This window comes from Oratosquilla oratoria, chromosome 12 (assembly GCF_046742065.1).
Source record: "Oratosquilla oratoria isolate Oo_2021 chromosome 12, ASM4674206v1, whole genome shotgun sequence".
NCBI lineage: Eukaryota > Metazoa > Arthropoda > Malacostraca > Stomatopoda > Squillidae > Oratosquilla > Oratosquilla oratoria.
Genome location: NC_134788.1, coordinates 64,988,789 through 65,060,877, shown reverse-complemented (window position 1 = coordinate 65,060,877; position 72,089 = coordinate 64,988,789). Strand labels below are relative to the sequence as shown.

At 40.1% G+C, this 72,089-nt stretch overlaps 3 protein-coding genes across 4 annotated transcripts; all 3 read left to right on the top strand.

Moving 5' to 3' along the window:
• Positions 1 to 7,566: 7,566 nt before the first annotated feature.
• Positions 7,567 to 21,381, top strand: LOC143031936 (uncharacterized). The gene is made up of 2 exons (XM_076196315.1): positions 7,567 to 7,865; positions 11,845 to 21,381. The coding sequence occupies exon 2, from the start codon at positions 12,700 to 12,702 to the stop codon at positions 14,662 to 14,664; it is 1,965 nt and encodes a 654-aa protein (XP_076052430.1). The 5' UTR covers positions 7,567 to 7,865; positions 11,845 to 12,699; the 3' UTR covers positions 14,665 to 21,381.
• A 14,097-nt stretch (positions 21,382 to 35,478) lies between these two features.
• LOC143031937 (uncharacterized) lies at positions 35,479 to 69,212 on the top strand. Of its 2 annotated transcripts, none has more exons than XM_076196318.1 (2): positions 35,479 to 35,808; positions 66,701 to 69,212. In XM_076196318.1, the coding sequence occupies exon 2, from the start codon at positions 66,903 to 66,905 to the stop codon at positions 68,409 to 68,411; it is 1,509 nt and encodes a 502-aa protein (XP_076052433.1). In that variant the 5' UTR covers positions 35,479 to 35,808; positions 66,701 to 66,902; the 3' UTR covers positions 68,412 to 69,212. The 2 variants fall into 2 exon arrangements, with proteins under 2 accessions (XP_076052433.1, XP_076052432.1); XM_076196317.1 differs by lacking the exon at positions 35,479 to 35,808 and adding an exon at positions 59,364 to 59,716.
• Positions 35,717 to 42,836, top strand: LOC143031938 (uncharacterized). The gene is made up of 2 exons (XM_076196319.1): positions 35,717 to 35,828; positions 40,097 to 42,836. The coding sequence occupies exon 2, from the start codon at positions 40,713 to 40,715 to the stop codon at positions 41,667 to 41,669; it is 957 nt and encodes a 318-aa protein (XP_076052434.1). The 5' UTR covers positions 35,717 to 35,828; positions 40,097 to 40,712; the 3' UTR covers positions 41,670 to 42,836.
• Positions 69,213 to 72,089: the final 2,877 nt, after the last annotated feature.

The window sequence follows — 72,089 nt, the reverse complement described above, 5'->3', positions numbered from 1 at the left end:
TCGTCCAATGTACGACGTCACGTATCATGGTTAGCGTGTCCTCATGAATCTTCTCTCCACAATCCTTCGACCCCGACCGCCTCTTGTAGCTGCACGCCATACGGAGCCAACCGGCGATCGGATAGTGGCCCACTAGTTTGCCACAAAGGGAGAAGAGCTCTCGTTTGCTCATTTCATCCGTAACCTTGTTGCCTCTCCTGAACATCAGGTTTCCGGTCCCGTCCCTTTCCAGCCGCAGTCCCAACACTACTCCTCCTTCCAACGGTTCCGGGTCCTTCGCTATCAATCCGTACCGAGTCGAACGTTCCACTACGCTTGACGCTGATACCACGCTATCATCCACCAGTATGTCGTCGAGGTACGAGTCAGTGCCCTTCATCGTTTCAGTCTTCTCCGGCACTGTCTTCAGGATTCTCGCCACGATCCTCGGGGCCGAGCTGAGCCCAACCCCCAGTATGGTTAAGCAATAAGTTCTACCTTTGTATTTTACTAGCTGGTACTTCCATAGCTTCTTCGCCACGTGAATTTGCAGGTAAGCCGCTCGTAAGTCTTCAACCGCGGGCGCTCCCCTCATTCGACGCCACCTGCGTAGGGTCTCGCTGCACACGCCTACAAAATCGTCGCCAGTATAACACTTCACAAACTGGTCCAGTTCTCGGAAATCCAACACCGGTCGTACTTTGCTCATGGTTGGCTGTACCACTGCCATCAAAGGGTGGATTCCGCCCTCCACCAGTTCCTCCCTGGGACTCAAGATTCCCTCTTCAATCCAGTACTCCACTTAAGTGTCAAAATTCTCCCTTATCCCCTCTCTGAGGGTCTGTGTGTGGCAATCGACTTTGTTCTTCAAAAAGGGCATGCCCTCCTTCGGATACCACTCTACTTCCCACTTCTGGCTATCAAATTCCGCTAGGAAGTCTTCGTCCTCAATCGTGCACGGCGCCGCCCTCTCGACAGGGTCAAGCTTCGGGGCGGCACCGCCCTCCGCGGCTCCCATTGCTATTCTTAAAACCACGCCCGGCCCCCGTCGGGTCCTCGTCCTCCCTTCCGAGTCGCGTATCATTCCAATCCTCACTCGCTCGTCGATAAACGTAACTTCTCCAAGCTGGGCAATTCCATCCATTCCCAGCACCACGTCAATTCCCTCTAGAATCGTTAATTGTATCGAAATACCCTCTACTATCATTCCAATGTCCTGTTCGTCTTCGCACTTTGTCTCCCTCCCGTCGACTGTCATCAGGGCCACATCTCCCTGTCTGAACTCTTCAATCATTATAATCATCATCATATGTCTGAACTCTTGAACTACGTCGGTCCTCACGATCGTGGTTGAACAGCCTGAATCTATCAGCGCCCTCGCGCTTCTTCCTCTCACCCAGATATCCACGATCGGCATACGGCTGAACGGTGTCCTTACATTTCCTCGGCGGCCCCTTGCGTAGTGGCCGCCGGTTTTTCGTTTTTCTGGTTGCAGTGTCGAGCCATATTTCCTGGCTGATTGCATGCGTAGCAGACGAGCTCTACCTCTGTAGTCCCTCGCGAGGTGACCTAGTCGCCGACACTCGTAACAACGGACCCGAGACGACCCCCGCCATCCGCTGTAGTCACCCCCTGGGCTCACTCGTTTTCCTTTCTCTCGTTGCTGCCTCCTCCAAAGGCCCGCTGCCCGTTGTCCCGGCCCGCGTTCCTTCTCCCGCCACGGCATGTGTCCTTTTCCACGGTCCTTTTCTAGCCACGGCTCCAACCGGCCCTCCATCCTTATCCATATCCTGGAGTCCAGCCGATATGCGATCCGGAAACCCATTCACGAAAAACATTCTCACTACCGTCTCTAAGCCCTAAAGAGTAGCCAGGCCCGCCAATCTTCTGATGCCACTGGCGAACGCGTCGACCTGTTCACCTGCCCACCGCATTCGTTGTAGTTGACAGAATGCATCAAAAGGGCTCTCACCGAAAATCTCCTTTAACCTTTCCTTCACCTTTTTCGCCTTCTTTCGACCTTCGGTTGTCATTTCTAGGTAGACGGCTAACGCGTCGTTCTCCAATTTTAGAGCAATATAACTTGCCACGTCCATTACTACCGTTAGCTCCGCGACCAACTCCGCCTTCGTAAGCCACACGGCGACGTCTCCATTTCCGTCAAACGGCCCTAGGGTGATAATGTTCATCTTGAATGGCTCCTCGGTACTCTTGGGTGTGGTCATCTCGGCGGCGCCTAGATAGTTTGTGGTACTTACTTGCCTTGTGGTTGATGATCCCGTTCCTTTGGTTGCTTCAGGGTCAGTCCTTACTCCTCCTTGGATCACACACAGCACAGTCCCTAAGGTAATTTTCTCTATCTCCTAACTTCTGATACTAACGCCCCTCCCCCTTCATTGGTGAGTCTCCCTCCCTTACACTCACATTCACACCTCCAGACACCCGCAGTCCTCCCTTGGTACTGCCGACCCACGCCGACACGCAGGCATTCCCCTCTCTGGGGTTACCAACTCTCGCGCCCTTTGACCCCTCCCACCCACACACCGGGGGTGCTAACCGCCCGTCCCCGTCCTCGTCCGTGCCACATACACTACATTCACACCACAGTTTATTTGTCACTATTTGTATTAAGTAATCTATTTACCCTATTATATTTTCTTCCCCTGAAAACTTTTGGACATTTGACTGCGAGGTACCTCATGACTGAGAACGTCCGTGGCCATCCTAATTATCTATAATTACGAGTATGATACATGTGAATTTCTGCCTTCTCTGTTGATAATATCGATTTGAATCTACTCTTTTCTTGAACTTGTAGTCGTCCCTCAACACGTACGGGCGCGCACCTCAGCAGCACATCATTCTTGTTAGGAGTTGACTAATGTTAATTGCAATATACACATATACACAATTTAATTTACTCCGGCACCTTCACTGGCCTACGAGGGTTCTGCATAAATCAAATTTTGTGTAGGTATTTCTTTCTGTATAGCGTTGTACATACGTTAATGTCGGAGAGCAGGGCCAATCAAACTTCAATCTAATAGTTAGCAATCAATCACTCACACCAATAAATAATAATAACAATTATATATATTCACATACAAATAGCAAACCATCAATCTCTCTCACACCAATAATTAATAATGGAATTTTATGTATATATTCACATACATACACGCAACTAACCAAGCAATCTAGCAACGAGTTTAGATTTCGATGTCACTCAACAGCAAAATCTCACCGGCGGGGCGACAGCAACCGGCACTTCACAATATCCACAATGTTCACAACTGTCACAATACTCTGTCACAACTCTGGCAGATACAAATGTTATGAGAGTCAATACTTCACAAGCTTCTTCTAGAAGAAACATCCATCATATCTAAATTTGCACAGGCGACACCTATCAGTGGAGGGAGGGGGGGGGAGGTAGAGGTTCACTCTCAAAGCCGAATGATGAAGCGAAGTGAATGGCCCAGCCTGCAACTCCTCGCCGACCGTACTTCTTCCACTGGCTCAAGCTCACCCAGACGATTCGATGAGGAACATAGTCGTGATGGTGATACAATGATACGCCGGCTAGGCCGTATCTTAACGCCGGCAGTCCCGAATTCCACCAGCTCTGTCTGTCGACTCTTGCCTGTTCCACTGTGGTCCTTCTCCCTTCCTCCACCCTTCGCGCTTCGGAGTTTTTGGAGTTTGGAAGTTTGGAAGCTTCAGAGTTTCTGGGTCTTGGTATTTGAGGCTTCGAACTTCAATTACGCAAGTCGGTAATACTCTTCCAAACCACTCCGTCCCCTCCAAGTGTAATTCATTTATTAGTTAATCAGCTGTTTATGTATATGTATAATTCAGCCAAAAAATTCGAGTCACAAGTGATCTGTGACACTTGTCCTTGTAGTCGTCCCTCTCCTTCACTAGCTCGTCTTTGTACCGGCGTGGGGATTTGCGTGCACTACGTTGTCCCGTTGGTTGCTTAGAGTTCGTGAGTAGTTGCTTCCGTTTTCTTTGCAGGCGTTGCATGCGATGGATGCCTAACTGTACCAATTCTCTTCACACGAGTAAGCACGTATCGTTGCACTAAATTCTTTAGGTGTAGGCTTCTTTAGTTGCGTGCGTTGAGTGCTTCCCTTCGGTGATAGTTCTTTCAAGAAAACCCCCCGAAAGCATGTATACAAGATCCTACGTCAGCCTTGCATTGATGTGCAGATTTCTTTAGTGTAGCGATCTTTAACTTTATATTAAGATCCTCCCCATAGGGCATGATCTTACATTCGTGAACCATTTTAATTTTCTCCTCCTCCACCCATTCACCAATCATATTCTTTGTTTCAAGTCTTTACGGCAATATTGCTTATTTAGAATAATCTCAAGTCTCTGCATAATTCTCAGTAACATGTCAATTTATATTCCAGCTCACGAGCCTAGCTATTGTATTACCCACACAAAGTGGACTCAGGAAAGTCGCTCGGGTTGTTATTTACAAACAATATTACCTACACAATGCGGAAAGGCGGACTCAGGCAGCTCGTTCGGGATGTCATTTACAAGCCTACCTACAAAATGCAACAATCCATCTTCTGCCATTTTTTCTAGTAGCCTCCTACAGCTTAAAAAGTGTAAATTTGAATTCTGCGACCCGCTAACGGAAATATGTAATATCAGTAGACACTTTTTTTTTTTTTTTTTTTTTTTTTTTTTTTTTTTTTGTCTACTGTTTGGAGGCAGGCAAACATTGTTTCTTTTTTTAAAAAGGGAGGTAAATCAACGATATGCAACCACAGGTCAGTCAGTTTGACATCAGTTATATGTAAAATGCTTGAATCAGTAAAAGCTAATAGAATCAGTGATCACATCGAGAGAATTTGATTCGTGACTCACAGCATGGGTTCTCCAAGGGTAAATCATGTGTGACTAATCTTCTATCTTTTTACGCTAAAGTATACAATGAATCGGATAATAATGATAGTTAAAATGTTATCTACCTTGACTTTAGGAAAGCGTTCGACAATGTGCCCCACCACAGACTACTGAGTAAAGTCAAAGCCCAAAGCATGGAAGGAAAAGTACATGAATGGATTGGAATTTGGATCAGTAACAGAAAACAACAGGTCACAATAAATGGTGTAAAATCCAAGTTGGGGAGTGTTTCTAGTGGAGTTCCCCAGGGCTCGGTTATGGGTCCCATATTGTTCATTATGTATATAATGGAGTTGGACAATGGGGTTAAAAGTGATGCTAGAAAGTTTGCGGACGACACTAGAATAAGACGTCTAATTAGTTCAGGAGAAGACGCCGAGATTCTACAGACCTCAGCTTGTTCGCATGATAGGTAAAACGGGAAATGGACTTTAACCCATTCAACTCCGATGACAAGATGTCTTGTCATTTGGTCAAATAAAACAAAAAATCATAAAACACCAAAATATTTGATCAAACACCAGAAAAATATGACGTCAATCCTCGCTTCGCTGCGAGCGAAGCGAGGATTGACGTCATATTTTTCTGGTGTTTGATCAAACATTTTGGTGTTTTATGATTTTTTGTTTTATTTGACCAAATGACAAGACATCTTGTCATCGGAGTTGAATGGGTTAATATATCATAGTGCAGCGTGTTAAACGTAGGGTTACTCAACCCTGAAAGCAGATGTAGCTTAGATAACACATTTTTAGAGAAAAGTGAATACGAGAGAGACTTGGGAGTTCTAGGGAGTCCTGACACTAAATCTAGGAAACAACGCATTAGCGCCAAGAATACAGCTAACAGAGCATTTGGTTTCATTGATAGGACGATTACGAATAGAAGTGCAGATGTAATGACCAAACTCTATTTGGTGTTAATTAGACCCATCCTTGACTATGTGGTACCGATTTGGTCTCCGTCCAATAGAATGGATATAAATTCACTAGAGTCGGTACAGAGAATCACCAAAATGATGACTGGGCTTCGAAATTTACCTTACGAGGAGAGGTTTAGACATCTCCTACACTCTCTGGAAAAACAAAGAATGTGGAGTGATCTAATAGAGGCCTCTCACGTGACGTCACCAAACCGGAAACCGGCCATATTGGAGGCATTGGCGTGTAAACAAACGTGCTTGCCTGACCTGTTTAACTAACGTGCTCACCTGTCATTTATTCATTGTGTCTTTAGCGATAAATCTAAATAACAATGTTGAATTACTGTAGAGTTGTGGGATGCCATAATAGGTCAGAGAGAAAGGACTGCAGTTTTACAGACTCCCTAAAGTTATAAAAAATCAAGGTTTGGAATGGGAAAAGCTTTGTGAAGATCGACGACGCATATGGTTGGCGAGCTTGCATGAGAACTTTGATGGAAAGAATTTTAACAATATTAGAATCTGTTCAGCTCACTTTGTTTCTGGTAAGTAGGCCCAGGTCTATTTTTATAACGGGTTTGTTCATAACGTATCAATTAGGTTTGAAATGTGGTAAGGCTATGGCCTATCATTTAAAACATGTCCGGGCAATAAATATGGTGTAGGGCCTAGCTGGCACTGAATCTGAACAACAGTGGATGACAGGCAATTAGTACTAGCCAAGGTTATATATAGATAATTATGTAACCGTGATACTAGGCCTAGGCAGTAGGTACACTAAAATCTAGTTCATTGTGTCTGCTGCTGCTAATATTTTTCATTTTCTTCTTTCTAGATTTTTTTTTTTTTTTTTTTTTTTTTTTTTTTACTATGCCTGACCCATATTTCATCAGGAAGCACAAAGGAACAACAAATATTTTGCATTAACAGTGTACATAGACTTGAGTTTGACATTTTAATCTAAAAATAAAACAAGTCCAGTAAAAAAAATGTATTAAAAATAATAATATATTTTGATGAATTAATTATTTATAACTATTATGATAACTTGGTTTGTTTCTTCTGATCTTAATTAGTGAAAAATCTAACTTTTACATTTTACAATTGACACATTATCTGTCCATCTCGATTAAGATGTGCTATCAAAATATGTCACATATAGTCTAGAATTATTGTTTTTTCATTGTATTTATCTATTTTTATAGGGAAGAATGCAGAATGGTATCAAAGGGACAGTCATGATTGGATAACCTCATTAAACATGTTTGGTTCAAATGCTTCTCCAGAGATTTTAAGGTTTAAACGACGAGAAGACAGAATTCAAAAGAAAAGGGATTATGCAGCAGCCGAGTCACTATTATTACTTAATAAAGATAAGGATACAACAGAGGTCCAACCTACTACTCCAGGAAGTGGAACACAGACAGATCTGACAGAAGATGTGATGTCTTTAATGGCTGAGGAATTCCAGAATTAGAGAACTGAAAACATTTAGGTTCGAGCCAAAGTTGAAGCTTTGCCTGTAATCTACACGTCTGATCTGTTTGTTTACACTCCAATATGGCCATTCATCCGGGTTAGCCGATAAGTTGTGGCGTCAGTGCAACCACTCTATAGAGCTGTTCAAATGGATCAAAGGCTTTAACAAGGGTGATGTAATCAAGGCCTTCATAATATTAAGGCAAATTTAGATTTAAGAAGGAAATAGGCAAGAACTGGTTTACCAACAGGGTGGTCAACGAATGGAGTAGACTTAGTAACCATGTACGGATCGCTGAAACCATCCGTTGTTTTAAGAAACGGTTAGACAACGTTATGAATAGGGATGACAGGTGGTAATGGACATGGAACTGCCTAGCGTAGGTCTTATGGTCTCCTGCAGTGTCCATCGTTCTTATGCTCTTACAGTTTTTGTTGATATTTTATTGATGATCTTTCTAAGTTCCGCTTCTTGTAGCTCACTTGTTTGTCAGAAGCTGATATTTATAAACACATAGAAAGCTAGAAATTATCAGCAAGGTTCTGTGGCACGGATATTTTTGTGAGAATTTTTGAAAGTTGCACTTGTTAATGCAGAATTCTGTCTCGAAATTATTTAAGTTTACTCATGTATATGCTTAAATACTTTCTGTTTTTTTCATTAAATTTAAGTTTTGGCGCAGTATAACTATATGACGTTTTGGTGTTTACGCAATTATTTTGAATCGTTGGCGCTGAAGCGAAATTAGCTTAATTTTTCTCTACGTTGTATAATATTTTCGTATGTTAGATGGGAAAGAGAAACCCTTGTCTAGAGTTCTGAGGAATTGCTGAACTATAAATCTTTACGGTTATGCGTTCATTAAGTTCTAATATGAAAGGGTTGTCTGATAGTTTGTCGTCCAGTTCGGTCTCTCTCTAACTCGGGACATCGTCAAATTGGCTGCTTGAGGCAGCATCTTTTGTTTTGATAAATGCGAAGGTCGAAGATATTAAAGTATGATAAATCCGTCTTCTCTAACCAAACCGTGGTGGGCCGACTTTTTCGAGTAGATGGGCTAAGTTGGTGGTAGGTTGAATTGACTCAAATTAAACAAATTCAATACAATTTGAATGCACCTTATGGGCACAGGAATCCAGGAGGTCCTGTCAGGAAACAAATGCTTTCCTCAACTTGTGCAGCACAAAACGAATTCTTTTGCAAGAAATATGGGTAAATTCTTAGTTGTGCACACCTATGTGATATACTAAATTATTTTGAAAATGTTTGCAAATCTCACAGCTGCAATTACCAATACCATTGGCTAGCTCTTATCATTCTAATGTATTCTGAACACCAGGTATAAGTACCGCAAACAGGTAGTAACATCAGCATCTATATATATAAAAAAAAAAAAAAATGGTAGAACATCTTTACATTTACCAAGGGTTGGTACGAGCACAGTATTTTCAAGTTTGGTTTAACCCTTCAATTCTTGTTGCAAGTAAAAGATCTATTCATTACAAACAAAATGCTTTTTTATTTTTTTCAGATTGCTTTATAGATAAGGGAGATAAGGCATTTTGAAATTTTCTGGTATTCCAAATTTTTGGCTTAAAGTAGGTACAGGCACATAAAAATAAATAAATAAATAACCCTTAAATTTGTTTTCCATATGAAAGATAATTTCATTAGAAATTAAATACTTTTTAAAACTTTTAGATAAGGGAGATATTATTCATTTATTTTTTTATCGTGAATTTTTGGCTAGATTTTACCATAACTAAGTGTGAGAATTGAGGGTGGTAATTTGTAAAGATTTTGGTAAAGAAATACACATAAATCCTAAACCAGTGGTCCAATATTATTGGTCAACAAATCACCTGAGCATAACAAAAACAATTTTGGACATTATCATACCAAATTTGCCTTTTCATGGCAACTATTAAGTTGTCAATTTAGAGATTATCATCAATAAAATCCAAACCACTGGCCCAATTGACATGCAACTTGGCATGTGAAGGTTTTAAGGATCAACAAATCATCTGAGCATGTCTAAAACAATGTAGGAATTCCCTTTTATACTATTCTTACTAATACCTATCATGTTGCAATGGCAACTATTGTCAGTTTAGAGATAATCATCCATAAATCCAAACCGCTGGCTCAATTGACATGCAACTTGGCATATGAAGGTTTTATGGGTCAAATCACCTGAGCATGTCAAAAAAACAATGTAGGACCTTCTTTTTATGCTATTCTTACTATCACCAATCATGTTGCCATGGCAATAATTAAGGGTGTACATGTGAGTCCGCAGGCAGCGTCACCATCTCAGTTGGAATTTTAAATATTGCCGTTGCAATTTTGAGCAACCTATTCAACTAGGTTCTCTGGAGTTTGACTTCGATAGTGTTTGATGCATGCGCAGGTGGTTCAAAATGTCTTCCTGTTCAAAAAGTTTAGATTCAGTTCTTCAAAAATAGATGGCATCTACCGGCAAAACCTGACACTCCAAAACTTGTTTTCCAGCAGCAAATGCACAGCCGCATCATGAACAACAATCTTGAAGTCGCTCATTTCTGGGAAAAGTAAGCTAAAAACATGAATATCACATTAAAAAGTTAATATATAGTTTTCCTTTAGATTTCCACTTGGAAAACTAAATTGCCATTGCAATGACCCAAATTTTTATGATGAAATCGGTGGAACTCCGTTAGTTTTTGAAAATGCATCTAAACTTCTAGGACAGGAAGATATTTTGAATCACCCGCATACAATTTGAACACTAACAGAGCTCAAACTGAGGAGAACCCATTCGAATGGGTTGCTAAGACTGGCAGTGGAAACGTTCCGTCCACGATGGTGGCACTGCCCGCGGATGTGCACATTGCTGCCAAGGGGTTAGATTAGGTTATGTTAGGTCTCACATGTGCAATTCTTACCTCTATCATTGCCTAGGATTTATCATTGAGTATTTTGAACTACATTTATAAGTATTGCAAATCAATATTTATGTAGGCAGCAATTTTTAGAAAATTGAGACTGGCAAACATTTTTGTGCATTACAAAGATGTTCGCCGTTCACACAGCTGCAATTCTTACCAACATCATTAGCTAGCTCTTATCATTCTAAGTATTTTGAGCCCATATGTAAACATCTCAAATTAACATGATCTGGAGTATGAAAATGAATAATTTATGAAGTTCACTCTGAATTCAGTGTGCACTGATGGTGATATTCCTATGAGTAAAATTTTTCTTAATATTCACTTACATAATCTTACATAGATCCTGGATGCAGGTCATATGACCTATATGTCTAGATCACTTCCAGCTTGTGTAGGTCAGGCTTCTGATTTGTGTACTCTATGTCCTCCCACAATCGACCTCTAGTAGAGAAGTGTTCATATGGGAAGTGTCCATTTGAGTAGTAATGTGGGACAAGCACACATATCAACTTCGTAAATGTATTGGAAATACCAAAAATGGTTAATTGGTCATTCTGATGGTGGGTGCTCCAACCCATTCATATTTTTCATAACAATGTAAGCAAAGACACAGTGTACTGGATATAGGTGCCGATGATAGTACATCTGTCTGTACTGTTATGTTTTTGTATAAAGTGTTCATATGGGAAGTGTCCATTTGAGCAGAAATGTGGGACAAGCTCTAATTAGAGCAAAGCCCATAGAACATCCAACTTGATATTAATTAATGTTAATAGGCAGGAACACCTAAAGTAAGAGAGTACTGATATTAAATAAAAGTTCCACAATTAGAATTTTTTTTATTATTATTATTATTATTATTATTATTATTATTATTATTATTATTATTATTTATTCATTTATTTATTTTTTAACTTTCCTTCACCATTATTATCACATGAGTGTCACAACTAGAAGGGAAGAAATGACAGGCTTCCTTAAAGACAACCAGGTATGTGTATATAATTCCTCCATGTTTAAATGACCTGTAGATTTTACTGAATATGATGAGAAAAGATATGGATAATACCTCTGCAGTTTCCTAGATATATTTTACTTATTACATTTTGTTAAGAATAATAACACAGGTACACCACTTGCCAGCGAATATTAAATTATATGACTTGCATCACTTATTTGAGACAAATGAACTGAATAAACCTTCCTTGAGTTGGTCATGTTTAGATTCAGGTCTTATGAGCCCAAACATGGTTTGTTATGGAGTTATATTAAATTATGACTGTTGTGGCCAGCTGGACCATTGTCCACTTCCAAATATCATGACATGAGAAAGCTATAGCAAAAGTTGAATGGTTCTGGTGGAGTTAGTACGCATGTAGCTTTAGGATGATTTTCACCTCATTTCTAATAAAAAAGTAGAATGGAATATGGTATCACCATATCTTAGTGTTTCTTCCTATCTTATACGAGGCCATGGCATGTGCAAAAGATCTGATTAGGAACAAATTTGAGTATGAAATTGTTTGTGTACAAAACATCCACTACCTCATTAGAGTATATTGGACACTTTTAGAGTTGGACGTTATTATGAATACAGTTTTTTTTTTCAGGATGAAGGTAAATATAACCACTTCATTGGAAGACCTACCTGAAGATTCCATACTCGTTATATGATGAAGAGGACCTAGTGTGACGTCTGTGGTACAGTTATATCATGAGTCATCTTAGATATCACATGACCCACAGTGTAGGGAAGCCTTTCCAGTGTGACCTGTGCAGTTGTGCCTTCTCACAAAGCATATGATGAGCCACACAGGAGAGAAGCCTGTCCAATATGACCTGTGCAATGTAGCTTTCTCACAAAAGAATCAATTTTTCATATGATAACCCACACTGGAGAAAAGCCATTCCAGTGTGACTTATGTGAAAAAGTTTCACACAAAACTGTCACATTAAAAATCACTTGACAGACTACAGAGAAGCGCAGCATTTCCAGTGTGACCTGTGTGATTCTGCTTTCTCAAAAAAGGATGCTCTCACAAAGCTTACAAGGAAGCACAAGATAGAAAAGCCTTTCCAGTGTGACCTGTGTTTCTGCTTTCTCATGAAAGGGTTCTCTCACTAAGCATATGAGGATCCACACACAAGAGAAGCCTTTCCAGTGTGGCCTGAACAATAAATATTTCCCATGAAAGAATGACCTCAAAGATCATGTGATGATCCACACAGGATAGAAATCTTTCCAGTGTGACCTGTGTGATTCTGCTTTCTCACAAGAGGGTCATCTCGAGCGACATATGAAGACCCACACAGGAGAGAAGCCTTTCCAATTTGGCCTCTGTGATAAAGCTTTCTCACGAAATAATCACCTCAAAGATCACATGATGATCCATGCAGGAGGGAAACCTTTCCAGTGTGACCTTTGCAATTCTGCTTTCTTATAAAAGGATTATCTCACAAGCCACATGAGGACCAACACAGTAGAGAAGTCTTTCCAGTGTGGACTTTGTGATAAAGCCTTCACACAAAAGAGTAATCTCACACGGCATATGAGGACCCACACAGGAGACAAGCCTTTCCAGTGTGACCTGTGTGGTTCTGCTTTCTCACAAAAGGGTACTCTCACAGAGCATATGAGGACCCATACAGGAGAGAAGCCTTTCCAGTGTGACCTTTGTGATTCTGCTTTCTCAAAAAAGGGTACTCTCACACTGCATATGAGGACCCACACAGGAGAGAAGCCTTTCAAGTGTGACCTTTGTGATTCTGCTTTTTCACGAAAGGGTATTCTCACAGAGCATATGAGGACCCACACAGGAGAGAAGCCTTTCCAGTGTGATATATGTGAATCTGCTTTCTCACAAAGGAGCAATCTCAAACAACATATGAGGGCCCACACAGGAGAGAAGCCTTTCCAGTGTGACCTGTGTGATTCTGCTTTTTCACAAAGGGGTACTCTCACATTGCATATGAGGACCCACACAGGAGAGAAGGCTTTCCAGTGTGGCCTGTGTGATAAAGCTTTCTCTCAAAATAATTCCCTCAAAGATCATATGATGATCCACACAGGAGACAAGCCTTTCCGGTGTAACCTTTGTAATTTTGGCTTCTCACAAAAGGGTAATCTCACACGACATATGAGGACCCACACAGGAGACAAGCCTTTCCAGTGTGACCTGTGTGGTTCTGCTTTCTCACAAAAGGGTGCTATCACACAGCATATGAGGACCCACACAGGAGAGAAGTCTTTCCAGTGTGGCCTGTGTGATAAAGCTTTCTCACAAAAGAGTAATCTCACACGGCATATGAGGACCCACACAGGAGAGAAGCCTTTCCAGTGTGACCTGTGTGGTTCTGCTTTCTCACAAAAAGGTACTCTCACAGAGCATATGAGGACCCACACAGGAGAGAAGCCTTTCCAGTGTGACCTTTGTGATTCTGCTTTTTCACAAAAGGGTACTCTCACACAGCATATGAGGACCCACACAGGAGAGAAGCCTTTCAAGTGTGACCTTTGTGATTCTGCTTTTTCACAAAAGGGTACTCTCACAGAGCATATGAGGACCCACACAGGAGAGAAGCCTTTCCAGTGTGATATATGTGAATCTGCTTTCTCATTTAGGAGCAATCTCAAACACCATATGAGGGCCCACACAGGAGAGAAGCCTTTCCAGTGTGACCTCTGTGATTCTGCTTTCTCACAAAAGGATGTTCTCACATTGCATATGAGGACCCACACAGGAGAGAAACCTTTCCCGTGTGGCCTGTGTGATAAAGCTTTCTCTCAAAATAATTCCCTCAAAAATCATATGATGATCCACACAGGGGACAAGCCTTTCCATTGTGACCTTTGTGATTTTGTCTTCACACAAAAGGGTAATCTCACTCGGCATATGAGGACCCACACAGGAGACAATCCCTTCCAGTGTGACCTGTGTGGTTCTGCTTTCTCACAAAAGGGTACTCTCACACAGCATATGAGGACCCACACAGGAGAGAAGCCTTTCCAGTGTGATATTTGTGATTCTGCTTTTTCAGTAAAAGGTACTCTCACACAACATATGAGGACCCACACAGGAGAGAAGCCTTTCCAGTGTGGCCTGTGTGATAAAGCTTTCTCAAAAAATAATTCCCTCAAACATCATATGATGATCCATACAGGAGACAAGCCTTTCCAGTGTGACCTTTGTGATTCTGGCTTCTCACAAAAGTGTAATCTCACAAGGCATGTGAGGACCCACACAGGAGACAAGCCTTTCCAGTGTGACCTGTGTGGTTCTGCTTTTTCACAAAAGGGTGCTCTCACAGAGCATATGAGGTCCCACACAGGAGACAAGCCTTTCCAGTGTGATCTTTGTGATTCTGCTTTTTCAGTAAAGGGTACTCTCACACAGCATATGAGGACCCACACTGGAGAAAAGCCATTCTAATGTGATAAAGCTTTCACACAAAACTGTCACCTTAAAAATCACTGGACGACCCACAGAGAATAGCAACATTTCCTGTGTAACATGTGTGATTCTCCTTTCTCATAAAAGGATGCTCTCAAAAAGCTTACAAGGACCCACACAAGAGTGAAGCCTTTCCAGTGTGATTCTCCTTTCTCACAAAAGGATTATATCAAGTGACATATGAGGACCCATACAGGAGACAAGCCTTTCCAGTGTGACCTGTACAATTTTGCTTTTTTACATAAAGGTACTCTCACACAGCATATAAGGACCCACACAAGAGAGAAGCCTTTCCAGTGTGGCCTGTGTGATAAAGTTTTCTCACAAAAGAGTAATCTCACACAGCATATGAGGACCCACACAAGAAAGAAGCCTTTCCAGTGTGACCTGTGTGTTTCTGCTTTCTCAAGAATGCTTTCACATTGCATATGAGGACCCACGCAGGAGAGAAGCCTTTCCAGTGTGACCTTTGTGATTCTTCTTTCTCCAAAAAGGGTACTCTCACATTGCATATGAGGACCCACACAGGAGAGAAGCCTTTCAAATGTGACCTTTGGGATTTTTTTTTTTTTCACAAAAGGGTACTCTTACAGAGCATATGAGGACCCACACAGGAGAGAAGCTTTTCCAGTGTGACTTCTGTGATTCTACTTTCTCACAAATGTGTGTTCTCACATTGCATATGAGGACCCACACAGGAGAGAAGCCATTCCTTTGTGACGTGTGATTCTGCTTTCTCACAAAAGGGTCATCTCAGAAAGCATATGAGGACCCACACATGAGAGAGAACATTCCTTTGTAACCTGTGCAATTCTGCTTTCTTGGCCATCTCAGAATGTCTATGAGGAACACACATGAAAGAAACCTTTCTAGTGTGACTTGTGCAATAAAGCTTTCTCACAAAAGAATCACTTCAAAGATCATGTGATGATTCACACAGGTAAGAAGCTATTTCTTTGTGACCTGTGTAATGCAGCTTTTTCTAAAAAAAGAAAAAGAAAAAAAAAAACACACTTCATGAACCACACAGGAGGGAAGCCTTTCCAGTGTGGCATGTGTGCTAACCCTTCCCCACAAAAGAATCAGATTAAAGTTCACATTGTGATCCACATAGGAGAAGGCCTTTTCAGTGTGACCTTTTTGATTGTGCCTCCTCACAAAAGAGTCATCTCACACATATGAGGACCCACATATGAAAAGTCTTTCCATTGTGGCAAATGTGATTCTGCTTTCCCACTAAAAGGTCATCTCACACAGCATATGAGGACCCACATAGGAGAGAAGACTTTCCATTGTGATTATGCTTTCTCATATAAGGGTTTTCTCACAAAACATATGAGGACCCACACAGGAGAGAAGTTCCTGTTCAACCTGTGTGGTGCAGCTTTCTCACAAAAGAGTTCTCTTACACAGCTTATGAAGACCCACAGTGGAGAGAAGCCATTCCTGTGTGACCTGTGCAATGCAACTCTCTCACAGAAGAATCACCTCAAATATCATGTGATCCCCTGCACAGGACAGTAGCCTTTCCAGTATGACCTGTGTGATTCTGCTTCTCACAAAAGAGGTCTCAATCATCACAAGATGACTAATAGTGCACACAGATATGGTTGTATTCTGTAATCTGTAGGTGTCAATTTACAAATGTAAAAAACATTATTGAAATAACAATTGCATAGAAATGTCATTTGGATATGTCTACGAGAGTGAAAAGCTACAAATTATATGGAAATTCAATAAATTAAATTAGTGTGTATGAAGAATTGGTGAATGCCAAAAACAAGAGAGAAGAAATAAGGAGTTAGAAAATAAAATCTGTGTTGAGAATGAGTAATGGACTTGTGTGGTTTGGATGGATGCCATGCAGAGAGTCTGAAAAAAGGAGGTACTGGGATGGTGGACTGGCTGGTGAGGTTATTTAATGTTTGTTTAACCCCTTCCATACGGTGCCGCACACGTAGGCGTCATGGACTTAGATCTCAGTGGCAGCAGCCAATGCCAGCCGTACGACGTGTCGTAATAATACTCGCATCATAAAATATAGTCACCGCTTATATCGATCGTTCTCTCTTTCACCCGCGAATTTTGAATACCACAGAGAATGGGATTCAGGGCACATTTGAGAGAATGTAAAAACACAGGGGCGACTACAATAAATATAATCAAGACGCCGATATGGCAGCCTCGCGAATACACTCGCTCCCCATGACGCCTACGTGTGCGGCACCATATGGAAGGGGTTAAGAGAGGGTGGAGTGCCAGAGGACTGGAGGAGTGCCTGTATAGTTCCACTTTACAAGCGAAAGGGGGACAAGTGTGAATGTAGTAGTTTGAGAGGGATGAGCTTGTTAAGGCTTATGGAAAGGTCTTGATTAAGCAGATTAGGAGAGGAACAGAGGGAGTAATTGGTGAGGAAGAGTGTGGGTTTAGGACAGGTAGGGGTTGTGTAGATCAGATTTTTGTGGTAAGATATGTGAGAAAGCTATAGGAAAAGGTAAGGATGTTTTTTGGGCTTTTATGGATCTGGAAAAAGCTTATGACAGGGTAGACAGGAATGCACTGTGGGAGGATTTACAGATATATGGAATAGGAGGAAAGCTGTTAAGAGCAGTCAAGAGTTTTTATGAGAGTAGTAGAGCTTGTGATAGGATTAGAAATGGAGAGAGTGAGTGGTTTGAGGTAAAGGTGGGACTTTTTCAGGGATGTGTTGTGTCGCCCTGGCTGTTCGATTTATATATGGATGGGGTGGTGCAAGAGGTGAACGCAAGGGTAGTGGGTCAGGAGTTGGAGATGGTTAAAGGAAATGGAGAAAAGTGGGAGGTATGCCAGTTGTTGTTTGCAGATGACACAGCACTTGTAGCAGGATCAGAGAAGGGATTAAGGAAATTAGTGACAGAGTTTGGGAAGGTGTGCAAAAGAAGGAAGTTGAAGATAAATATGGGTAAAAGTAAGGTGATGAGATGTACAAGGTGAGAGGGTGGCAGCAGACTGGAAGTGAGTATTAAGGGAGAGAGACTGGAGGAAGTTGATAGTTTTAGATACTTGGGTGTGAATGTGGCAGGAAAGGGAGGAGTAGGGATGGAGGTAGAATATAGATTGAGAGAATCAAGTAAATGCCTTGGGGGTTAAAAAATGTAATGAGAAAGACAATTGGGAATGGATGCTAAGAGAAGATTGTATGAAGGAGTGATTGTGCCGACAGCACTGTACAGGGCAGAAGCATATTACATAAGAGAGGAAGAGAGAAAGAGTTTGAATGTGTTTGAAATGAAATGCCTGAGAAGTATGATATGTGTTACTAGGCTAGGTAGAGTGAGAAATGAGGAGGAGAACAGGGGTGGAAAGGGAGTTGGGAGATAGGGTTGATGAAAGAGTATTGGGATGGTTTGGACACATGGAAAGAATGAGTGAAGAAAGATTAGTAAAAGAGGTGTGGAAGGCAGAGGTGGAAAGAGTGAACATGAGGGGGGTGAGATGGATGGATGGGGTAAAAAGGGCATTTGGAAAGTGGGGAATGTCTCTTGAGGAAGGATGGGAAAAGACAGGAGATGGGTGAGTGGAGAATGCTGTGATGCATGAATGGGGAGTGTGGGGGGATGGGGGGGTGAGGGAGTATGTATGATAAATAAATAGACGCAGCCCAAAGGGATTTCTCCCCATCTCCTTTTCTGCATGAATGGATGGAGAGGGTGGGTCACCAAATGAATGAAGCAGCCTTGCTGTAGATGTGCTGTGTCTTGTGACACTGCTTCTGACCCAGGGCAGTGGATAGGATGCAGGGATCACCCATCATCCAGGAGGTGCCAAGATAAGAGGGTAGAGGGGAATGGAGTATGTAGGGGATGAAATGGGTAGGAGTGGTTTCTATGCCTTTGTCTTTTGGCTACCTCCTGTGCAAGGGGAAAAAAGCCTTTGGTATATGTATATATATTTATTTGTAAAGTTAGAAAGGTTGAATGTAATTATTCAGATGAATATAAAATATGTATTATACATTTTTGTCAGTTCTGTCATTGTTGCCATGCTAAGGACTCTTGAAATACAAAATCAGTGCAAAAAATAAATGAATAAATAAAATAAAGTAAGATAAAGATATATGCCTAATGATTTGTCTTATGGCACTCACCACATAACTCCACCAATGTCAATCACAAAATCAAAAAAGATTATTTTGCCCACATTATAAATGATAGCAGGCCACATTATATAGTATTTGTGAAATTTGTATACAGTTTAAATGCCAGGGTTGCAAAAATTATAATAAACCCTTGATCAGCATACATATTCGAATCTGCCTCAAAATATAACAACTTATTTCTTGGCCTAAGACCCGCCTTTCCACAAAATTTCATCATGAAAAACCTTTTCATTGTGGCCTGTGCTGTGTAACCTTCTCAGGAAAGAGTGCTCTCAAATCTCACATGATGACCCACACTGGAGAGGACCATATTCAAGTGTCACCGGTGTGATGCAGCTTTTGCACAAAGTGTCACCAAACTTCATATCATGGCTCACACCCTGGAGAAAAGCCATTCCAGTGTCATCTGTGTGATGCAATTTTTCAAAAGAGTGGTCTCTAATGTCAAATGATGACCCACATAGGAGAAAAACTGTTCTAGTATATTCATCTCAAGCGTCATGTGCTTATCCGCTCTGGAGAATAGCCTTTCTAGTGTGACTGGTGTGATACAGCTTTCTCACGTGGTGACCCACACTGGAGATGCGCTTGTCCAGCAGCATGACCTGTAACATAGAGACCTTCTCACCATAGGGAGATTTGAAATAGCATGTGATATCTCATGTGGGAAGAAGCATTTCCACCATAACCTGTGTAATGTAGCTTTCTCATGAAGGAGTAGTATCAAATGGAATATGATGCAGTTTTCTTGTGAGATGTTTTCAAAAGTCACATAATAACCCACACAAAATAGAAACTTTTCTAACATGATATTGCATTGCACAATTCTCATGAAAGACTAGAGTTGTGCGGGGTGACGTTCATTAGATTCAAACCTAAACCCATGGGATTTGAGGCAGAAATGAATGTGAGGGACTTGGCTACAAAGTTCTGTATGAAATTGTTATGATTTATTTAATGATGCTGTGGTGAACTTATACTAGTGAATTAGTTGTAGTGAATGTTATGTAAGACCAGAATATCTAAAATCTGTTCATCATCTCAATCTATGTGTTGGAAAAGATCTAGTTTAAGTTTGAACTAATATGTTATAGAAACAGTGGACTCCTACTTTATCTGTACAAAACAAAGAAATGAAATAGGTAAATAAATGATTGTAGTATTAATCAGTATTGTGAAACCATAATAAATAAGACAAAACTGAAATACAATTGTGTTATAATGACTAAATGTATGTCTTACAGGCCACACTGACCTTGTCCCATGTTGATTCAATCCATAACCATGACATGAAACACACAAGTGAATTTAACTAATTGTAGTGTATAGAAAGGAAGCAACAGTCATTGGATAACATCATTGACTCCAGCTTATCATACCAAACCTCAAATTAATATACAATTCCAACTTAGTGTATATTTTTGACTTGCAGTAATCACATTTTTATTTGAATTCATGTTTTGTTCCAGCTTGGGCTATATCATCTAAGCTATTCCAAGTATCAATGCATCTATATGAAAAGCTATTTCTTCACATCCTTTAGACATGTAGTCTTTCATAATTTGTTCTCATGACCTCTTTAAGCCCACCTAACCTTAAGAGATCTCTTCTGTCAATGTAACCTATCCTATTTAGTGACCTGAATACTGTAATCATATCACCACTTTCTCTTCAAATTTTTAAAGTTGACAAAACCAGTGCTTTTACTCTTTCCTCATATGAGATGTCTTGTATTGAAAGGGGAAAATGCCACATCCCTCGTTATGAAATATGGTTCTGAGAATGTTTGATGTTAGGAGACAAAATGGCTTATGGATGATGCCAGCATTTCCCCCTTTCTATTTTGGACGCCTAATGTGGTTTATCTGGCAGGCTGGAGACCAGTGTATTTTTACCTAATTGTATTTACCTAGTTGTATTATACAGGGAGCTATACTGGTAGTGACCCATGGCTGTATCATTCAGCATCTAGTTTGTTCTTAAATTCTTGAATAGTATTTGCACACACTGTTGCCTTATCTAATTTATTCCAGGTATCCAACAGCCTGTATGGGAAGCTTTTCTTTTTCATATCTCTTCTATAATTATCCTTTTTGAGTTCCTTTTCATGTCCTCTTGTTTTTCTATTGTCCCACTTTAATAAATCATCTCTATCTAGGATTTCCATTCCTTTCTGTTCTTTGTTCCAGAGTTGGTAGTTCCAATTTGGACAATCTTTATTTGTATGTCAATTTGGAGAGTGTTGGTGCCATCTTTGTCATTGCTTATTGTATTCTTTCTAATTTCTTTATATTCTTTTTAGTACTGGGTGTCCATAGTGTTGTAGCATACTCCAATTTTGGTCTTATCAGTGTAACTAATATTTTCTTAACCATTTCCTCATCCAAATTGTCGAATGCCACATTCATCAACCTTAGTAGGTTGAAGGTTTCTCTGACTATTTTGTTGATATGTTTGTCTGGTGATATGTCTTTGCTGATTATTACTCCTAGGTCCCTTTCCAAGCTCACTTTTTTTTACTTCACCAATTTTATAATTCCTTGATATTCTATTTTTACTTTTTCCAAACTCCATTATACTACATTTATTGAAGTTAAAGTTCACTTTCCACTCTTGACTCCATTTCCAGATTTTATCTACCGGTAGGTCTATCTGTAGTGATTTGCAATCTTCCTCTGTACTTTAGCATTTTTGCATCATCTGCGAAGAAGTTCATATAACATTCCACACCTTCACCCATGTCATTTATACATACATATACCAAGGCTTTTTCCCCCTTACAAGGGAGGTAGCCAAAAAGGAAAAGGCATAAAATCATTCCCACCCATTCCATCCCTGAATACACTCCACACCCCTCCACCCTCCCTCCCATCTTAGCACCTCCTAGATGACGGGTCATCCCTGCACCTTGTCCACTGCCCTGGGTCAGAAGCAGTCTCGCAAGACACAGCACATCCACAGCAAGGCCGCTTCATTAAATCGGCAACCCCCCCCCATGCATAAAAGGAGAAGACGGGGAGAAATCCCTTCGGGCTGCGTCAAATTTTGCTCACACATACTACCTCACCCGCCATCCCCGCCCATTCCACCTCATGCATCACAACATCATCCACACACAACCATTCTCCATTCACCCCTGTCTTCTGTCCTCTCCCATCCTTCCTCAACAGACATTCCCCTCTTCCCCAAAGCCCCCTTCACCCCATCCATCCACCTCATCCTAGGACGTCCCCTCATGTTCACTCCCTCCACATCTGCCTTCCATACCTCCTTTACTAGTCTTTCTTCACTCATTCTTTCCATGTGTCCAAACCATCCTAATACTCTTTCATCAACCCTATCTCCCAACTCCCTTTCCAACCCCGTTCTTCTCACCTCCTCATTTCTCACTCTATCTAGCCTAGTAACCCCCATCATACTTCTCAGACTCCTCATCTCAAACACATTCAAACTCCTTCTCTCTTCCTCTCTTATGTTCCATGTTTGTGCCCCATACAGTGCTGTTGGCACAATCACTCCTTCATACAGTCTCCTCTTAGCATCCATTCCCAAATGTCTATTTCTCATTACACTCTTCAATCCACCAAGGCATTTACTCGCTTCTCTCAATCTACATTCTACCTCCACCTTCACTCCACCTTTTCCTGCCACATTTGCACCCAAGTATCTAAAACTATCCACTTCCTCCAGTCGCTCTCCCTTAATGCTCACTTCCAGTCTACAGCCACTTTCACCCCTTGTACATCTCATTACCTTACTTTTACCCACATTTATCTTTAGCTTTCTTTTATCACATACTCTCCCAAACTCTGTCACCAACTTCCTCAGTCCCTCCTCCGATCCTGCCACAAGCGCAGTGTTGTCAGCAAACAACAGCTGGTTCACCTCCCACTTTTCTCCATATTCTTTAACCATCTCCAATCCCTGACCCACTACCCTTGCATTTACCTCTCGCACTACCCCATCCATGTATAAGTTGAACAGCCAAGGCGACATAACGCATCCTTGATGAAGTCCCACCTTTACCTCGAACCCCTCACTCTCTCCATTTCTAATCCTGACACAAGCTCTACTACTCTCATAAAAACTCTTGACAGCTCCTAGAAGCTTTCCTCCTATCCCATATATCTGCATAACTTCCCATGTCATTTATATATATGGCAAACATGATTGGAACCAATACCAAACCTTGCAGGACACCACTTACCATTTCTTCCCAGGTCGAGTATTTCTAATGGGAGTAAGCATCACAATTTATCCTGGTAGATGACTCCACTGCACCGTCAGTCATAGTAAACACACAATGGTGTACTATGAAAATTGGACAGTTCAGCATTTAAAAGTTGAATTGGCAACAAGAGGAGCACTTGTCTCAGGAAGGAAAGAGAATTTGATAGAAAGGTAAGATATCGTACTTACTTTCAACATGATTTCAAGTAACAATAGTCCTTTATTATTGTGTAAATATCCATTTTATTGGTCGGAGTGTTCACCTTAATGTCTAATGAAGCAAACATATCTTATCCTCTGATACCACGGTCTGCCATAATACTGTCCCCAGATTCAAACATATGTCCTTGTATTAAACAAGATCTTTCGATTATCTGTCTGTCAGATGAGCTGTCACCGTAGCTATCACCCATATAAGAAATTAGTCCACCTGGAGTGCAGCTGATCATTGTCTTCAGTGTTGCGATTTTTATAAGTCGAAAAAGTTGCACTTTGTGCATTAACATTACTGGGTTTTTGAATCAGCACCTCTGTTGCATCCAAAATTACTCTTGTTGATGGAAATTGTTTTTTGAAGTTCACTGGCATTAAGTCCTGCACTGTGTTTCTTTCTGGCCAAAAATTGATTTCTTGGAGTTGGAAGAACATAAAATTAATCCATACATTCACAACTTTGATGCATAAGTTTGACTGATTCTGAATGCAATAGATAATTCATTATCATTGGCCTGTCTCAACTTGATTATAGGTAAAAACGACTGATCTTCCGCTAATAATAAATCATAGTCCATTCCATCAAGATTATTGACAGCTGGACCAAGCTGTATAATACTGAATGGCCTTATTGTAATTTTTAAACCGGAAGATAGAGAATCTAGCATTCATAGAATTTATTATCTCACATTGGATACCATGGTCCTGGACAGATTTCTCTCCGTCAATGTCACTTTGTAGAATCTCATTTTCCCTTTCAGCTGACACTACCTCTTCATTGCCAACATCTTGAATATCTGGTTCATTTTGAAATAAACGTCTCCTCTTAGCTACCCTTTCTGCTCTTTCTGCATTTAGTGTTGAGGTGAACGTGGATGGTGTATTAAAATCAAAAATAGATGGAACTGCACTAGGTTTCAGCCTCTTACATGAACCTGAAATTAAAGCAAAGAAAAATTTAGTTCTTTGCTTATCTTAGGAATCAATAGAGTAAGGTTAGGATAAGTGGTGAGGTCAGGGTTTGAGTTTGGGAGCCACAAAAGAACTGAAAAAAAATGTAGCTCCATTAATTTTTTACGTAAGTGACACCACAATGAAAGTGTGTTAAAAAACCTATGTAACTGTAGGCATATCCTAATTTAAATAATAAACCTTTAAAATCATAATTGTCTTCCTGAGAATATATACAATGACAGGTACATGGGTTAAAAAATAATGGCTGCTCCCCATAACAAAATTCTTACTACTACACACACTTGACATGATGACACAGCATGGGGAACAGGTTATCTTACTGAATTGTTAAAAATAAAATAGTGCCTGTTATTTTTCTTTATATATAGATGACAACAAAGTTGAATATCACTTACCTATAAGACCAGCAGGCATGTAGTCATCTGCTGTAAAATGCTTTTCACAGACAACACTGTGTTTCCTTGGAATCCATGGCTTATTTGTACCTGGTTCAAGGCGTTTTATCACTATTCTCCACTTCATATTAATCTTCTTATCTGACAGAAACTTGTGTCCACCCTTATGTGTTGAACACAGTGGAACAGAGCAATGAAGCGGTATTTTAAAATTAGTTTTATCACATTTGGAAACAAGACTATAAAGCAGGAAGTGAGCTTCATGACTCCTCACACAGTGCTGCCATCTGGTGAGGTAATGCGTGCTTACTCCCATTACTATCCTCATTTTTCTCTCAGTCAAGAAGTCTTTCATCTATTCCAATAATTTTCCTTTAATGTCACCTATTGATTTAATTTTTTCTTATTAGTTTTTTGTGTGGTACTTTATCAAATGCTTTTTGTAGTGGTTGCTGCCCTTTGTATTCTATCTTGCTTATATCCTTCACTCTGTGTGGAGACCATACCACTGACACATATATTAGTCTTGGACAGATTGTGGTTTCCATGAGTTTGTTCATCATTTCTTCATCTTTATAGTGAAAAACCACTTAAATCTTCTGCAGTAGTCTGTGCATCTCACTCACAATCCTGATGATGTGTCAATCACATGACAGGTTGTCTATTATCAACACTTTAGAAATTTTCTCTTCTTTTGCTTTTGCAATTGGTTTACCTTCCAAGGAATAAGATAGTTGTTTGCAGTTATCATCCCTAGTGCTTTGTAATTTTTTATATTGAACTTCATTTTCCATTTTTGCCTCCATGTAAAAATAGGTCAGTGATATTGATCTGTGATTTAGTGGTGTCTCCTTATTACCACCTTTGTGAATTGGTATCGCATTAGCCCTTTTCTAACCAATATACAATAAGACTGTGAATCTTGCTTGCCAGTTGTTCCTTACATTCTTTAAGTATCCAGTTTGAGATCCTGTCAGGTCTTGAAGCTTTTATCACATTCAATGATCCCAAAAGATTGAGAACTTCCCTCGCTTCTACATTCATATTTTCTAAACCTAAATTCTTGCTCCCTGTCTTTCTTCCAAAAAAAAAATTCTCTTTGTGAGGACTGATTGGAAACTTTCATTATCTCTGCCTGAGCTGAGGCCTTTGCAAAAACCTGACCACCCACAATTATCTTGGTGATTACTTCCCTATATCTCAAGTTACCATTTATAAACTTGAAAAATGGTTTCTGTTCATCCTTGCATTGATCTACAACACCTCTTTCAAAATTACTTTCTTCATGCAGATTCTTTTATAGCCATTCATGGCTTGTATGTTTTTCCTTCTTCTCTTCTTGCACTTTCCCCAAGCCATGCCCCTGCTTCCCCCCCTTTTTTTTTTTAATTTTGCACCTTTTGTTGAACCAGTCCTGTTTCTGCTTCTTCCTTCCACCAATCTTTACCATATGTTTGATCACTCAAAGATTTAAAGGGAAGAGCATATAGAAGATTTTTTTGTCCATAACTAGGTTGGATGCTAAGAATAGGTAGTTCAGTGAAGAAATAAACAAGTGAACCAAACAATTGTCAGGCATTACAGCATGATGCTTGGATGTCTATCTATTCTAAATGAATCTTAAAACTTTGAATCATACAACATTGTACAGCCTCTGCAGAAAGTTCATACCATTCCCAGTGAATCATACAACATTGTACAGCCTCTGCAGGAAGTTCATACCATTCCCAGGTTGTAAATGTCAAGAAATATGTCACATTTCCTCATTATTCCCATGGTATTCATAAGGAATCTGCCTCCCAATATTGAGTTGTCTTTGACTGTGTGAATCATTCCTTGGCTCTATTTCCCCATCCTAAAGCTGAAATTAAAAATTTCATGGCCACTTTTTCCTATGGTGCAAAGATAGTTCAAGGAGTTGATGATGTCTGGTTCTTTGGTTAGTAGCAGATCTAATCTTGTGGGAATGTCAGTTCCTCTTATCCAGGTCACTTCCTTTATCCACTGAGTCATTGTGTTCTCCATTGTATTACTAATTGATTGTCAAGTGAGAATGTGAGCACTGAAGAAAGGGACCCTTCTTTCTATAAATTAGTGTATGAAAAGAGATTGTGACTTGCTATTATAATGAAGAAACCAATGAAAACAGAGGACATGTGGTATGATGTCCAAATAGCTACATATACTAACAAGTTTGGATAGTTTATTCTCTCAACTTCCCACAGAAAATCACCAGTTGCAAAGGAAATCTGTCACATGGTGCTCAGTAGAAATAAAAGCAGGTGAGAGAAAATGAATTGGGGTACACTGAGTACAGCAGTTTGTCACAGTGAAGAAGAGACTAATATAGGGCTTGATGACTTGAATATTTTTGAGTAATCACCTGCTTTCATAGCCAAAATTACAAGTATTCCTGTGACTTTATTACTGGCCACCATATAATAAGTGTGACCTTTTTCCTAGCCAAAATGGCGACTATTTCTGACTTTATTACCTAACACTCTCAATATAGCCTAATCTGGATCTACATAACTTAAATCTATGTATAATGATTGAATTATAAGGACAGTTCTCAGGTTTATCTAAGAAAAAAATACACATACAGAGTCTCTGTTAGTATGATATTTCGCTTGTTACAGGAATATCAAGTACCAGCAAAAAAAGGAAAAACCAGAAAGTGTTCCTGTCCAACCGGCTAGATGAGCAGGTGTGTGTCCAAGTGGTGCTTGATTGATAAAGCTGTAACAAGCGAGACATAATAAAGGCTCTGTCCTCACATGGCGTTTCTTTAGATAGACTTTTTGACAACTGCCAATTGCATAGAGATCCCAAGTCGAAACTTACATGAATGTATACCAAGTGTACACATGAACCAAATGTACACATTGGGAGTTCTCATCAAGGTTGCCTCAGTGTTGGTTCTTAATGGGGAATCCCCAATGGAGCTACTTCATGAGGACTCCCCAGTGGTGGGGGCTCTTAGCCCTTTCTTTCAGTGGAGCTTTCTTCTTCATGGGGTTTGGCCAGCCAGAGAGTTAACAGGGTCTCCCAGTTGTGGGACATTTAATATGTTACCCCATTTGAGTTTTGTTCGGGCTTCCAAAGAAGGAACTCCATTATGGAAACCTCCATGTCATGGGGGTGGGTGGGTGGGTGGGGGGGGGGGGGCATTATATAGACGTCAAGCCAGACCGTGCACTTCAATAGGCCTGTAAATATTGCCCCATGTGTCTGTTGAATTGAATCCCTATTCACCATACCTACACCTACAAGGGGCGACATTTTTTTTAAGTGAGGTGTACAGTACCATGTTTGGTGTAATACATTTCCAAACCCCACCTAAGCCCAATATTATGATTTTAGTTAGTTTAATCAGAAACAAAACCCATACGAGACACAGTGTGGTCAATAGCTGTTCATTGAAGTGCATCTTTATTTTTTCTGTGTATCGTTATTTGTATTGTCGGGAAAAGTGAATGGACCAGGAGATTAGTTCAAAGTGAGACAAGCCTTCCAAAGTGATTAATAATTCTTATCAGGCTACCCATTAAGCTTAAGGATTTGATGTACAAATATAGAACAAATTATTATATTCAATTCCCCTTATAACCCAGTATTGTATTTTTGGAAGTCATGTTCACAAAAAGGATAAAAACATTAAAATTGCTATTGACCCTCACCACCAGTGGAATGCCACAAAGCTGAGAACTTGGCCCTCTATTTTTTCTCATTCATATGGCAGAGATCAATGAACAAATGAAAATTTGGTTGGGACTTCTCTTGCTAATGATACTTGTGTACTTAGGACAGTGTCAACTGAAGTGGAGGCTGGACAGTTGCAAGAGAACCTCTCAATACTGTGTTCATACTCACAAATAATATGGCTTTAACAACAACAAAATTGACAATATCATGTACAACTCAAAACTTTACACTAGCTTTACATGAGTATTCATGGCACCTGGTGTGACACTAATGTGTGATGGTACATTTACAGTATATATAACCAATGCGATAAAAAAAGCAACCAAATTGGCTGGATTCTCTGTCCATTTAAATCACGTGACAAGTTACCCATGTTGACCCTTTACAAATTGCTGGTACTCCTGATATTAGAGTACTGTTGCCAGTTAAGGTGTCCATGGAAAGCCGGAAAGATGCAATCAATCAAAGCTATCCAGTGATCTTTCACAAACAAAATCTCTACCTTGCATCACCTTGATTACTGGGGCAGGTTACAGGCCCTTCAACTATTCTCCTTGGAAAGTCGGAGAGAAATATACTGTATACTAAAATCTACATACACAAAATATACACTGGCCACACAACAAAAAACATCAATGTACGCACAACCATCCACCAACGACTGGGCCGACTATGCAACATAGATGGGATGCATCCCAGATTGTCCACCCGGGTGAAAACACTCAAAGAAAATGCCTTTGCACTTAGAAGATCACAAGTTTTTAACACCTTACCATGCCACCTATAGAATAACATAAATCTCAGCCCAGATTATAGTTCAAGTACCAACTGAGCAAATTCCTCTGGACAATCCCCGATCAACCCAAGCTGCCCCGCTACCACATCCGTGCCACCTGTAATAATATTATTGACCAATAGACACAACAACGGGCACTACTCAGAAAACTGGAACACATAGGAGGAATACAAGGGAACCTACTAAAATGTATAGAGGACTTCCTGACTGGTAGAAAGATGAGAGTAGTGCTCAGAGAAAAATATTCAGATTGGAAAGAGGTGATCAGCGGAGTACCGCAAGGATCTGTACTGGCACCAATAATGTTTGCTATCTATATGAATGACATGGATGAGGACGTGAACTGTTACATGAGCTTCTTTGCTGACGACGCCAAACTGTTAAGGAAAGTAGAAATTGATAAGGACTGTGAAGCACTGCAAGAAGACCTGAATAGGGTATGGAACTGGAGTCAGAAATGGGAAGTGGACTTAATACTAAGAAGTGTAGCATAATGGAGTTTCGAAAAAGCAAAAACAGAATATCAGGAAAATATACAATTGGAACCAAGGAAGTAAAAAAAGTAGGATCCGAAAAACATTTGGGAGTAATCATCATGAACGATTTGTCCTATGATAAACAGATTAACAAAATTGTCGGGGAGACTTACAACTTGCTAAGATCAATAAAAGTGGCATTTACATACTTGGACGAAGACATGATAAAAAAAATATTGGTTACATTGATAAGGCCTAGACTAGAGTATGCAGTGACATTGTGGTCCCCCAGTACCAAAAAGAATATAAAGAAACTAGAAAGAATCCAAAGAGCAGCTACAAAAATGGCACCTGCACTTGCAAACCTATCATACGAGGAGAGATTGGCTAAACTGGAGTTACCGACACTGGAGCAAAGAAGAGAGAGAGGTGACCTACTGACCATCTACAGAATCATGAAAGGCACAGAGATACTTGATAGAGAGGACTTACTTAACTGGGACAAGAAGAACACAAGAGGACATGGAAAGAAAATAAAAAAAACATAGCTATAGAAGAGAAATGAAGAAAAACAGTTTTCCTCATAGAGTTCTGGACAATTGGAACAAACTGGATAATGAAATAGTATGTGCAAAAAACATTCATGAGTTTATAAGCAAACTAGACACTGCAAGATACAGTGGCGGGACACTGCGAGCATAGCTCCCCTTCCCGCAAAATACAACTACGGTAGGTAAATACTACATAACTACGGGAAGTACTAGTGGTGGCGCATCAACATGGCCATGGGCAGTACCTGCTGCCCAGAGTAACATTTAACAAGTGTGTCTATGTGTGTTTACCAAATTGTAGGCATACAGGAAAAGAGCAATGCTTGTTTGGTCCCATCCCCTAGATCTAGATAGATAGACTTTATTTGGCAATGAATTGATATACACGAAGTGCAAATAATGACAAGAACATGTAGTTTAGAATAATAATTGCAAATTGCCAAGGATAACACAAAAAGCATGTATGCTTATTTCCATTGTGGTCCTCATTAGATTGTTATTCTACACTAAGTCACACAGACAACATACATAGGGGGTTAAGGGGACCAGAGACAATCATGAGTAATACCAGTCAGTACACATATGACACATAAACATTGTTATAGTTTTGCTAATATTACTAAAATGTTCGTACACATAGGATATTGAGACCAAAAGTTGAGCACCAGCACAAAAAGGAACATTGCATTAAGCAAAGGAACAACAAAATAATGTTAAATTGTAACAAAACAGTATAAGTGAGTGCTATATCAGAGTAATACCATTAATGGTATACTACATTATTCTACAGCTGTATCAAAATGTATGAGTGAGTACTATATCAGAGTAGTACCATTAATGATATACTACATTATTCTACAGCTGTATCAACATGTTGTTATAGTGAATGCTACACTGCAGCTAGGGTCACCTATTAATTAATTCTAACATTTTACCTGAATCTCAGGACGGAGTGGGCAATTAGTATGAGCACTAGGGAGTAGTACATTATAACCTGAAGCACCAGAAGTAGGGTACAGGGGACCAGTACTCGTATGAGTAAAACAACAAGGAGAACGAGGAAAAAGGTCAGATCATAACTGTTCTTGGACCCTACCTGAGACATATACCATATTATGACTAGCAAAACAAAGGTGGAAACCAATTTGTAACATCAAACATTGTTATACTAAACTAAACTTCTGAAGGACAAAAAAAAAGGGGGGGAGGTCAGAACAGTAATGAGTGAATGCAAATTTGGATGGTATTACTCATGGAGTCAGGTATCCCTCACTAACCTAGTAGTACATAAAATCAAGACTGTTCTCTGTCTGTAGCTGAGACATATAGTAACCCTTGACTTTTTTCTTGAAGGTAACCTTGCTATTTGACTTCTTAATGGACACAGGTAGTGAGTTCCATAGTTGAGCACCTGTGAAGTAAAAGCTGTTTTTGGTGAAGGGACCTGCATGAAATACAATAAAAGACTCTTGACTGTTCCGGGTTCGGTTCTCAGCCAATAATGTAAAATTACAGCTCATATGAGGGAGCAGAATTATGAACAACATTGTAAACCTGGTTTAGTTTCAGCTGCTGGACACGATATTTTACAGGTAACATTCCTACCTTGCTAAATTCTTCTATACCAATATGACTACATTGAGATAAATTTAGCATGAATCTAATTATCTTATTTTGAGCAACTTGTAGCCAAGACTTTTTTTTCTGCTCAGACTACTGTACCAAGAGCTACAAGCGTAATCAAAGTGATGTTGTAACAAGGCTGATGCCAGAAGCTTCTTTGTTTCCAAATCAAAATTTCTGGCTTTTCTGTACAAAAATTTGACTTTATGTGAACACTTGGATACAATCTTATCCGTTATGGCATTCCCTAAGAAGGACTGATCTAAGGGTATTCCAAGATAGGTTACCTCTTCTTTTGACTCCAAGACATTAACCCCACATCTGACCTGCACATCACTGTGTTTCCTGAGGTTGGGTTTTGATGCGAAGACAATACTTTCCATTTTACCGAGGTGTAAAGACAGCCTATTATCTATGAGCCAGTCCTGGACTGATAACAGTTCGACACTCAGTTTCTCCTCTACTTCAACTGGGTCCCTACCTGAGACAATTAGTGCGGAGTCGTCTGCAAATAGCCGTAACTTACAGTTCACCGCACCTGGCATGTCATTGATATAGACCAGGAACAGTAGTGGTCCTAGAATTGAACCTTCTGGTACACCACAAATTATCTCTCTGTCATCTGAGCAGGCTTCATTTACCTGTACAAGTTGTTTGCAACCTGTAAGGTAGGACTTGAACCAGCCAATATTTGCCACTCCTAATGCCTGAATTTTTTTTTAATAAAATATCATGGTCCACCTTGTCAAATGCTTTTTGTAGTAGACTCAAATTCATGTAGGCTACAATTCCAACTTAATCTATGTCTTTGACCAATTATATTTAGATTTGAACTCGTGTATTGTTTGAGCTTGGGCTATATCACCTTCTAAGCTATTCCGCATATTTATGCATCTATATGGAAAACTGTTTATCTTCACATCCTTTTGACATGTGGTCTATCTTAATTTACTCCCAGAAACCCTTAAAGCCTTCCCATCTTTAATCAGGACTTCTCTTCTATCAATCCAATCTATCCCCTATAGTAACCTGAATGTTATAATCTTATCACCTCTTCTTTTTGTTAGATCTTACAAAGTTGGCAGACCCAGTCAGTACTTTTAGTCTTTCCTCTTATGATTTATCTGCCAGTTTGGTTGCTGCCCTTTGTATTCTCTCAATTTTGCTTATATCCTTCGCTCTGTGTGGGTACCATGATACTGACTCATATCTTGGACATATTAAGGACTTAAGGGTTTTTTTTATCTCTTCATCCATATAGTGGAACGCCACTTTGATCTTCTGCAATAGTCCGTACATCTCTCCCACATTCCTGGTGATATGTCTGATCAGCCAACGCAAAGAAAATAGATCCAGTACTGAACGAAACCTGCAGAATCATCACAGGAACACTTCACCCCACGCCCACCAACATCCTGTACAGAATCGCAGGCATAGCACCCCCAGATATTCGACGACGCGCTTTAGCAAAAGTCGAAAAGGGTAAACAAACCTCGGACACAAGGCACCCACTACACTCACATGTGCCTCCCCCAAGTAGACTCAAGTCGCGAAAGAGCTTTGCCACCGTGGAGGAGATACCACCTGGTATGTTGCCCCACAATTACAGAATACAACAGTGGAAGGAGTCTGACAGCACAAGTCTCCCTAACAGTACAGTGCAAGGACCCAGTGAAGAGCTCTCAGATGGGGCACTGCTACCAAGACGCGAATGGTCCACACTAAATAGAGCAAGATCCAGAGTCGCCAGAACTGGTGACAATCTGGTTAGATGGGGCCTCAAAACCGACCCATCTTGCGAGTGCGGAGAAACTGAACAGAACATTGACCATGTCCTAAGCTCGTGCCCGCTTTCAACCAATTTAGACAACAATGACCTGGTCAAAATTAACCAAAGAACACTTGAATGGCTGTCTGTCTGGCGTGATAAGCTATGATGATGATCAAGACTCCCAAGTCTTTCTCTTTTGCTTTTGTAATGGGTTCATTTCCCAAGGAGTAGTTTAAGGATGGCCTTTTGCCACTATTGTCCATTTCCTGTACCTTTCATTTTTTGGTATTAAGCTTCATTTTCCATTCTTGACTCTATGTAAAAATAGTATCTATATATTTTTGCAATAGTCTACTGTTCTCCTTGTTTTTCACTTTGTAATTTCTGTGTCATCTGCAAACATGTTGGCATAGTTTGTTGTTCCTTCCATCATGTCATTGGGCTCTGTAATGTTGGCGTTGTTTCGCCTTTTGCAGATTGTGTCCTCCCATTAATGTTGGATTTTTTTTTTTTTTTTAATAAAACAAAGTTGAGAATAATATTTGACATCATTCACCAAGTCATATGTCACCCTTCGCTGAAGTATTCCTGCTGTGATATTTTTACCCTCCTTTTGTGCGTCCTACATACATCACTTCTGTTTTTGTTCATTTTTAGACCATTTCTTCCTAGTCCCGTGTTCCGTCTCTCCACCCGCAATTGCCCTGTCGCAGTGGTTTTCAACCTGTGGTCCCGACATGGGCCCCTAAGGAGTCAGGGTTCTACGATCGGGACCCCAAACTAAAAACTAGTGGTGCTTAGTGAAGGCCAACTGATTCTATTCAGTGTTGAGTTGGTTTCCAGGAGGCTAGAGGACAGCAATACAGTATGGGCATGCAGGAAGGGAGAGCATCGAATGTAGGATGTTTCGGCTAGAACTCTGCAGGGTCGGACGTTTCGGCCAGTCCTCCAAATGTTGCTATTATCATTTACTTGTTATTGAAAGAAAATATATTAAAATAATGAAAAAAATACTTATATATCATATCAAGTGACAATATTTTTTGCACATGCAGTGACGTGATGCATCCTACGACCCGTCACACACTGATCATAGAAATCTTCGGAACTAGCCTTTCCAAGTTCCTGTAGTTGGCGAGCGTAGTTCGCAAGGGTGTCCCTGCCAGCCAGCGGTCAGCCAATCAGGAACTTGGAAAGCTCCTCACGTTCCCGCCAGCCTCCCTTAAAAGTTCGGCGTTTCGCCGAGATGGGCAGAACCGTACCCACCAGCGCACACAACAACATCTCCTCGTCCAATCTTCTAGCCGTCCCATCGAGCCTCGCCGTTATCATCTGCTACCGCCTCGCTGACGTTAGGCTCCACGTCCAGCTACAATCATAAGCTCCACTTAGCTGTGGCCTTAGTCCGAGCTTCACCTACATTTCTCATGTGACCCTTCTAGTGTCGCACCTTGTGGCTAATTACCAAAAGAAAGAGATTAGATATTCTGTTTTTCATTTGTCCTGCCGTTGTTCCGAACTAAAACTACTACACACATACTGTGTGAAAACTAAATGAAATTTATGAAACAAATTATCAAAATTGAAAAGTATACAGTACACCAAGCCAGGGCACCAAGCCTTCAAGCTTAAAAGGTTATTTTCGCTGGGCCGAAATCACCGGCGATTTCGGCCCAGAAAAACCTTGGGCCGAAATCACCTGATCCCCACGGGAAAGAGTGTTGAGGACCCCTGCTCCGTCGTGTCAGCAATCACAACTGCATCATAGAAATATAGAAAAAAAATGTAATAGAAAATCGATAGAGATAATAGAAGTAGGAAATATAGATAGAAGATAGAAATAAAACATAGATGTAGAATTAAAAATAGAAATAACAATTAAAATGGCAGTATAAATAAAAAGAAAATGAACATATGAAATAGAAATATATATGAAATATAAATATAACATGAAAATGTAAATATGAAATAGAAATAAGAAAATAGATTATACAAACATGAAATAGAAATAAAATATAGAAAATAAGAAACATAATCTAAAAAATATTAGATATAAAATATAAAACACAGAATAGAAAAATAGAGAAGATATGTAGAAAACTTTCACCTCCACCCTTATGTCATTTGTTTTTTGTTTACATATGACGACGTAGCCCGTCAAGCATTGAGCTGCACTCTGTCAGTTATTTAAAGAACTTGTTTTCGTGGCTGTGCTTTGTACAGGTTAAACAAGTGTACCTTCTTGAATTCGTAAGTGCAATAATATAAGGGTAAGATAACTTAGTGCATTTGCCACTCTTCAATTCTCGTTCGCACTGTATATGGTATTCTGAGCAAGGGTGGGTATTTATCAGAATCATTTTGAAAATGTTTGCCAATCTCACAGCTGCAATTACCAATACCATTGGCTAGCTCTTATCATTCTAATGTATTCTGAACACCAGATATAAGTACCGCAAACAAGTAGTAACGTCAGCAGCTATATAAAAAAAATGATAGAACATCTTTACATTTACCAAGGGTTGGTACGAGCACAGAAATTTCAAGTTTGGTTTAACCCTTCAATTCTTGTTGCAGAAAAAAAGATCTTTTCGTTACAAACAAAATGCTTATTTAGTTTTTTAGATTGCTTCATAAATAAGGGAGATATGGCATTTTGAAATTTTCTGGGATTCCAAATTTTTTGCTTAAAGTAGGTACATGCACAAAAAAAAATTAAATTTGTGTTGCATATGAAAGATAATTTCATTAGAAATTAATTACTTTTCAAAACTTATAAATAACTTGAAAAATAAGGGAGATATTATTATTTATTTTTATCCCAAATTTTTGGCTAGATTTTACCATAACAAAGCGTGAGAATTGAGTGTAGTAATTTGTAAAGATTTTGGTAAAGAAATACACATAAACTCTAAACCAGTGGTCCAATTTTATTGAAATTTGGAATACTTTGTTTTTATGGGTCAACAAATCACCTGAGCATGTCAAAAACAATTTAAGACATCTCCATCAAACCAAATTTGCCTTTTCATGGCAACTATTAAGTTGTCAATTTAGGGTCAATTTATAGTTTCACTCAACCATAGCATTTGATATGTGGCTTATGTGTTTCTGGTGAGAAATGTTGTAATATGAACGATGGTGTACATCATTTCTGTCACAAATGCGTACTTTTGAAGTAATTAAGTATTGAAGTTATGCACTTGTGCGTACATCTCCCGAACAATGTGGGGGCACGTGCGGGAAATCGAGGTTTTTGGGTGGGGAAGACTGATAAATGGAGTAATGCACATTTCAAAACAGGTGTAAAATGAAGAAGACTAAAGAAACACAAAAAAAAGAAAAAATCCCATTTCGGCGGGTACCGCGCATGGCGCCATGTTTGTTTACTAATGATTGTAAGTATTTGTGACTATACCTGCTAGATTTAGGGAAGCTGCTCGCACAAGAGTTGGTAACAGTAACCTAACCTAACGGAGGTAACATTAGTTTACGTTTAGGAAGTCTTGCGCGGCTGGAGTGGACTTCGCTAAATGTAGCTGATCTAGCGAAACATTTTTTCGAATTGTTGGGAAAAACAAACATGGCTACCGCTCGTGCTAGGCGGGACTCTGGCCCTAAAATGATTTTTTTAAGTGTTTTTGTTCATTTTATACCTATTTTGCAACACGCAGTACTCTATTAATTAGTGTTCCCAACCCAAAAACCCTGATTTCCCACACGTCCCCCCTGATCGTTCGGAAGATGTAGGCATAAGTGCATAACTTCAATAATTTATTACTTAAAAAGTACGCACTTGCGATGGAAATGATGTACACCATCATTCATATCACAGCATTTCTCACCAGAAACTCATAAGCCACATATCAAATTTTATGGCTGGGTGAAACTATAAACTGACCCAATTTAGAGATTATCATCAATAAAATCCAAACCACTGACCCAATTGACATGCAACTTGGCATGTGAAAGTTTTATGGATCAACAAATCATCTGAGTATGTCTAAAACAATGTAGGACCTTCCTTTTATACTATTACTAATACCTATCATGTTGCCATGGTAACTATTGTCAATTTGGAGATAATCATCCATAAATCGAAACTGCTGGCTCAATTGACATGCAACTTGGCATATGAAGGTTTTATGGGTCAAAAAATCACCTGAGCATGTCATAAACAATGTAGAACCTTCCTTTTATGCTATCGTTACTAACACTGATCATGTTGCCATGGCAATAATTAAGACTGTACATGTGAGTCCGCAGGCAGCGTCACCATTGCAGTTGGAATTTTATATATTGCCGCTGCAATTTTGAGCAACCTATTCAACTAGGTTCTCCTGAGTTTGACCTTGGTAGCGTTTGATGCATGCGCAGGTGGTTCAAAATGTCTTCCTGTTGGAAAAGCTTAGATTCAGTTCTTCAAAAATAGAAGGATTGCTGCTAGATGGCATCTACTGGCAAAACCTGACAATCCAAAACTTGTTTTCCAGCAGCAAATGCACAGCTGCATCATGAACAACAATCTTGAAGTCACTCATTTTTGGGAAAAGCAAGCTAAAAAACATGAATATCATATTAAAAAGTTATTAAATTGTTTCCCTTTAGATTTCCACTTGGAAAACTAAATTGCCATTGCAATGATCCAAATTCTTATGATGGAATGCGTGAAACTCCGTTAGTTTTTGAAAATGCATCTAAACTTCTAGGACAGGAAGATATTTTGAATCACCTGCATGCAATTTGAATGTTAACAGAGCTCAAACTGAGGAGAACCCATTCAAATGGGTTGCTAAGACTGGCAGTGGAAACGTTCCGTCCACGATGGTGGCACTGCCCATGGACGTGCGCATTGCTACCAAGGGGTTAGATTAGGTTATGTCAGGTCTCACATCGGCAATTCTTACCTCTATCATTGGCTAGCATTTATCATTGAGTATTTTGAACCACATTTATAAGTAGTGCAAATCAGTAGTTATTTTGGCAGCAATTTTTAGAAAATTGAGACTGGCAAACATTTTTGTACATTACAGAGATATTCGCCGTTCTCACAGCCGCAATTCTTACCAATATCATTGAATAGCTCTTATCATTCTAAGTTTTTGAGCCCAAATGTAAACACCTCAAATTAACATGATCTGGAGTATGAAAATGAATAATTTATGAAGCTCACTCTGAATTCAGTGTGCACTGATGGTGATATTCCTGTGCGTAAAACCTTTCTTAATATTCACTTATATAATCTTACATAAAGACTGGCTGCAGGTCATATGACCTATATGTCTAGATCACTTCCAGCTTGTGTAGGTCAGGCTTCTGATTTGTGTGCTCTGTGTCCTCCCCCAATCGACCTCTAGTATAAAAGTGTTCATATGGGAAGTGTCCATTTGAGTAGTAATGTGGGACAAGCACACATATCAACATTTTAAATTTATTGGAAATACCCAGAATGGTTAATTGGTCATTCCGATGGTGGGTGCTCCGACCCATTCATATTTTTCACTAAAATGTAAGCAAAGACACATTCGCCAGATCAAGTCTCTGATTGACACAAGCCACTGACCAACCAGTGTTCCAGATATAAGTGCCAATGATAGTACATCTGTCTGTACTGTTATGTTTTTGTATAAAGTGTTCATATGGGAAGTGTCCATTTGAGCAGAAATGTAGGACAAGCTCTGATTAGAGCAAACCTCAAAGAACATCCAACTTGACATTAATGTTAATAGGCAGGGACACCTAAACTAAGAGGGTACTTATATCAAATAAAAGTTCCACAAATAGAATTGGGATTTTTTTTTTTTTTTTTTTTTTTTTTTTTTTTTTTCCATTATTATCACATGAGTGTCGCAACCAGAAAGGAAGAAATCACAGGCTTCCTTAGAGACAACCAGGTACGTGTATATAATTCCTCCAAGTTTAAGTGAGCTGTAGGTTGGAATTTTCTTATACAAACATGTATTTTACTGAATGTGACGAGAAAAGATATGGATAATACCTCTACAGTTTCCTAGATCAATTTTATTTATTACATTTTGTTAAGAATGATAACACAGGTACACCACTTGCCAGTTAATCTTAAATGATATGACTTGCATCACTTATTTCAGACAAATGAACTGAATAAACCTTCCTTGCGTTGGTCATGTTTAGATTCAGGTCTTATGACCCCAAACATGGTTTGTTATGGAGTTACATTGAAATATGGCTGTTGTGGCCAGCTGGGCCATTGTCCACTTCCAAATATCATGACATGATGAAAAACCTTTAGCAAAATTTTAATGGTTCTGGTGGAGTTAGTACGCATGTAACTTTAGGATGATTTTCACCTAATTTCTACTGAAAAAGTAGAATTAAATATGACATCACCATATCTGGTAGTGTTTCTTCCTATTTTATGTTAGGCCATGGCATGTGCAAAGGGTCTGTTTAGGAACAAACTTGAGTATGAAATTGTGTACAAAACATCCACTGTCTCATTATAGTATATTGCACACTTTCAGAGTTAGGTGTTATTATAAATACTTTTTTTTTCCAGAATGAAGGTTAATACCACAACTTCATTGGAAGAGCTATCTGTAGATTCCATACTTATTATACAATGAAAAGGACCTAGTGTGACATCTGTGGCACAATTATATCACTAGTCATCTTAGATATCACATGGTGACCCACACTGGAGGGAAGCCTTTCCAGTGTGACCTGTGCAGTTGAGCCTTCTCACAAAAGGGTTCTCTCACAAAGCATATGATGAGCCACACAGAAGAGAAGCCTGTCTAATGTGACCTATGCAATGTAGCTTTCTCACAAAAGAATCAATTTTTCATGTGATAACCCACACTGGAGAAAAGCCATTCCAGTGTGACTTATGTGATAAAGCTTTCACACAAAAGTGTCACCTTAAAAATCACTTGACGACCCACAGAGAAGAGCAGCATTTCCAGTGTGTGATTCTGCTTTCTCAAAAAAGGATGATCTCACAAAGCTTACAAGGAAGCACACGATAGAGAAGCCTTTCCAGTATGACCTGTATTTCTGCTTTCTCATGAAAAGGCTCACTAAGCATATGAGGAGGATCCACACACGAGAAGCCTTTCCAGTGTGGCTTGAGCTATAAAGATTTCCCATGAAAGAATGACCTCAAAGATTATGTAATGATCCACTTAGGAGAGAAACCTTTCCAGTGTGACCTGTGCAATTCTGCTTTCTTAAAAAAGGATTATCTCGCAAGGCATATGAGGGCCCACACAAGAGAAAAGTCTTTCCAGTGTGGCCTGTGTGATAAAGCTTTCTTATATCAAGGTCATCTCACACAGCATATAAGGACACACACAGGAGACAAGCCTTTCCAGTGTGATCTGTGTGGTTCTGCTTTCTCACAAAAGAGTGCTTTCACAGAGCATATAAGGACCCACACAGGAGAGAAGCCTTTCCAATGTGACATTTGTGATTCTGCTTTTTCAGCAAAGAGTACTCTCACACAGCATATAAGGACCCACACAGGAGAAAAGCCTTTCAAGTGTGACCTTTGTGATTCTGCTTTTTCAAGAAAGAGTACTCTCAGAGACCATATGAAGACGCACACAGGAGAGAAGCCTTTCCAGTGTGGTATATGTGAATCTAATTTCATACGTAGGGGTCTTCTCAAACAGCATATGAGGACCCACACAGGAGAGAAGCCTTTCAAGTGTGACCTTTGTGATTCTGCTTTTTCACAGACGGGTGATCTCACATTGCATATGAGGACCCACACAGGAGAGAAGCCTTTCAAGTGTGACCTTTGTGATTCTGCTTATTCACGAAAGAGTTATCTCAGAAACCATGTGAGGACCCACACAGGAGAGAATCCTTTCCAGTGTGACCTTTGCGATTCTGTTTTTTCACAGAAGGGTACTCTAACAGAGCATATGAGGACCCACACAGGAGAGAAGCCTTTCCAGTGTGACCTTTGTGATTCTGCTTTTTCACAGAAGAGTACTCTCACACAGCATATGAGAACCCACACAGGAGAGAAGCCTTTCAAGTGTGACCTGTGTGATTCTGCTTTCTCACAAAAGAGTGCTCTCAGAAAGCATATGAGGTCCCTCAGAAAGCATATGAGGATCACTTGATGAACCACACAGGAGAGAAACCTTTCCAGTTCGGTATGTGTGCTAAATCTTCCCCACGAAAGAATCAGCTCAAAGATCACATTATGATCCACACAGTAGAAAGCCTTTCCAGTGTGACCTTTGTGATTTTGCCTTCTCACAAAAGAGTAGTCTCACACACACGAGGACCCACACATGAGAAGTCTTTCCAGTGTGGCAAGTGCGATTCTTCTTTCCCACTAAAAGTTCATCTCGCACAGCATATGAGGACCCACATAGGAGAGAAGACTTTCCAGTGTGATTCTGCTTTCTCGTGTAAGGGTTTTCTCACAAATTATGTGAGGACCCACACATGAGAGAAACCTTTACAGTGTGGCCTGCATGATAAGGTTTCCCATGAAAGAATTAGCTCAAAAATCATATGATGATCCACACAGGAGGTAAGCCTTTCTGATATGACCTTTGTGATTATGCTTTCTCAAGTGTTATCTCACACAGGATATGAGGACCCACATTGGAGAGAAGCTTATCCAGTGTGACCTGTGTGATTCTGCTTTCTGAGAAAAGTGTTATCTCACACAGCATATGTGGACCCACACAGGAGAGAAGCCTTTTCAGTGTGACCACTGTGATTCTGCTTTCTCACACAAGGGTTATCTAACAAAGCATATGAGGACCCACACAGGAGAGGAGACTTTCCAGTGTGACCTTTACAATTCTGCTTTCTCACTAAAGAATCTCAGAAAGCATATAAGGATCCACACTAAAGAAGCCTTCCAGTGTGACCTTTGTGGTGAGGCTTTCTCACAAAAGAGCCATCTCAGGAAGCATATGAAGACCCATACAGGAGAGAAGCCTTTCCAGTGTGACCTGTGCTTTTTTTCTTTTTTTTTCTCTCCCTGTCAAAAAAGCCTCATCTCATCCAGTATATGAGGACCCACAATGGAGACAAGCAATTCCTATGCGATAGAGCTTTACTTAAGAGATTTCTCTCCCAAAGCATACAAGGACCCACACAGGAGAGAAGCCTCTCCTGTTAAACCTGTGTGGCGCAGCATTCTCATGAAAGGGTTCTCTCACAAAGCATAGCAGGACTCACAATGGAGAGAAGCCATTCCTGTGTGACTTGTGGAATGCAACTTTTTCACAAAAGAATCACTTCAACCATCACATGATTAACCCATTCAACTCCGATGACAAGATGTCTTGTCATTTGGTCAAATAAAACAAAAAATCATAATAAAACAACAAAATGTTTGATGATCAAACAGCACCAGAAAAATATGACATCATCAGTCCTCCTCGAAGAGGAGGACTGATGACGTCATATTTTTCTGGTGCTGTTTGATCATCAAACATTTTGTTGTTTTATTATGATTTTTTGTTTTATTTGACCAAATGACAAGACATCTTGTCATCGGAGTTGAATGGGTTAACCCTTCCCCCCCGCACAGGACAGTAACCTTTCCACTGTGACCTGTGTGATTCTGCTTCTCACAAAAGAGGTCCCACTCATGACATGGTAACTAATAGTGCACACAGACATGGTTGTATTCTGTAATCTGTAGGTGTTTGTAATTTTACAAATGTAAAAAACATGATTCAAATAACAGAATTGCATAGAACTGTCATTTGGATATGTTTATAAGATTGAAAAGCTACAAATTATATGGAAATTCACTGAATTAAGATAGTATGTATGAAGAGTGGGTGAATGCCAAAAACAGAAGAGTAAAAAATAAGGAGTTAGAAGCTAGAATTAAAGTTGAGAATTAGTGATGGGCATATGTATATATATGCATATGTATATATATATATATAATTTCTTTGGAAGGTTAAATATAATAATTCCTTAGTGTTATATATATTTTTTTCATACTAATTAGATGACTATAACATACATATTAATTGATTTTGCCACCCTGTCATTGTTCTCATGCAAAGGGTTCTTGAAATACAAAAATAAAAAAGGAAAAGATATATGCCTAGTAATTTGTCTTATTTATAGAAAGCCAAATTTAGGAGGTATTTCTAATACATAATAGATTATTACATTAGATGGCACTCACCAATGTCATTCACAAAATAAACATTTTATTTTGCCCACATTATAAATAATAGCAGGGGCAATTTTATATACTATTTGTGAAATTTGTATACTGTAAATGCCAGGGTTGCAAAAATATTAAAGATAAATCCTTGATCAGCATATACGAATCTGCCTCAAAATATAATAACTTATTTCTTGGCCTAAGACCCCCATTTCCACAAAATTTCATCATGAGAATCCTCTTCATTGTGGCCTGTGCCATGCAGCCTTCTGAGGAAAGGATGCTCTCAGATGACCCATACTGGAGAGGACCCTATGCAAGTGTAACTGGTGTGATGCAGCTTTTGCACGCAAGTGTCATCAAACTTCATATCATGGCTCACGCACTGAAGAGAAACCATTGCAGTGTCATCTGTGTGATGCAATTTTCTCACAAAAGAGTGATGTCACATGATGACCCACATAGGAGAGAAACCATTCTAGAATATTCATCTCAAACATCACGCGCTTATCCACTCCGGAGACTAGCCTTTCTAGTGTGACTCGTGGGATATAGCTTTCTCATGAAAGGGATTATCAAATATCACGTGATGACCCACACTGGAGAAACATCTGTCCAGCAGTGTGACCTATAACATGGAACTATCTCACCAAAGGGTGATTTGAAATAGCATGTGATGTCTTATGTAGGGAGAAGCCTTTCCACCATAACCTGTGCAATGTAGCTTTCTCATGAAGGAGTAATATCAAATGGAATATGATGATGAGCACAAGAGAGATGCCTTTGTATTGCTTCTTGTATGATCCAGTTTTTCTGTGAGACGTGTTCAAAAGTCACGTGATAAACCACACGAGAAACTTTTCTAACATGAAATAGGACGTATTGGGGATAATAGAGTAGGATGTAGCAATAATGTATAGCAATATGTCAGTGTAGGACAAAATATAATTCTAGTACTGTATATAATGTAGGCAGAGGACAAAACCTTTTAGGATTGTTGTTGTTGTCGTTCCCTAGACTGTCTGTCCGAGCAGTCCCGTCTCCCCAAGGAAGGCCACAGCCGAAACTGGGTTTTCCCACAAATCCTTTATAGAGTGTATGTTGTGTTGTTTGCGTGTATGATTGTGTATAATGCAGTCTTCCATTATGTGTTGTATGGTATGGGGTGAAGTGTTACATCCTGGGCAGCTGTTCACAACACGGTCGTCCAGCCTCTTCTGGTAGCTTAGAAGTGCTGGGTGGTGACCGCATCGCAGTCTGGCCAAGTGGACTCTGTCCTTACGTGGGAGAGAGGATTCAGAAGGGTGGATATCAGGGGGTCTGGCATGCAGCAGTGTGTTGTCTTTCAGTGTGTTAATGGAGCGGTGAGTGATATGATTATGAATATGTTTCCGGAGGCTGGTATTTGGTGGTTGTGGAGGAAGAGAAGAGAGTATCTGTGTGTAATAAAGGTCTTTGGGTGTAGTTTTAATGTTTCTTGGTGTGTGTGGGTGTTCTGCTATGTAGTGTAGCGGGTGTGATGTGTTTGTGGTGGCTGCAGCAAGTGTTTGTGTGCCTCTCATGTCGAGGTGGTCCTTGACTTTGAGGACTTTTGTTTCATGGTGTAAATGGTCTGTAGGTGATGTATTTGTGCAGCCTGTAATTGTTTTTAGGGCTTTGTTTTGTATGATTTGAAGGGTGTTGTGGTGTGTCTCACTGAGATTAGGAGCCCATGCAGGACTCGCATAATTCATCACTGAGCGTATGCATTGTTTGTATATTGTTATATTAGTTTCTTTGTTTTGTCCAAATGTTGTTCCAGTGATTGACTTAAGTGCGTTAAGTTTAGGTGTGCATTTGTTTTTTATGTTTGTGAGGTGTTGTTTGAAAGACATGGATGTATCGTATGTTACACCAAGAATTTTCGGTGTGTTTGTGTGTGGTATTAGAGTGTTGTTGATGTAGAGATGAGGTATGTATTTGTGTTCTTTTGTCCAGTTGGTGAGAAGTGTTGCTGTAGATTTGGTTGGAGCTATTTTGAGTCTGTTTGTGATGAACCATGTGTTGAGTGTGTCAAGGTAAGGCTGGATTATTTCTGCAGTTTTGTCTGTGTTACGATGTGTGCATGTGATTGTTATGTCGTCTGCGTAGGAAGAGATTTGTATTTCTGAGGTGTCTGGCGTGGGTAAGTCATGCATGTATAGATTAAATAATGTGGGGGATAGAACCGAGCCCTGTGGTACTCCGTTCTTAATGTTTCTGATGTGCGATGATTGGCCATTATATGACACATGAGCATTCCTGCCTGCCAGATAATTGGCCAGCCATCTTTTGGTGTTATTGTGCATGTCTGTGTTATAAATTTTATTTGTTAGGTTGTGGCGGGGGATAGCATCAAAAGCTTTACTAATGTCCAATGTTATAAGAAGTGTTCTGTGGTGGGGCCTATCTGAATTGATGCCATCTAAAATTCTTTGTGTGAGTTTTGTCAGAAGAGTGTTTGTGGAGTGTAGTGGCCTAAAACCGTGTTGTGAGTCAGCAAGGGGAATATATGGTGTGACAAGTTTAAGTATTAGGCGTTCAATGACTTTAGAGGGGGTGCAGAGAAGTGTGATTGGGCGGTGCGATGTTGGGATTGTTGGGTCTTTGTTCGGTTTTGGAATGGTGATTATTTTACCATGTTTCCAGATGTCGGGTATTGTGTTGTGTGAATAGCTGTAGTTTGCAATGTTTGTGAGTGCGTGTATACCTTGTGGTCCAATGTGTTTTAGGTGTATGTTGCTTATGTTATCAGGGCCACAGGCAGATGAGTGCTTGAGACTATGTAATATGAGTTTTGTCTGACTGTCTATGAAGGGTGTATAGTCTGAGTCTGTGGGAAAGTCTTTCTTACGTCGAATGGTGCGTCGGTCGTCAGGGTGAGATGTAAGATGGCTCGTCTGTGCAAAATGACGTATGAGTGCGTTTGCTTGTTGTCTGTTTGAGGGTAGATTATCTGTTGTTGTGATTATTGCAGCGTGAGAGCGTGTAGTGTTAGTGTTGGATAGTGTGATGCTGTTGAGTGTTTTGTACAATTTGCTGGTGTTTGTTTTGTGATCAAGTGTATTGATAAAGTTTTGCCAATTTTGTGTTTTTTGTTCATGTATTTTATTGGCAATCACAGTGTTTAGTGTTTGTATTTGGTCTGCTATGTTCTGAGGGATAGGTGTGGGGGTATCGTGTTTAAGTGTGTCACGTTGTCTGATGAGGCCTTGGATTTCTGGTGTGAAGTTGGGGTTGTGTGATTTTCTGTTGCCTCTAGGGATGTATCTCTTGTCTGCGTTTTGTATGATTGTATTAAAAGCGTGCACAGCATTGTTTATGTTTGTGATTGGTGTACTGTTAAGTGTTTCAAAATGTTGTTCTGTCTCTTCATTAAAGGCTTCCCAGTTAGCTCTCTTGTAATTGGTGTAAGTGTGTCTGTGGCCAGCTGGGGTGCATCTTGTTTTGGTGGTGATGATGATTGGAAGGTGGTCAGAACCAAGGGCTCCGACCACTCTCCATGATGTTGTTGGGGTTAGGCAGGGGGAGCAAAAGGTGATATCAGGAGAGGAGGGAGTGTAGAGGGCTTGGTATGGGATATGTGTATGATTATGCGTGTTGTTCATGATAGTCAATGAGTCGAATTGAGTCTGTATATCAAGCCCTCTGTCTGTGTCAGGGTTGTCGACAAACCAGGCAGACGACTTGGCGTTGAAGTCACCACCCATGATCAGGTTGGGGATTGAGGTTAGTTGGCTGAGTTGAGGTCTGAAGGTGTTTGGAACTGTGGGGGATGATTGGGGGGGAATGTACATGTTAACTATTGTTAGTGTTGAATTGTTGCCTGTGCGGATACGAATGGATTGGGTTTCTGTTGTGTTATCTGTGGTAGGGAGGAGAATTTTGGTTGTGGCACTTGTGTCCACAAAACAGATGGAATGGTGGATCAGGGTGATGAGTCCACCGCCATTGCCGTCAGTCCGGTCTTGTCTGATGGTGGTGTAATTATGAAATGATGGTGTTTTGTGTGAGTGTCTTAATTTTGTTTCTTGTAGAATTGCAATGTGTATGTTGTGTTGTTTAAGAAAGTGTTCAAGTTCATGTTTTTTAGTGTTTATACCGTCAATGTTGTGTTGTAATATGTTGATGTTGTGTGTTTTGTATGTGTTGTATGTTGCCGTTTGGGGTTGAGGTTGGGGTGGTAGTGGGGAAGGTGTAGGATCTGGGTCAGAGGGGGGGAAAGGAGAGATCGGGGACAAAGGAAGGGGAGTACTAATCGGGGGTAAGGGCAAAGGGAAATTGTGAGTGGGTAAGGGTGTTGGCCGTGGTTGGGGAGGTGGGATTGGGGTTACTGGAGGGCAGGTAGAACATGTCCAAGTGTTTGTGTATTGGTTTGTGTCAGCAAGTGTTGTACAAGTGAGGTGGGCCCAGTTTTTGCACATATTGCACTGAACTGAGCCCTTTGTCTGTCTGCTCGAAGTAATGGGTTTAGAGCATGTTGGGCATGTGTATTTTGTGGTGGGCCCAGGATTGCTCTCTACATCTCCGGCTAAAAGTAGAAGAAGAGGGGTGATCGCCGGAAAATGACCCCTCAGTGCAGAAAAAACGTAACATTGTGTGTTGGAAAAAAAAAGGATTGTGGTACTCCCCCAGGTAGGCGTAGCTCCTCCTTGGGGATCGGTGCCATCTGCGTAGAGCTGATGGCCAGGGGTAGATGCTGCTGTTTGGCCCCCAACTCTTGGGGTTGGGGGGTGGTCCCACGACGTAGACGTTGCAGCTTTTAGGATATAATGTCAGTAGAGGACAAAATATTACATTAGGATGTAATGCTAATGAAGGACAAAATATCACGGTAGGATATAATGTCGGTGGAGGAGAGAATATAATTTTGGAAGTGATGCTGGACAGAATGTCAATGAACAATGAGTGGCCAGTGTGGGACATGGTGACGGAGGGGGGCAGGGTATACATGAGAGATTGGATGACTGTGAGGGACCAGATGTCTATGATGGAGCAAATGTCCATGAGGCACTGAATATCAATAAAGGACCAAATGTCAATATAGAGCAAAGTGTCAGTAAAGAACAAAATTATAATGTAAGGCATGTTGAAACTCGAAACCAGTAAAAAAAAACAAAAATAATAATAATCGTTAGTTTCTGAAATCCATGTACTTTAATGCTAGTACTAGTAGAAATGAATTCCAAGAAATCCAGGCGTATGTCAAAAGCTAAAATCTTTATATGATAGGAATAACCAAGACATGGTTAAATGGTGGAGAGTTTGAAGCTGAATTTAATATTGTGGGATTTAAACACTTTTATCAGGATAGAAACTACACGAAAGGTTGGGGGTGTTCTGTTGTACATTAAAAACAATGTCTATGTGTTTTAGAGAAAGTGAAACAGGATGCATATGATAGTTTGTTGGTAGAATTAACCCAAACAAATGGACAAAACTTTAATGTAGGTGTAATATATAAGCCAAAGACATTATCATTAGGAGACGACAAAATGTTGTTTCAAGAGCTGTCTAGTTTCTGCATCCGGGACTTATTGATAATGGGTGATTTCAGTTTTACTTACATTGATTGGATGATCCTTGAATATGTCCATATAGGTGGTCGCTTGATGATTTTCTCGGTGACAATTACTTAATTTAGCATGTAAAAAGCCCTCAAGACATGGAAATTTACTCGATCTATTGATCACTAGCCGCGAAAGAATGATAACCGATGCTAAGAATAGGATACTTGTGTATCTAAAATACCCGGTTTCAGTAAAGCTCAGTTCATAGGACTACGTCAGAAGCTTCAGCTTACAGATTGGGAGGCAAAATTAAGTGAAAGACCTGTACATCAGATGTGGGAAATATTTCAAAACACGCTTACCAAGATGATTCATACATCCCGGTATTAAGGACGGACGCCTTCCAAATCAGGCTCGCCCAAATTGGCTTGACAAAGAAACTGAAAAAAGTATTGCTAAAAAGGGACAGGCTTATAAGAAATACAAATGCTCGGGTGCACCTAATGTATCAAAGTTATTTAATGATACAGAGAGATTTAAAAAAGACAATAAAATGATGAAAACGACAATACGAAATTAGTATCGCTGATAAATCAAAAGAGAATCTCAGAAATTCTATAGTTTCATTAGAGATAAAAAGGTTATTAGGAATCACATTGGCCCACTATTATCTGCTGACGGTCAACTTGAATATTCAAATGAAGGAATGTGTGATGTTTTAAGCAATTATTTTAGCTCAGTATTCAAAAACAAAAACCGCAAAGTGAACTCCAAACTGAAACCTTGAAAAGTCTAGGGTGAACTCACTACAGTATATATAACAAGAGAAAAAATTAAAAGGTGTATAGAAAAACTCTAAGTTAATAAAACACCAGGGCCTGATGGTTGACACCCAAGAATCTAAAAGGAAATGAAAAATGAGATTGCTGTTCCATTAGAAATGATTTTCAAGAAATACATAATTTCCGGAGATATCCCAAGAGAATGGACACTAGCTGAAGTTACTCCCATATTCAAAAAAGGTGGCAAAAAGAAACCAAATAACTACAGGCTTGACTTCAATTGTAGGAAAAACGATCGAAATTATCTTCGAAGATGCTATCAAACATCATATAGAAAGTAACTGTTTGATAAACGATAGCCAGCATGGATTCAGACGGAAACGTTCTTGCGTGGCTAAACCGAATTTTACAACACAGTTATCTCGAATTATGACGAAAGAAACAATACAGATTTAATGTATGTAGACTGTGCAAAAGCTTTTTGTACCGTCCCCCATGAAAGACTACTAAATTAGCTTCACACGGAATAAGTGGTCATCATCATATCTTGTCGCACCAGAACCGTGTCGATATAAGGGCAGTTTCATTTGCTTCCCTAAGGTCTTGGTCGGAGCAATGGGGACTCAATGGACATTCCCGGAGGGCGTGGACCATCGTCTGTACTTCGCCACAGGGACATTGGGGGCTATTGGTGTATCCCCACTTGTGTTGATTTTCTCTCGTTTTGCCCACCTTGGCTCTTCCTCTGTTTAAGGTAACCCAGTCCTTCCTGGTTAGGTTTGCTCCAGGGGGCATGGTATGGCCTCGTAATGGCCCAGATTGTCATATTCCTGCCAACATTCTAGTCTATGGGTCACAGCTTGGGTTGGATCCAGTCCCTCCACTGTCATGAAGCTTTGGCGGGACTTCAGTCCCTGTCCAACCTGAAGGTGACCATATAGTGGATGCCTTGGATCATTTTGTTGTTTATATTTTTCTATCTTGGTAATTATTTCGCGCCGAATGTGGGGTGGTGGAATCCCTGCCAGTCTGTAGATAGTATGTAGGGGCGTTGGTTTTAGGGTACCTGTAATTATTCGACACGACCTGTTCAGTTCTGGATCTATTTTGTGTGCATGGCATGACCTGGCCCATACTGGTGCGCAATATTCTGCGGTGGAATAACACAGTGCCAAAGCTGTTTGTCGCAGGGTGTTTGGGTCTGTTCCCCAGCTGGTGGTGGCAAGTTTGCTGAGGAGGTTGTTTCTACTTGAGATTTTTCCAATCAACTTGTTGATATGCTCTTTGTAAGAGAGAGTCCTGTCGAGAGTAACACCTAAATAGACAGGGTGTGGGTGGTGTGCCAGATCAGTGTTGTTCCATCTGATTCGTAGCTCTCTCTTGGCTTGGTGATTTTTAAGGTGGAATGCACACACCTGTGTTTTGTTTGCGTTCGCATTGAGATGCCACTTTTTGTAGTACGTGGAGAGTGTGGTTAGAGCCTCTGATAGTCGCTCTTCCATGGTGGTGAAGGAATCAGACGACTGAGTGGCAATGCACAGGTCATCTGCATAGATGTACCTATGGATATTCTGATACTGGCTGGTCATTAGTATGAATGTTGAACAGTGTTGGAGCCAACACAGATCCTTGTGGGAGTCCGTTCTTCTGGAAACGGTACCTGCTTTTCTTGCCATCCATTTCCACATAGAAACAGCGGTTTGCAAGAAGAGATTGGATGATGTAAACCAAGGTGTGATTCTGAAGTGTTTTGGCGACCTTCAAGAGGAGTGCCCTATGATTGACTGTATCGTAGGCGGCTGTAAGATCTACAAAGACAGCACCAGTGATTTTCATTTTCTCGAATCCATCTTCAATATATTGCGTTAAGTTCAATACCTGACTGCAGCATGAGCGGCCTGGTCTAAAGCCTGCTTGATCAGCTAAAATTTGTTCATCAACTGTCCCCTTAATGCATGCAAGGATCATTCTTTCATACAGCTTGTATAAGGTGCACAAGAGGGATATTGGTCTATAGCTTTTGGGAGATGATGGATCTTTCCCTGGTTTGAGAAGGGCCACTACTCTGGCTTTTCTCCATATCTTAGGAATTTGGTAGGACATGGCGCAGTTGTTAACCCATTAAACTCCGATGACAAGATGTCTTGTCATTTGGTCAAATAAAACAAAAAATCATAATAAAACAACAAAATGTTTGATGATCAAACAGCACCAGAAAAATATGACGTCATATTTTTCTGGTGCTGTTTGATCATCAAACATTTTGTTGTTTTATTATGATTTTTTGTTTTATTTGACCAAATGACAAGACATCTTGTCATCGGAGTTGAATGGGTTTAATAAGGTCAGTAGCCATGTCTGTCACACCGAACCAAGTGGCTAATCAAATGCTGTTCAACGGCAAGCCAGCCAATAAAGAGAGGGGCTTTTTAAAGAAAATGAAGCATGAGATGGGTTGCATCATGCAAGACTGTAAACAAGGCCTTGAACCCTTCACACTAACTGATTTAAATGCTGCAATGAAACATCTGAAATACGGTAACGCTTCTGGAGAGGATGGCATCACTCCAGAGATGATGCAACATTTTGGGGAATAAGTGGTAGCCTATTAAGTTGGACTAGTAATTGGTTGAACGATCGAAAACAGAGAATTGATCTAAATGGCGAAACTTCTAGATGGAAAAATGTTACGAGTGGAGTTCCTCAGGGTTCCGTTCTTGGGCCACTTCTATTCATAGTATATACAAATGATATTGACTGCGGACTGAAATCTATTGTCCCTAAATTTGCTGATGGTAGAAAACTGTACAGAATGGCAAATGGTCACTCAAACCAATTAGATATTCCAAAAGATTTAGATAAGCTACAACAATGGTCTGAAAAGTGGCTAATGAAATTTAACACAAGTAAATGCAAGCTATGCATATAGGTAAAAATAATAGTCAGTACGATTACAAGTTATTTGGAAATTCGTTAACAAAAGTGGATAATGAAAAGGATCACGGCGTAATTATCAGTAACAATCTCAAATCATCTAAGCGGTGTATTTCAGCTTCTGAGAAAACAAATAATATTCTAGGACTGATTGGCAAGTTATATAAATCGTTAGTTCGTCCACATTTGGAATTTGCTGTTTCCGTATGGTCACCAAATCTCATTAAAGACATTGACAGACTGGAAAAATACAATGGGGAACCACAAAACTGATTCCAAATATAAAAAATAAATCATGCGAAAATCGACTAAAACATATTTTTTTCCTTTAAAAAAAAAGAAAAAAAGCAGACTCAGAGGTGACTTGATACAGGTCTTTAAGATTCTAAAGGGAATTGACATCAAAAGTGACCAAATTTTTACACTGAATGCGAATCCGACAAGAAATAATAGTCTCGAGTTGTCAAGAAAGGAAATATATTTAATTTGGAGGTGGGTAGAAACAAGTTCGCCGTGCAGTTAATGAATGGAATAAACTTGCTGCAGAGGAAGTGCAGTGTAGTTCAGTTCGAAGCTCTAAGATTCGAGTAGATTAGCACTTAAGCAAGATGCTGTAAAGCTTGCCATTTAATTTATACTATTTGTTTGTTTTTAGTTGTCTGTTTATTACCATTTCCTTGATTATCATTTATTATTATCTATCTGTCAATTTGTCATTATTTACTATTTACCTATTTATTATTTATCTTTACCTATTTATTTATTTTTATTGCTATCATAGTTTTTATTTATGTGCTTATTCATTTACTTGTCTATTTATTTGTTCATCGTTATTATAATTTTTCGCATCCGAATTAGTTATGGATCAAAAAGGTCTCCTGCCGGCATGCTCCTCTTTTGTCATTGTGAGGTACTTACTTGGTTTTGTTGTCGACAATCCTGTTCCTTCGGTTGCCTCTGGGTCGGTCCTTACACCTCTTCCTCTCTGAACACTCGCAACAGCAGCAGCAGCACGGTCCCTTCCGTCCTAGTCTCCCTCCCTAACTTCTAATACTAGCCCCTCCCTTCGGGGTGAGTCTCTCTCGCACTCACATTCGCATTCGCACCTCCACACACACGCAGTCCTTCCTTGGTACTGTCGACCCACGCCGGCGCGCGGGCACTCCCCCCCCCCCCTCTGGGGTTACCAACGCTCGCGCCCTTTGACCCCCCAACCCCCCCATCGGGGGTGCCAGCTGCCCGTTCCCGTTCGCGCTACATACACTCACGTTCACACCACAGTAACCCTTTGTACACAAAACAAAATTGAAATACAATGGTGTTGCGATAACTAAACGTATGTCTTGCAGGCCACACTGACCTTGTCCTATGTTGTTTTAACCCATTAAACTCCGATGACAAGATGTCTTGTCATTTGGTCAAATAAAACAAAAAATCATAAAACACCAAAATGTTTGATCAAACACCAGAAAAGTATGACGTCAGTCCTCGCTTCGCTCGCGAGCGAAGCGAGGACTGATGTCATACTTTTCTGGTGTTTGATCAAACATTTTGGTGTTTTATGATTTTTTGTTTTATTTGACCAAATGACAAGACATCTTGTCATCGGAGTTTAATGGGTTAACGCATCCATATGAAAAACTATTTCTTCACATCTGCACATGTAGTTTTTGGAAATTTGTTCTCATGAACTCTTTAATCCCTCCTAACCTTAAGAGATGTCTGCTGTCAATGTAATCTATCCTATTTAGTGACCTGAATACTGTGATCACCTCTTTCTCTTAAAATGTTCAAAGTTGGCAGAGCCAGTGCTCTTAAACTACCCACATGGGTGAAATATTTTTTGAGGGGAAGATATGTGAGGACGATATCAAAGGACAAGATGTTAAGATGGAGAGCAGTAACAAGTTTTCCACAAAGTTCAGTGCTTCCACCAATAATATCTCTTGTCTATGTCAGTGGAATGATGAAAGGTACAACAAACTATGCCAACATGATGCAAAAATCATGAGAAGAGTGAAAAACAAAGAGGACTGTGGGCTCTTGCAAAAAGATTTAGGTCCTAGTTTTACATGGAGCCAGGATTGAGAAAAGAAGTTCAATATAAAAAATTGCAAAGTACTGGGGATGATAGCTGCAAACGACTATAGAAAAAAAGAGCAAAATTTAAAGTGTTGATAATAGACAATCTGTCATATGACAGATATATCAGCAGGATTGTGGGGGGAATGCACAGACTACTGCAGAAGATTCAAGTGGTTTTTCACTACATGGATGAAGAGATGATGAACAAACTCACTGAAACACTGATCTGTCCAAGACTGGAATATGTGTCAGTGGTATGGTCTCCACACACAGAGTGAAGAATGTAAACAAGATAGAATACAAATAGCAGCAATCACACTGGTCTCCAGCCTGCCAGATAAACCATATCAGGCGTCTCCCAACATCAGATACTCTTAACTCTTAGTCCTCCAGTTTCCACATAAGTTGACTGAGAGGTACTTCATCAAAAGCCTTCTCTAGATCGAGGAACACACAGTCCACCCACCACTCTCTTACAGCACATCAATCACTCTAAAGTAAAAGCTTAAAAAATATGACACACTTGACTTCCAGAACTGAATCCAACCTTACTGTCAAATGTTCATCTCTTCAAGACATTTGGTCCATCACTCTCCCACAATCCCTTCACATTATTTCACTGTTGTGCCGGTCAGCGAGTTAGTGATGTTTCCGTTTCCTTACTTCCACGTTTGTGAATTGGTATCACATTAGCCCTTTTCCAATCAAGCCCTTCGGGCTGCGTTAATTTATTATTCACACATACTACCTCACCCCATTCCCCACCCCCACCCCTTCCTTTTCATGCACAACAGCATCATCCATACATTCTCCATTCACCCCTGTCTTCTGTCGTACTTCCTCAACAGTCATTCCTCTCTTTCCCAATACCCCTTTTACCCCATCCATCCATCTCATCCTTGATCGCCCCCTCATATTCACTCTTTCCACCTCTGCCTTCCACATCTTTTACTAATCTTTCTTCACTCATTCTTTCCATGTGTCCAAACCATCCCAATACTCTTTCATTAACCCTATCTCCCAACTTCCTTTCCACCCCCGTTCTCCCTCTGACCTCCCCGTTTTTCACCCTATCCATCCTAGTAACCCCTATCATACGTCTCAGGCATCTCACCCCAAACACGAACATGGACCACCCATCAGTTAACAGCATCAACTAGAGCTCCGTAGGCTACCGAATCAAACGGAGGCCTGGTTTGTATTGAGTGGGAGGGGGAGCACTTGTGGATGACCTAAAGTGCCAGTACTGTCTATCGACAGAAAATGTAACGAAATCAAGAAGGATAAACTGAAAATGGCGACGATTTTGAATCGAACGTCGACACGAACGCAGAGCCCTCTGGAGGCGCCATACCGAAACTTAATATAAACAGAAACCCCTAGAGGACCGCTAAGGCTATGTACTGACGACCCTTTTTCTGGATTTGGTAAATACGAAAGAAGAAATTTGAATCGAATCAAACTTGGAAAGGGAGATCAGCTTTAACAGAAACTCATGGGAGAGGGAATTTATAGATCTAAAGAAAGAGGTTATGAATTTAAGAAAAGAATACTTCCATGTAAACAAAGCGGCGTGTGATCTAAAGAAAAATAATGCTGAAATGAATAATGAACTGAGTGAATGAAAAAAATAATTGAAGTTAAACATGAAAATGAAAGGAAAAACAAAGATACCACCAATAGTGAAAAAAAAACATAACAAAATGCAGGCAATGTCAGAAGGAATTGAAGAATATTTAGGAGAGGAAAATTTGCAGATTAAGATATGGAATGAAAACGGAGAAAACGAAGGAATAGCTTTTAATCACTTTAAATCTACCCCAGTTTGTTTCTCTTTGGTTACTTGATGTTTTTATTATTATTATTATTAATTTTTTTTTATTTAAAAAAATCAAGTAACCAAAGAGAGGCAAATTGGGGTATAAAGTGAATAAAAAGTGTATTGTTGTATATGGACTAAAATCGTGGCATTGTTAGGTACTTGAGGGGAAAAGCAGAAAAGGAAATAACAAAAACAATTCTAAAAGAAGTACAAGACGGAGACCAAGAAGTAGTAAAGGAAATAGAGGTATATAGAGTGAGACAATATTCAAAAGAAAGAAATCGACCACTAAAGATGAAATTAAGGTCAAAAATGGCAAAACGTACTGGCAAAACCAGGAAAGCTAACACTACAGTATATGGATAAAAAGAGAAATGAATGTTGAGGACAGGGAAAGAAAGAAGGCGCTAAGAGATGAAGCTTAAAAAAGAAAAAAAAACGCAAGGAGAACGGAGGCCGAAAGATTCTATTGGAGAATCTTAGACTTGAGGATGAGAAAATTATATGCTCGGGTAAGCGAGACGAGATGGAGAAAGAAAAATGAAAAGTGGCTTATACTAACAGAGACGGATTAATTTCAGTATAAAGTGAACTAAATGATTACTTGTCCAAAGGAAAAAAACAGATATAATGGGTATTGCAGAGACGAAATTAAGGGGTCCACTACCGCCAAATAGTGTTGGACATGGTTATATAATCATTAAAAAATAAATAAAAACAGAGACGAGAAGCTGGCCGGAGGAGTCATGTTTCTGGCCAAGAAGAACTTAACCCATTCAACTCCGATGACAAGATGTCTTGTCATTTGGTCAAATAAAACAAAAAATCATAAAACACCAAAATGTTTGATCAAACATTTTGGTGTTTTATGATTTTTTGTTTTATTTGACCAAATGACAAGACATCTTGTCATCGGAGTTGAATGGGTTAAATGTGACTAAGGTTACAGAGGGTATAAACTGTGTGGAAATTATCATGATAAAATTTTGAAGATAGCGACATAAAAAGTAGAAAGTTTGTAGTGATGTGCTCCCAAAAATGGGCTCTTGGAGAGGGGGCGAGCATTAAAAAATGTTGGAAGACACAAGGCATTCATTAAACGATATATTGAAGGATGGAGTTAACCTAGTACTTATGGGGAGATTTTAACTGCAAAGAAATCTGTTGGGAAGAGTTGACAGTGAAAGGTGGAGAGGATCTGTGGGGAAATGTATTACGTGAGATGACTATACAACATACAGTGACACAATGGGTAAAAGAAAATACCTGGTATAGAAGTAATGAAGAACCGTCGAGACTAGATTTAATATTTACAATGAAACCAGAAATTGTGGATAAAATTGAAATAAAGCATCTTTTGTGAAGAGTGGTCACATATTGATAGAATTTGAACTAAAGAAGAAATCATACATAGAAAGAAATGAAAAATACAGAAATGAAAGACTGATGTATAACAAAACATTTTTTGGGTAAATCAAGAAATTCTTTCAAAATGCAAATTGGGAAAAATTCTACAATGAGGAGACACAAGTGGAAGTGAAATGGATGATTTTGATGGAAATTTATAATGAAAGAGTGGATAAATATGTACCAAGACAGAAACAGTAAAAAGTCTATAATAAGTGCTGGTTCATCACTGTGCCCAAAAGTGCTAGAAAATTCCTTGAAAGTATATTCCTGGGTAGAGCACGCCAGAATAGCCTGGTCTCATTAGCATTGTACACCTATAACTCTAGTACTCCTTCCCCCATCAACTCGTGCAATTTTGCAATGAAAGGGTCCACAGCAAGCGGTGGGTCCCCAGACTGGCCATGGTGAGGTCACCTAAATCTATGACAAGTAAGACAAGTAAGCACTTGCATCAGCACTCATCAGCTTGCCTGTGATCACTTGGTTTACAATGTCATGGCGCCTCCTTTGTTACCACAGCCAGCCATTGCTGCACTTAAAATCTCGGATCCCAAGCTAGTGTGCTAGGCGTTGTGCAGCATTTTGATTGCCCAGGCCTCTTACAGGAAGCCTCTCCTCACACTGCGGCATATACCACTTATATACAGCTTCATCTAAGTTTTCATGGCAGGGTTTTCATGAGTGAAACACATCCTTTGCCCTTCCCCCTTCAATCTTTTTTACCACTTCCCTTATTCAGTCCTTGGCCCACAAAATATCATGTAGAGTCAATCTTTTAAGGTAAAATTGGCTCATTAGGTCCCCCACTTGGTGCCTTTTTCATACAACTCAATCACCTTCAATTTCTCACCCATGCTAAGACTTTTCTACTTTCCTTCTCCAGAGGATGTAGAAGGCAAAGCACTGCCTTGGAAGCCATCACAAAGTACAGAGTAAATAACACAAGTGAGAAGGAATGACCAATTGACTGTACATCCAATCAATAGAGTGACACATGGTAAACTGACTAAGGACAGCTGCATGGGTGGCTGGTTTGGTAGAAAATTGGACTGGGTGCCTGCCACTTATGTCGCCACCACTCATTTCACCCCCACCCCCCATACTCCAGTCCCATTTACCACCATTCCCTCTTTTCGTGGCTCCTCCAGGATGACAGGCCATCTCTGCATCTCGCCCACCACCCCGGGGTCAGAATCAATGCAGCAAGACACAACACATCCATAGCAAGGCTGCTTCACTTAATCGGCGACCCCCCTCTCCGTCCCCTCATGCAGAAAAAGAAAAGACGGAGAGAAATCACTTCGGGCTGCATCAAAATATATAGAAAATGGAAAATCTACACCATCCTTATGTAATATTTGTTTACACATGACGTCATAGTACGACCTTGCATTGCACTCTTTCAAATTATCTGAAGAGCTGGATTTCGTGGTTTTGCGTTGTATAGGCCAAACAGGTGTGCCTTCTTCGATTTCATAAGTGGAATAATATGGTAGTAAGGTAGCTTAGTGCATGCGTAGTGTGTTCGCATTTTGGCATGAAGGCTGTAGTCATGAATTAATTTTTCAGGAGGCTAATCAAGCGGGGGGGGGGGGACTGCCGCTGCACTGTGCCCACACATACGCATTTATAATCATTGATAGTATTTGATATGTCTGTATTGATAGCTAAAATTTTATATTTTATGTACATACATCATGTATCACAAATTCATCATGAACTTAGCAGATTTTTGTAAGTTTCCTGGCATAGTGTATTTATAATACTTTTGAGTAATAATAAATTTGGAGGGCTAATTAGAAGATGGGGGGGCAAAGACCCCCATAGTCACCCACCCCCCACCCCCACCCCAACAATGTTTGGCATTTCCTATGCTTAAATCTGTTTGGCATTGTATTTGGCATTCTGAGCAGGGGTAACCATGTGGGTCTTTATCAAGATGTGAGCCAGTCTTGCAGCTGCAATTATCTATTTCATTGGCTAGCTCTTATCATATTGAGTGTTTCAAACTCCAGATATAACTACCACAAACGAATGGTAACATCAGTAGGCACTAAAAAAAAAAAAAAAAAAAAAGTGATTGAGGCTATTTATATTTACCAAAAGATTAGGTTCAGTTAGGTCAGGTCAGGTCTGGTCTTAGAGCTGCATTTCTTCCTTCTGTCATTGGCTAGCTCTTATCATTGAGTATCACAAATCAATAGTAATTTTAGTATCAATTTTCAGGAAATTGAAACTAGCAAATAACTTGATATAAAGATGTTTACCAGTTTTACAAATGCAATTCTTACCTATATCATTGGCTAGCTCTTATTATTCTGATTATTTTGAGCCCCATATATAAGTACTGCACATTAATAGTAATGTTGGTAGCAATAAAAAAATGAGACTGGCAAGTATCTTTTATATTTATGAATGTGTGTATTCTGTTTACTTACATCATCATTCACCCAGAATTGATCAAGTCTCCCTTCGAATCATACTACAGTAGAGGCCCAACTAAAGGAGCCCTTGTTTAGCAGACTAGATTTAATGGAAGTTTAAAATAGTTTTAATATAATACATCTTTATTTAATATTTATAATATAAAATGTATGATATGATAATAGAATTATAATTTAATAATATTTAAGGGGAGTCTAGGAAAGCTTGAATTATATAGTGTAAAAAGACATTGTTCCTCCCTCCTACCACTTCTGCAAATGACTTTTATGCATTGTGATAGGCTGTTGTTGTTGTTGTTGTTTCCTAGACTGTCTAGCCAAGCAGTTCCATCTCCCTGAGGAATGCCATGGCTAGAACAGGGTTTTCTTACAAATCCTTTATAGTGTATATTGTGTTGTTGGCATGTGTGATTGTGTACAATGCAGTCTTCTCTAATGTGTTGAGTATGGGGTGAAATGTTGCATTTTAGACATTTATCTGCAATGTGGTCATCCTGTCTCTTCTGGTAACTTAGAAAGGATGGATGGTGGCCACACTACAGTCTGGCCAGGTGGACTCTTGTCTTTTTGGTAGAGAGAGAATTTAGAGGGATGGATGTCAGGGGGTCTGGCATGCAGCAATGTATTGTCATTCAGTTTGTTGATGGAGCAGTGAGCACTATGATTATGGATATAATTCCAGAGGTTGGTGTCGGGTGGTTGTAGAGGAAGAAAAGAAAGTCAACAGTGTGTGATATAGGAATTTGGGTGTTGTTTTGATATTTCTTGGCATGTGTGGGTGTTCTGCCATGGGCTGTGTTTGTGGAGGCAATGCCAAGTGTTTGTGTGCCTCTCAAGTCAAGATGATCTTTGACTTTGAGAACTTTTGCCAGCAGACAACATGTGCACATATTGGCTTGAAAGCATAAGTTGTAATGTACACCTCTTAAGTAATGTCAAAAGCAGCTCGAGCATATGCTCAGTCAAGCATGTGTAATCCCAAGTTGTTGTTGTTGTTGTTGTTGTTGTCGTTCCCTAGACTGTCTGTCTGAGCAGTCCCGTCTCCCCAAGGAATGCCATAGCCGAAACTGGGTTTTCCCACAAATCCTTTATAGAGCGTATGTTGTGTTGTTTGCGTGCATGATTGTGTATAATGCAGTCTTCCATTATGTGTTGTATGGTATGGGGTGAAGTGTTACATCCTGGGCAGCTGTTCACAATGCGGTCATCCAGCCTCTTCTGGTAGCTTAGAAGTGCTGGGTGGTGACCGCACCGCAGTCTGGCCAAGTGGACTCTGTCCTTTTGTGGGAGAGAGGATTCAGAAGGGTGGATATCAGGGGGTCTGGCATGCAGCAGTGTGTTGTCTTTCAGTGTGTTAATGGAGCGGTGAGTGACATGATTATGAATATGTTTCCGGAGGCTGGTATTTGGTGGTTGTGGAGGAAGAGAAGAGAGTATCTGTGCATGATAAAGGTCTTTGGGTGTTGTTTTAATGTTTCTTGGTGTGTGTGGGTGTTCTGCTATGTAGTGTAGCGGGTGTAATGTGTTTGTGGTGGCTGCGGCAAGTGTTTGTGTGCCTCTCATGTCGAGGTGGTCCTTGACTTTGAGGACTTTTGTTTCATGGTGTAAATGGTCTGTAGGTGTTGTATTTGTGCAGCCTGTAATTGTTTTTAGGGCTTTGTTTTGTATGATTTGAAGGGTGTTGTGGTGTGTCTCACTGAGATTAGGAGCCCATGCAGGACTCGCATAATTCAACAATGAGCGTATGCATTGTTTGTATATTGTTATATTAGTTTCTTTGTTTTGTCCAAATGTTGTTCCAGTGATTGACTTAAGTGCGTTAAGTCTAGGTGTGCATTTGTTTTTTATGTTTGTGATGTGTTGTTTGAAAGACATGGATGTATCGTATGTTACACCAAGAATTTTCGGTGTGTTTGTGTGTGGTATTAGAGTGTTGTTGATGTAGAGATGAGGTATGTATTTGTGTTCTTTTGTCCAGTTTGTGAGAAGTGTTGCTGTAGATTTGGTTGGAGCTATTTTGAGTCTGTTTGTGATGAACCATGTGTTGAGTGTGTCAAGGTATGGCTGGATTATTTCTGCAGCTTTGTCTGTGTTACGATGTGTGCATGTGATTGTTATGTCATCTGCGTAGGAAGAGATTTGTATTTCTGAGGTGTCTGGCGTGGGTAAGTCATGCATGTATAGATTAAATAGTGTGGGGGATAGAACTGAGCCCTGTGGTACTCCGTTCTTAATGTTTCTGATGTGCGATGATTGGCCATTATATGACACGTAAGCATTCCTACCTGCCAGATAATTGGCCAGCCATCGTTTGGTGTTATTGTGCATGTCTGTGTTATATATTTTATTTGTTAGGTTGTGGCGGGGGATAGCATCAAAAGCTTTACTAATGTCTAATGTAATAAGAAGTGTTCTTTGGTGGGGCCTATCTGAATTGATGCCATCTAAAATTCTTTGTGTGAGGTTTGTCAGAAGAGTGTTTGTGGAGTGTAGTGGCCTAAAACCGTGTTGTGAGTCAGCAAGGGGAATATGTGGTGTAAAAAGTTTTAGTATTAGGCATTCAGTGACTTTAGAGGGGGTGCAGAGAAGTGTGATTGGGCGGTGCGATGTTGGGATTGTTGAGTCTTTGTTCGGTTTTGGAATGGTGATTATTTTACCTTGCTTCCAGATGTCGGGTATAGTGTTGTGTGAATAGCTGTAGTTTGCAATGTTTGTGAGTGCATGTATACCTTGTGGTCCAATGTGTTTTAGGTGGATGTTGCTTATGTTATCAGGGCCACAGGCAGATGAGTGCTTGAGACTATGTATTATGAGTTTTGTCTGACTGTCGATGAAGGGTATATAGTCTGAGTCTGTGGGAAAGTCTTTCTTACGTCGAATGGTGTGTTGGTCGTCAGGGTGAGAAGTGAGATGGCTTGTCTGTGCAAAATGACGTATGAGTGCGTTTGCTTGTTGTCTGTTTGAGGGTAGATTATCTGTTGTTGTGATTATTGCTGCGTGAGAGCGTGTAGTGTTACTGTTGGATAGTGTAATGCTGTTGAGTGTTTTGTACATTTTGCTGGTGTTTGTTTTGTGATCAAGTGTATTGATAAAGTTTTGCCAATTTTGTGTTTTTTTGTTCATGTATTTTATTGGCAGTTCCTCTACCACCATGTACATATTGTGACCTTTGGTCATTTTTTGTATCCTTTGTACCCTGATGATGTCTTGAATAGACGAAAATGTTTGGTATTCATTTCTTTTATTTTCCAAGTGGTTTCTGCAAGTGTTGTTGTCATGTGTACTTAGTGATTTGTTTTGCATATACATGTATATATATATATATATATATATATATATATATATATATATATATATATATATATATATAATCAACCACAAAGTCCGCTTGACATTTGACCCGTTCTTATGTTGTATTTGTAAGACATAAGAACGGGTCAAACGTCAAGCGGACTTTTCATCCACCAAAAAGAGCTCTCCGATAGTATTGACTGGCAAAACACAAAAGTTATTACATCATGTCATAATATTGTAGAAAGGAACATAATTGAGTCATGTCACATTAAAAATAGTTTTGAAAATAATATGAATTTAAGCTTAGGTTTGTATAAGTTAGATAATTTTATTATTAAAAAGATTGTAAATAATTCTTCTGGAATCGGATAACATTGGACCTTTCCCAGTTCCTCTACCACCATGTACATATTGTGACCTTTGGTCATTTTTTGTATCCTTTGTACCCTGATGATGTCTTGAATAGACGAAAATGTTTGGTATTCATTTCTTTTATTTTCCAAGTGGTTTCTGCGAGTGTTGTCATGTGTGCTTAGTGATTTGTTTTGCATATACATATGTATATATATAATCAACCACAATGCACTTTAATTCTAAGCCATCAATATCCGGTGTTCAATGGAGGCAACATGCAGAAATTGAAACGTAGTACGACCAAGGACTCGAACCTGGCTAGCGCGTACCATGTGCTGTAGTGACTTGATCCATTGCTCCATCAAGAGAGATATAAGTTGAGCACAACTTTTCTTATATATTTGTATGCTCGAGTTACATACACATACACGAAATTTTGCGTTCAACCCATCTCCACTATAATAGTACAATTGGTAAGTATACCAATGCAGGAAAGTATTTGTACAACACTGAATGGGTCTCAGTGAATAGCGATACATTTTTATCTACCACAATGCACTTTAATTCTAAGCCATCAACATCGGGTGTTCCTTGGAGGCAACATGCAGAAATTGAAATGTGTGACCAAGGACTCGAACCTGGCTAGCACGTAACAAGTGTTGTAGTGACTAAATCCTTTGCTCTATCAAGAGAGATATAAGTTGAGTGCAACTTTTCTTATAGATTTGTATGTGTTCAACCCATCTCCACTATGATAATACATATTGCCTCCATGAAACACCTGATGTTGATGGCTTAGAATTAAAGTGCATTGTGGTTGATAAAAGTGTATCGCTATTCACTGGGACCCATTCAGTGTTGTACATATCATCACCCATTTCACTCCCATCCACCACCCTTTCCTCCCTTATATTTTAGCTTCTCATGAGGTTTGGCATTCAGCAATGTATTCTCTGTTGATAAAGCAGTGAGCAATATGATTATGGATATGTTTCTGGAGGCTGGTGTCTGGTGGTTGTGGAGGAAGAGAAGAGAGTAAGTGTGTGTGATAAAGATATTTGAGTGTTGTTTTGATGTTTCTTGGCATGTCTGGGTGTCCTGGATGTAGTGGAGTGGATTGGCTGTGTTAGTGGAGCCTGTGTTAAGTGTTTGTGGAGCCTGTGTCAAGTGTTTGTGTGCCTCATTTCAAGGTGATCTTTGACTTTGAGGACTTTTGTGGTTTAGATGATCTGTAGGTGTTGTATTTGTGCAGCCTAAAATTGTCTTTAAAGTTTTATTCTGTATAGTATGTAGGGTATTGTGGTCTTGGTGAGATTAGGGGCCCATTCTGGGCTTGTATAACTCATCATTGAATGTGCGTATTGTATAAATACTGTGATGGTAGTCTCTTTATTTTGTCTGAATGTTGTACCTGCACATGATTTAAGCATGTTGACTCTAGGTTTGCATTTTGTTTTTATGTCTATGATGTGTTGTTTGAATGACATGAATGTATTGTATGTTACTCCAAGAATCTTGGCTGTGTGCATGTGTGGTATGAGGGTGTTGTTGATAAAGAGGCATGGTGAGAAATGTGACTGTGGATTTGGTTGGGTCTATTTTCAGTCTATTTGTGGTGAAACAGGTGTTGAGTGTGTTGAGATATGGCTGTTGTATTTCTACTGCTCTATCTGCAATACGCTGTATGTTATTTAATCTGCACAAGAAGAGATTTGTATTTTTGAGATGATGGGTGTGAGTATATCATGCATGTATAGGTTAAAGTGTGAGGAATAGGAATGAACCTTGAGGTAATCTTTTCCAAATATTTCTGGTGTGAGATGATTGGCCATTATATGACACATAGGCATTTCTACCTACCAAATAATTGGCCAGCCATCCTTTAGTTCTGTTGTGCATGTCTATGTTGTATATGTTGTATATTCCTAGAGTAGGTCATATTTAGATTCAGGTTTTGTATGCCCAAACATTGAATGTTATGGAGTTATATTAGAATATGACTGCTGTGGCTAGGTGGGCCATTCCCCACTTCAAAATTTCATGATGAGAGGAAAAACATAGTACAAAATTCGAGTCATTTTGGTCATGGTGGAGTGAGTATGCATGTAGATAATGGATGGTTTTCAGCACATTTGTAACGAAAAAAGTAGAATGCAATACATCAGCACCATATCTGTTAGTGCTTTTATCTGTTTCATGTTAAGTAATGGGATATACAAATGGTCGGTTTAGGTACAAAGTTACTTGAGTATGAAAGGGTTTGTGTACAAAACATGCACATTCCTATTATAGTGTATTACACAATTTCAATGAGTTAGATGTAAATTTTAGAATTACTTTTTTTCCAGGATGAGGGCATCTATCACCATTTCTTTGGAAGAGCTATCCATAGATTCCATATGAGTCATTCAATGAAGAGGATCCAGTGTGACATCTGCGGCACAATTATATCATGAGTCATCTTAGATATTGTGTGATGACCCAGACTGGAGAAAAGCCTTTCCAGTGTGACTTGTTTGATCCTGCTTCCTCACAAAAGGGTGATCTGAAATGGCACTAAAGTCACCTCAAAGATCATGCAGTGACCCACACAGGAGAAAGCATTTCCAGTGTGATCCTGCTGTCTCCCCAAAGGATACCCTCACAGAGCATATGAGGACCTACACAGGAGAGAAACATTTCCAATGTGATCTCTGTGATTTTGCTGTCTCAAAAAAGGGTTATCTCACACGGCATAAAAGGACTCACACAGGAGAGAAGCCTTTTCAGTGTGACCTGTGCGATTCTGCTTTCTCACAGAAATGTTCTCTGACACAGCATATGAGGACCCACACAGGAGAGAAGCCTTTCCAATGTGACCTGTGCAATGCAACTTTCTCACAAAAGAATCTCTTCAAATTTCATTTCATGACACACAGAGGAGAGAAGCCTTTTCAGTGTAGCCTGTGCAATAAGTCTTTCGCACAAAAGTGTCGCCTCAAAAATCACATTATGATCCACACAGGAGAGAAGCCTTTCCAGTGTGTTCTGTGTGATTCTGCTTTCTCACAAAAGGGTTCTCTCACAGTGCATATGAGGACCCACACAGGAGAGAAACCTTTCCATTGTGACCTTTGCAAATCTGCTTTCTCAAGAAAGGGTCATCTCACAATTCATATGAGGACCCACACAGGAAAGAAGCCTTTCCACTGTGACCTGTGCTATTCTGCTTTCTCACTAAAGGGTTCTCTCACACAGCATATGATGACCCACACAGGAGAGAAGCCTTTCCAATGTGACCTTTGCAATGCAGCTTTCTCACAAAAGAATCACCTCAAATTTCATATGATGACCCACACTGGTGAGAAGCCTTTCCAGTGTGGTCTGTGCAATAAAGCTTTTGCACAAAAGTGTCACCTCAAAGATCACAAGACTATTCACACAGGAGAGAAATCTTTCCAGTGTGACCTGTGTGATTCTGTTTTCTCAAGACAGGGTTCTCTGACACGGCATATGAGGACCCACACAGGAGAGAAGCCTTTCCAGTGTGACCTGTGTGATTCTGCTTTTTCACAAAAGGGTTCTCTTACAAAGCATATGAGGACCCACACAGGAGAGAAGCCTTTCCTATGTGCCCTATGCAATACAGCTTTCTCTCAAAAGAACCACCTCAGACTTCATTTGATGGTCCACACAGGTGAGAAACCTTTCCAATGTGGCCTGTGCAGTAAAACTTTTGCACAGAAGCATTACCTCAAAGAACACATGATGATCCATGCAGGAGAGAAGCCTTTCGAATGTGTCTTGTGTGATTCTACTTTCTCAAAAAAGGGTAATCTCACACGGCATATGAGGACCCACACAGGAGAGAAGCCTTTCCAGTGTGACCTTTGCAATTCTGCTTTCTCAATAAAGGGTTCTCTCACACAGCATATGAGGACCCACACAGGAGAGAAGCCTTTCCAGTGTGATCTATGCAATTCTGCTTTCTCACAAAAGGGTCATCTCACAAAGCATATGAGGACCCACACAGGAGAGAAGCCTTTCAAGTGTGATCTATACAATTCTGCTTTCTCATGAAAGGGTTCTCTCACACATCATATGATGACCCACATAGGAGAGAAGCCTTTCCAGTGTGACCTGTGTGATTCTGCCTTCTCAAGACAGGGTTCTCTCACTCTGCACGTAAGGACCCACACGGGGGAGAAAGCACTTCTCTGCAACCTGTGTGATGCAGCTTTCTCACAAAAGAGTTCTTTCAAAAAGCATATGAGGATCCACAGTGGAGAGAAGCCATTCACGTGCGACCTGTGTGATGCAGCTTTCTCACAAATTGATCATCTTAGATATCATGTGATGACCGACACAGGAGAGTAGCCTTTCCAATGCAACCTGTGCAATTCTGCTCTCTAACAAAAGAGGTCTCTCAATTGTCATGTGCTAACTCACACTGGAGGGAAGCCATTCCAGTGTGACTTGTTCAATGAAAATTGTTTTCTCTAAGTTTTGTGCATGCACACATATGTATTACAACTAGTCTACAAAGGAGGAGTGTGTGCACGCAAGGTTTTCAAGATGAAATTGAAATGTTTTCATTATGGAAATTATTTGCATAATTTCATAATAAGGAATTCAAAACAAAATAAATGTGTGATTTTGAGAGTCTATCAGTGACCTTTGAAATGTAAGTAAATTTCATAATTTCACATGTAATTTTAAGATTATACTATGATTGGTAGTTATCACCAGTACTTGATCAGTCAAGTGGAGTGAATGAAGAAGCATGTTATCAATTCCAGTGGGTTTTTTTTTTTCCTACAGAGCCCTACGGATTAAGAATAAAATGAGCAAAGAAGGTACTGATGAAAAAAAAAGGTTATGAAAGTACATACATACATATACCAAGGCTTTTTCCCCCTTCCAAGGGAGGTAGCCAAAAAGGGAAAGGCACAAAAACACTCCCACCCATTTCATCCCTAAATACACTCCACACCCCTCCCACCCTTCCTCTCATCTGAGCACCTCCTGGATGACGGGTCATCCCTGCACCCTGCCCACCGCCCTGGGTCAGAAGCAGTGTCGCAAGACACAGTACATCCACAGCGAGGCCGCTTCATTTAATCGGCGACCCCCCCTCTCCGTCCCCCTTTGCATATAAGGCGAGGACGGGGAGAAATCCCTTCGGGCTGCGTCAAAATTTACTCACACATACTACCCCACCCCCCACTTCCCCGCCCATTCCTCCTCATGCAGTCACAACATCATCCATATACAACCATTCTCCACTCACCTCTGTCTTCCATCCTCAACAGACATTCCCCTCTTCCCCAAAGCCCCCTTCACCCCATCCATCCACCTCATCCTAGGACGTCCTCTCATGTTCACTCCCTCCACATCTGCCTTCCATACCTCTTTTACTAGTCTTTCTTCACTCATTCTTTCCATGTGTCCAAACCATCCTAATATTCTTTCATCAACCCTATCTCCCAAATCCTTTTTCACCCCTGTTCTCCTCACCTCCTCATTTCTCACTCTATCTAGCCTAGTAACCCCCACCATACTTCTCAGACACCTCATCTCAAACACATTCAAACTCCTTCTCTCTTCTTCTCTTATGTTCCACGTTTCTGCCCCATACAGTGCTGTTGGCACAATCACTCCTTCATACAGTCTCCTCTTCGCATCCATTCCCAAATGTCTATTTCTCATTAAACTCTTTAAACCACCAAGGCATTTACTCGCTTCTCTCAATCTACATTCTACCTCCACCTTCACTCCACCTTTTCCTGCTACACTTGCACCCAAGTATCTAAAACTATCCACTTCCTCCAGTCGCTCTCCTTTAATGTTCACTTCCAGTCTACTGCCACTTTCACCCCTTGTACATCTCATCACCTTACTTTTACCCACATTTATCTTTAGCTTTCTTCTATCACATACTCTCCCAAACTCTGCCACCAGCTTCCTCAATCCCTCCTCTGACCCTGCCACAAGCGCAGTGTCGTCCGCAAACAACAGCTGGCTCACCTCCCACTTTTCTCCATTTTCTTTAACCATCTCCAATCCCTGACTCACTACCCTAGCATTCACCTCTCGCACCACCCCATCCATGTATAAGTTGAACAGCCAGGGCGACATAACGCATCCTTGACGAAGTCCCACCTTTACTTCAAACCACTCACTCTCTCCATTTCTAATCCTAACACATGCTCTACTACTCTCATAAAAACTCTTGACAGCTCCCAAAAGCTTTCCTCCTATCCCATAAATCTGCATAACCTCCCACAGTGCCTTTCTGTCTACCCTATCATAAGCCTTTTCCTGATCCATAAAGGCCCAAAAAAACATCCTTCCCCTTTCCTATAGCTTTCTCACATATCTGTCTTACCACAAAGATCTGATCTACACAACCTCTACCCGTCCTAAATCCACACTGTTCCTCACCAATTACTCCCTCTGTTCCTCTCCTAATCCTCTCAATTAAGATCCTCCCATAAGCCTTCCCTACTACACTCAACAGGCTAATCCCTCTGAAATTACTACATTCACACTTGTTCCCTTTTCCCTTGTAAAGAGGAACTATACAGGCACTACTCCAGTCCTCCGGTACTCTACCCTCTCTCCAGCAAACATCAAATAACCTCACCAACCAGTCCACCATCACTGCACCTCCCTTTTTCAGACATTCTGCATGACATCCATCCAGACCAGGTGCCTTACCTGCTTTCATCATCTTTACAGCTGCCTTCACCTCATCCTTCCTTATTTCTCCTCCATTCTCCTCACTCATCACTCTCATTTTCTTCGCATTTCCCACTACAGCTATCTTTCCTTCCCTATCCTCCTTCACATTCAGCAACTCCCTAAAATATTCTGCCCATCTTCCCCTCACTGCCATCTCTTCCATTATCAACTCTCCATCTGTACCTTTTACCTTTTCTTCCCTACTTGATTCGCCTCCTCTTCCTCTCTTAATTTCTTTCCAAAACATCTTTTTATTACTTTCAAAATTTTCTGTCATACTCCTACCCCATTTCACATCTGCTCTCCTCTTTGCCTCCTTTACCTTTTGCTTTACTTCTCTTTTCTTTTCTTTGTACGTCTCATATGACTCCCCTGTCCTCTTTTGTAACCAATCTGTGAATGCTCGCTTCTTCTCTTCTACAGCCTTCTTTGTTTGAAAATAGGTTTGGAATAGTAGAAATACTAGGATGAAGAGGAACACTGTAACAAAACCAAAGCACAGATTGGAAATTAAAAATTATGATAAAGGAAAAGGGCATCATTGGAAAAACCCATCCTGATTTTCTAATTGACTTTACTTCAAAGGTAAACAAAGGAAAACAAAACAAACTGACAACCAGTAGTGCACATGGACATGGTCTTTATTCTATAATCGGTAACCATTTGTAAATTTACAAAACCGTAAAAAAAAAATTCTTCAAATAACAAAACTGCAAAGAAATGATGAATCATTTCAGATTCAAAGGAAGCAAAGGGTGTGAAGTGGAAATGAACTGTTCACTAATAGTGAACGGCTGGATGAATGAATGAAAACTGCTACACCTGATTACAAGACAGATTCCCTAAGGATGAGGTGCAAGCATGGTTAGTGGTTGATATCTCTATTTCACATTGTGATTTTTCATTTGGTAGTGAACATGGTAATTCCCTTTGTTTTCTGGCTGATAATACAGAAAAAAAAATTATTTAATGATTTCAAATTTTCTGTGCAGGAAAAAATTAAATTCATAATCA

Bases quoted from the DNA above. Each gene is read 5' to 3' on its own strand.
- LOC143031937 (XM_076196318.1), top strand. From the start codon at position 66,903: ATGGCACTAAAGTCACCTCAAAGATCATGCAGTGACCCACACAGGAGA.
- LOC143031938 (XM_076196319.1), top strand. From the start codon at position 40,713: ATGATCCACTTAGGAGAGAAACCTTTCCAGTGTGACCTGTGCAATTCT.
- LOC143031936 (XM_076196315.1), top strand. From the start codon at position 12,700: ATGAGGACCAACACAGTAGAGAAGTCTTTCCAGTGTGGACTTTGTGAT.